Source organism: Coffea eugenioides, chromosome 11 (genome assembly GCF_003713205.1).
Source record: "Coffea eugenioides isolate CCC68of chromosome 11, Ceug_1.0, whole genome shotgun sequence".
In the NCBI taxonomy this organism is placed as follows: Eukaryota; Viridiplantae; Streptophyta; class Magnoliopsida; order Gentianales; family Rubiaceae; genus Coffea; species Coffea eugenioides.
Genome location: NC_040045.1, coordinates 20,935,154 through 21,007,242, shown reverse-complemented (window position 1 = coordinate 21,007,242; position 72,089 = coordinate 20,935,154). Strand labels below are relative to the sequence as shown.

Genomic DNA, 72,089 nt, shown 5'->3' with positions numbered 1-72,089 from the left:
CATTCCTTAGATCACCACTTACTTCCCTCCGTCCACCGTGCACCTCCCGGGCCCGCAAGACATTTATTAGGCGATACTCCTCGAGTATGCCAAGTAAGACCTTTCAATAGGTCGAGCTTCATTTTCTCATGGCTCGCCAAGGTTCCTGACCAAACCCATGCCGGCTCGAGTCCAAGGTCGGCCTATAAGTTTGGGCGTCCCCCATTTTCATTTGAGAGTCGAGGAGATTCACTCCAACGACGTATGCAGTCATAGCATACCATTTCATTTCATTCAATCATCTCATTTCATTCAATTAACTCATTCATAATTTATTTAGTACATTTGAATCGTGAGTCATGTATTTCAAATAAGAACAAGTGCGGTAAAGTACACACTCGCCTCTATTTTCAAAATCTCCAAACAATCATAACAATTAAATTTGTATCAAGTATTCATGCACTTGACACTCACTGTGAGTCAATAGCAAAAGTGTCACTTCGAGGTTCAAACTTCCACCGTGGGATCCTCTTGAAGGTCCTCGTGTGCGCCTGAGCAAATAATAGTGAATTATCATTCACACATCCCAATTATCAAGAAAGATTGTGCACTAGTACAATCTAGGGAAATTTCATGAAAATGAATCTCAATTACTCGTAAATCGAGATTCAAGTGGAGTTTCTTAAAGTACAAGAGCAATCAAGTTTTTTTTTTTTTTAAACTTGGAAATCAAGCATAAACGTTCAAGTACTATCGAAGGAATATGGAATACTTGAAAAACTCCATTTCCTTGAAATTCGGAAAATTTCAGTTTTGATATGATATTTTGAAAAATCATATCTTACATTCGACATGCTGAAAATTGGAAAACTTGGTACCGTTGGAAACCTCTTCCAAAGTACTAAAAGTTCCTAGAATACATTTTTCTAAGATTCCAGATGGAGAACATTCAAAAATGAGCTCAAAGTCGCTGTTTTGGTTCATAAGGCAGATTTAAGTTGGTTTTTGGGCCAACTTTGAAAATTCGGCAAAATTCACTTGATTGGAACTAGCCTTTGAAATTTGGAACTCTATTAGAGTTTCAATCCAAGTTTACAACAAAATAAGCAGAATGAGAAACGGAGTTTTGAGCACTAAGATATGGCAACTCAAAGTTACCAAAATTCCCTTGTGAAACAAGGGTTTTCCAAACTCGAGTCATGAACTTTGGTAATTTAGTCGAGCAGCGAAATGGACTCGGATTGATACTAAATTCAGCAATATAATACTCCTATATAAAGGGTATCCCTTTATCAAATTTCATGGAAAAATACCTTCGGGAAGGTAGTCAACCAAACAACCAAAATTTCAAAAAATCCTAAGGCAAAACTGCCTTGAGTTTTTGTTTTCCATTTCCAAACATTTGGCCAAAGAAAATCCTTCAAACATGGTTCATTTGTGTAGGCAAAGCCTAAGGAACATTCGTGGTACATTTGGTAAGTGTTTTAACTCCAAGAAATTCAATTGGCAAGTCCACACCAAGTCTAGCATCAATTCTGCCCAAAATTTAGGGTTTTCAAGAACAGGACAGGTTTCGTATTTTGATCACAAATCACTCAATTCAACTCGGAATTGAGCATGGTTGATGGCGTTGGAAAATAAATTCATAAAAATATAATTTCACAAAAGAAATGATTTTGAAATTCAGCACACAACTAGCTCAATTGCTAGCCTCAAGTTGCCGCTTCTGAACTTCGTTCCAGGAAAACAAAGAAACAGGACAGTCATCTTTAAACGGTTGGTACAGGATATTCGGGTGGAATTAGGGGGTACATTTTATACCGTTGAAAAGCTGGGAATGTCTAGTTTCAAAAGCTACTAACGGCACTTGATTTCGACGTCGGAGCACAGAGTTATGGACGAAACAAGAAAGCTGTCTGAGCATTACGGGGAAATTTTCCAGGTTTGCTAGCTTTGCGAGATTAAACCATTTTACCAACCAAACCCCAATATTTTTCGATGAAACTTTGTACACCATCTACACAACATATAAACATCATATACAAGCCATTAAAACGTCAAAATTCCACAAAAAGAGGCACGATCATAACAGGGGCAGAATTGGAAACTTTACATCCATGCATCCTTGAAGTTTATACTAGCTATGCACCATTAATCTACCAATTTGAGCACTAAACCAACATTAAATCCATCATCAAGCATCACATCAGCCATCAATCCAAGAGTGGGAGTTCATAGAGCCCACATTCAAAATTTTCCAACAATAACAAGCCACCCACATGAATTTACAAGCTCATAAGTGCACCACTACTCCCATAAGTTAAGAATTTTAAGGTGGATCATCCATTACCTCAAGTGATGACTTAGGCAGAATTTTTTTTTGGTCCCCTCTTGGCCAAGAAAAACCATGAAAAGCTCCCCCTTTTTGCAGCTTAAACTGATCTCCAAGTTTTGAGCTAAGTTTGTGTGAAATTTGGAAGGAATTGGAGGAGATTTGGTGAAGGATTGGAGAAGAAAAATGGAAGAACTCTTGGCTGTTTTCTTGCTCTTCATGGCTGGCCAATGAGGGAGAAAAGTGAGGGAGTGTTTGTCCAAAAGTAGCTTCCAAAGAAAGCTTTGAATGTGCGGTCCACAATTGCCCCAAAGTCAACTCTTCTTCGTGCGTGTACGCGCGCGTTTTGTGCTCGATTCCTCTCGAGTTTATATCACTAGTGCACGAAACCTCTAATGCACTTATATTCATATAAATATTATTCACTCTTAATAGTCCAAAAATAAAGGTCTAAAGTCCCTCAAATTAATCGCGCGCGTAAAAACGCGTACTTCCGATTTAAGCGTGATAAAGTGAAACTTCCAAGAAATTCTTATAAGGATAGTACTACTAACTATCACCTGAGTACTTAAACTTTAAAATACCTAATTTAGGTCCACTGCGTAAGTCTCTAATTTTTTCCAAGCTTATTGTATTCTCGAATCGATTATTGATTCTAATCGCGTATTCGCTATTTTCACTTAATGAGGTTCCAAAAATTAATTTTTGAAACAGGTCACTTTAAAAATATAATGAAACTATAATTCCATGTATTTAAGTCTAAAGAGGTTAGAAAATAATATTCGGAATAAATGGGCAATTAAATATTTAAATAATGCTCAAAATAGAATTTAAAATATTAAATTTTTGTGAGTTCTCACATTTTCCAAACGAGTTTATACCTTCGATCTTCCCAACTTGACCATGACCAGCTGAAATGCCACGGTCGTGCACGTCCTGTCTACACCGTGCACTATGGGCCTGACACTAGTTCAATACTAATTGTAACTTGTATAAGTGGATTAATCTAATGTTATACCCATAGATCCCTTTTCGCACTATATTCATGTATTGTAAGCTGATAAGTGCATATTTTGTGTGCTTCAAGTGTGCTTTATTACTTAGTTTTAGCGTATTTTATTCATTTTTATAACTAATTAACTAGATTTCTAGTGAAATTCACATTTTATGGTTCAAATATAAAAAATTTCATTTCTATGGATTAAAGTAGTAAAAACTTTATGTTTTTTGTAGGTCCAATGATTCAATCATCAAATGAGAAAATAGAGAAGATAATTGAATGATTATTGATGATTTGAAGTAATTTAAAGAGAATATGAAGGGCAAAGTTGGAACGCAATCAAGAACAAATGAAGAAATGTTTCACAGCTTACAACTATTGGTTTTTTGACCATATCTTAAGTTACAAGCGTCGGATTGAGGTGATTCTTAAGTCATTTGAAGCCAACTCATACCTATATATTTCTTATGAAGATATCGAAATCTAGTTTAAGAGTTTTTCGAGCCAAAATGTTGAAATTCAGTCAGCCATTTCTATTGTCAAAAGTTGAAATAGAGTTTTGACTAGTTAAGGGTATTTTGGTCATTTCTCGATCCACAGAGCTTCAAATTAGATGATTCTTGATGCATTGGAAAGCTAACTCAAAGAGATACAATTTGGATATTTGTAAAAAAGCTAGTTCAGCCTCCATCATCGGGAAAATATTAGTGGAATCTGGTGCAAAAATAGAGCAAGGATGAAGATTGACCAAAATTGAGCAAACCCGCAAAAAAGTCAAAACAGGGGGTCAATATGCGAGGTAGGTCGCGCTTTCTAGCCCGCAGTTTCTTCAATTGTGGTTGCAACTTACACTGTAACTTGTGCTCTATTTACACAAGTTTTTTGACCAATTTATCTGCAAGAATTTTGGCAGAAAATGAGCAAGAAAGCACAGGGAATTTAAGAAACAACTTTTGGTGATTCCAAGATGTATTTCACATCAACTTTAACAACTCACCTTGAGTTTGAATTTCTCTATAAATAAAAGCCTTTGGAGAGCTTATCTAACAACTTTAGACGACTAGAAACTACCACAAAAATGTACTCTTCACTAGTTTTCTTAGTTCATTAGTTTAGTAGATTAGTATAGTTTGTTCATACAAATCTGTGTATGTAGCTAGACATAGATGAAATTGAGGATGAAGATAAAGAGCTTGGAGCTCAAGTGACATGGTTGATTTCTCTTCTATCACTTTATTTCTTGTGCTGATTCTCATGTTTAGTGAATATACAAGTTTGGTTTTTGTTTGTGTTCCCTTTATGTTTTGCTAGTTTTTATACTTAAGGAATGGATGAACTTCTATGATTGTTAAGTGAAATTTTCATGGTTATTTAAACTTATTTCTTGAGCATGTTATTTAATGCTTTTGCTTATCTAATCATGATTAACTTGGATCTATTAGTTGTGATTATCTAAAGGTGTTATTTCATTAATAAGCATTGTGGTCTAACACTAGTTCATGGAAGTGTTAAACTTAGGGAGTTAACTCACTAATGTAGGGTTACACCTTTGTGATTTTAGTGGCTTGTTCCATATAAATTTATAAAATTTAATGAACTTATAGCTAGTTTTATATCACGGTAGTAGGTGTGACATAGTTTTAGATATGGTTGATACATCGGCGAAAACGTGTGTCACGTATATTTGAAAATTACGCTATAACTAACCAAGATAATGAACTTATATAACTAGTTATTTCATTTGTATGAGTAGTTAGGAATTCCATAATCCTAGGCACTTTTTTCTTGAATAATTTTACTACTTTTATTGTGTGTTGTAGTGTAGATTTATCTGCTTTATTTGCTATAGTTTAAATAATAGATAAGTTTGAAAACCACCAAAAGTTAATAATCTTCCCTGTGGATCGACCCTAATTATCACTATACTTGTTTGACCCATATACTTGTGAAAAATTATAATAATTGGGTTTAATTGATTTGATAATTAGAAATTTATAACTTGAAAACCTAAGCCACGTCAAGTTTTTAGCGCCGTTATCCGGGAAGATTTGATTCAATATTGGTGCTAAGAACAACTTTATTAGTTTAGACATTTTTACTTGTTTTTCTTGTAGTTTTCAGTATTTTGTTGTGTCGTTTGTTTTGTGTTTAATGTCTTGTTTTTATGTGTGTCTTTTAAACTATTCTTCTTGACTAATCTTATTTTTGAAATTGTTTGAAAGCATTTTTAGATTGTGAGAAGGATAGTAAACAAAAGAGGATAAAAGTTTGAGAGAAGAAAGATCGACAATAGATTGTTATCACAGGCAAACTCCATGAATAGAGGTAACTAATAGATGTCCCAAAGCATGTCTTTTGACGATGGTTCAAGGTGCTTAAAAGCTAAATTTGATTTTTTAATATTAAAAGTTCAATTGGACACCATCACAAATATGCTTGAGCAAAAGAAGAATGTTAATATTTTTAATTTTAATCATTTGATTTGTGACTTGTGTGGAGCTTCTATGCTACTTATGAATGTATGTAAGTACAAAATGTGAATTATTATGATGAATTGGGGCATTGTAATCCTTGTTTTGATTAAAATGATTCTAATTGGGATAATTCTTATACTTACGGTTGGGATAATCAATGTGTATATAGTGATTTTTCATGTTCTTATGATTACCAACCCGAATTTGTTCAATATGATTCTAAACCATCTTGGGAGCTAACCATAGAAAAATTTCTAATCAATTTAATTTAGCTACAGAAAGGATTGCTAATGCGAATTACGATCGTTTTGATAGGATTGAGGAAAGGTTAGATGAATTAACTTCTCATTTTGGTAGAGTACAAGATCAATTATATGTTTTGTGTGAAATTATTTCTTCTAATGATATGCAAAATGACCCTTGCATGAATGGTGGAAATGTTGTATGTGAAAATGAATTGCATTTTGATGAAAATAATGCATCTAATGTGTGTTTCAATGAGAAAGTCCATTTTATAAGATAATATCCTTGGAATTAATGATGAATCTCAAGAGACGAACATCAATGATTCATATTTAACCCTTGCTGAGGAGTGTTTTGAAGGTATAGGTTCTAAAGATACTGTCTTCCAAGAAGGTTATGTTAACATTCTTTTGGTAAATTTTCGAGTGACACACATTCAAGGTAATATCTATGAATCACTTGAGATAGGTAAATCACTTCCATCTCTCTTATCATTAAAATATGTGACTTTTGCTATTAAACCACCATTTGTTGATCCACCATGGTCTAAAATAGTGGATTACTTATTAACAAAACCTCATTGATAAATGAGGTTATATAGTCAAGCCAACTACTATAAATAGTAGCGCTAATTGGGAGGCAATCCAATATTTTGATAATTTATGTTAATTTAGTGTGATTTTATGTTTAAATTATATGTTTAATTTGTTTTGTTGTTTTTCTTTTATAGGTAGAGAAAATAGAAGCAAAGGTGGCCACATGAAGTGAAAAAGGCGAAATTTGATCAATGATCTCAAAACCTCAAATTGAGTAATTGTGATATTTAATGCATTAAAGAGGGTTAGAATGTATGTTTCGATCATTTTACATGTGTGTGAATTGGTCATTTTGACAAAGAAATGATCTAGAATGTATTTTAGAAAAATGGAATCAATGGTGTAATTTTTATAAAATTGCAGAATTTTTGCAGTAAAAGTGCAAAATTGTGAAATGCACCCATGAAAACACGGACAGACCCAACGTTTCTGGGTCGCATTTTAGTTATTCTTCATAAAGTTCCTACAAAATGTGGGCCAAAACGTGACAATACCCCGCATTTTTCATTTGCAACAGAAACAGAAAACGCTAGGCTCAAACCCACATTTTCTACTTGCGTTTTGGATTCTACAAATATCTCGAAAAAAACACAACTTGCCCCGCATTTTCTCCCCTCTTCTTTTAAAATTAGAAAGTGCATCATTTGTTTCTTCTTCTTCCTCCTCTCTTCACCCGTGTATTCCTGCACACATTTCACAAATTCTCTCTTTTACTCCATTTCCTTATAAGAAATCATGAACCCAACATCATTTGACCTTCACAGAGACATTTTAACCTATTAAAATTCAAAGAAAATATGTCAAAATTGGTTTTGAAGAAGATTAAAGGTTAGGGTTTCTCAGCTTTTGTCCAAGCAATTGTGGGCAAATTAGAGGGTGTTTCATAGGATTTTTTGCATCATTAGCATCACCAAACATCCTTCTACTTGATTGAGGTAAGTTTCTCCATCAAATCTTCATATTTTAGAAATTGATATTTTTCAAATTCCTGAGTTTTATGATATCTTCTATTTTCGAATTTTTGATGATATTTATTGATGTTTATGGCCTCCAATATGCTTATTAGGGTTGTTTAAACATGTTTACATGTTCAAATGTAACAATTTGATGGTATATTAGTTGTTAAAATTTTACAATTTACTATATTTGGATAAAATTAAAAAATTAGTTTGAAATATTTTTAAGCCCTTTTTGATTGGTATTTATGGCTAAAAATAGTTGGTTGATGATGTTTTAGCATATATATTGTGTATAGAGAGTAATTTTGATAAATTTTGGGATACTTTTGTTTAATCATGTTTATGACTAAATGTTGATTATTGTTGCTAATTTAATCTTGCTCTAAGCATGATTATTGCTACAATCATTAAATTGACCATATTTGTTGCCTATTGTAATAAATTGGTGATTATAGCAAATTTCTGACAATTTTTAATGTCATGTCTTTAATATCATAATTTCAGATTTTTTGAGTATTTAATTTATTCTTTATGACATGAGAATGTGTACTTGTGATTATTTGAACTAAATTTAATCTCTATACATGAGTGATGATTCTATAAAATGCCTATGGTTATTATAAGTGAAATGATTTTTTTTAGGTGTTTTAGCTGATACAATAGAAGGTCTGAATTCGTATCCCACAAAATTTCAGATCTAGACGAAAAATCAAGTTGGAGTTGCGAAAACTCTTGACCCTTCTAACTCACGAAATTGCGAATCATGGATTTAATCTCAATTCACAACTTAACAAGATAGTGAACCAAGGTTGTTGGTAGATGACACCACAACCAATTGTGGTTTATTGGTTGATAAATCGATGAACACTCAAGAACAATTCTCAAGTATTCAACTGAAGATCTTTTGGACAAGAAAGTTGCAAGATACAAGAGTTTTGGTTGGAAATTTTCGTTATTATTCACCTCTAAAATTTGTGACTAAAGGCTGTATTTATAACCTTTTAAAAGACACAAGAAACCTACTCAAAATTGGAAACAAATTATGACTTTCCTAAAAACCCTAAACCGGCCTTAGCCTTGGTCAACATAACCTGGTTTTATTTCTTAACTAAACAACTTAGTTAACTCTTAAACTAACTCTAATTTAACAACTAAAAATGCTGGAAACTTACTAATAAATATGCCATAAAGAATTTAAATGCAAACAATCTCAGATCTCAACAAATCTTTGACCCGATTGCACTTAACTCTCTTCACTTGTGTAAATGACTTGACTAAGTGTGTAAATCATTGTGTCTTCATGTCCAAGTCCTTGAATGGTTCTTGTATCACCAATGTGAGGACCCAAAAATTTTTACATTTTCTCAGCATTATTTTATTTCTTTGATTATATTTTATACTTTCCTTGGAAATATTAAATTCTCTATGCATTTTTATAAGTAAGTATAGTTTTAAAATCATTTTTTCGAGTATGAGTTAGTGTACGTTAATTTGAAGTGCGTTATGGATGTGGGACCCGCTAGTACAGCAAGTATGATAAATTTGTGACCACTAGTTGGAGTTTTATGTTAAGTGATATTATTTGACAAGGTGCTAGGAGACAATTACAGTATATTGAGATAGATTAACCATTGGAAGAATTAGGTGAGAATTAACTCTTGGAGTGCCACTTGTCACAAACCTATTGGACCTTACCTTTGACCAAGACTTCTCTTAATCTTTATCTTGGAAAATTTGGATAAACTTCTTTCATTTGTTTCTTCTCTTGGCCGAATCTTCTAGCTAGAAAAGGAGAAAAGAAAACTTCAATTCCAACTTCAATCCTTGCTTGGATCTTGAGTTCTAGCCACTAACTTCACAAATTACTCCATACAAAGTGCTAGTTAAGGAAGATTAGGAACTTGAATGGAAGGATTTTTGGAGGACAAAGTCTAAGCTACCATCTTTCTTAGGGAGATAAGGTATTTTGCCAAGAACATCCTCTTTACTTCAATTAATTGCTTATTAGTGGTTTTTAGTTGTTTTAGATGTTGTTTTGTGGAAGATTAGCACTTGAATGCATGAATTCCAGTTTAGGGTTTCATTTTTTACCCCATTCTGTCCGGTACTGTTTCTCCTAGTTAGAGGCCGAATTAGCCTTGGATTAAAACTTAAAAGTTGTAGAGAATGATGTTTTATAGTTTCCTGCAAAATTTCAGCCCAATTGGAGTAATGTATCCTGTGAAATGACCGAAATACCCCTGCTGCCCTGTTTCTGTCCGAAACTTATAATCAGCTTATGTAAGTGGTTAGTTTGACCAGGAATATTATCGAATTGGTTGTTGATGTCTTCTTAAGAATTATAGCCTTGTATATTATCTTTCAAATGGCTTTGGAATTACCTGAATTGGAGTTGTGTGTGCTGAGATATGAGTGAATGAATCAGGACTGCTAGTTGAATTTCATAGTGAGCTTCGAACTGGAAAATCTGGAGTTGTTTTGGTAAATTTGACCTAGTTAGGGTGAGAACTGGACTAAGTAGTCTTCATCAAAGTTATAACTCTTTGTCTTAGCTTAAAAACGGCATAAATTGCACCTCAATCCAACAAGCGTAGCCTCGGTTGTGTCCATTACGTAAAACCACGTCAAATCTGTCTTTTGTTAGATATCATTTCTGCACATGTTGTTAACTTGATTTTATACTCATATGACATTGAGCCTATTGAGTGGCTATTTATGTTGTGTGTAATATTGGGATTGATTGAGGAAAATAATGAAGCCATAAAGGGCTGGAAAATAGGTAAATACAAAGGGCGTGCTGCCCAAATTTTTGCTCGAGAGCTAAGTTTCTACTTGAACTTGTATATTTTCGTTTGGCAAATACTATGACCGTTTTTCCATCTTAAAACATGATCCTGCTTCAATTGGAAACTCCAAATGTTTACTTACTCTTACCCAAATAAAAAGGAGCGGTTTAGGGTTTTCTTGGGTATTTTGTCCTCCCTTTTACATGAATTTCATTAAGACATTTAGTCTATAATATCTACTTGAATATGAGATGATTTTGAACCACATAAACAATCCCGAAAACAATATTTCTTAGTCTATATAATTGGATCGCGACATGTCTTTGGTTCAAGTGTTTTCCGTTGGAAATTTTATTCCCCTTTTTGTTTGGTTTTGCGTTTAGTTTATGAAACCCTAGCTATTTCCGTCCACTGGTCCAAATGCCCTCGTTTCACTTTAAAATCATTTCTATACGTTTTATTCATCAATCGGTGGGATTCTTCGATTTCACCTAATTGTTTGTGCTAGATAGACTGTAATATTTTTTCTCATTTACTCTTAGGTTTTCTCGGTGACTGAGGTAATATCCGGAAGGATATTTGCACGTTGTTTTGCGTAAATAGGTGAGTGTTCCTTGTTTGCTATATTTTTCTTGACTTCATGACTTGTGTTCTTGTTTGATAATGTGTTAAGTGCTTTCAAGGATTTCCAAAATGAATTTTCTAGGCGAGCGTGTACTTTACCGCGCTCGACCTAAATGAAACGTGAAATTTTCAATGATTTAATGATTGCCACATTAGTTGCGCATGATGTAAGCCTTTTGGCTGAACTGGGCCCTGCCCTTCGTTACCGATCGACTCGAGCCAGAAGCGGACTCGGTCGGGCGATATGGTGACCCTGGATGAATTTGGTATACTCGAGTATTACCTTGTAGGTTGGTGGAGCCTGGCCAATTTCCAGGAGGGGGTGAACGAAACGAAAGAACGAACGAGGGTTTTATTTACCAAAAATGTATTTTATTTAAATGACCGGAGGAATAAGGGGAATGACAGGAGAACGAACGAACGAACGAATATATGGCTCCCTGTGAGCCCGTATCCTTTTAATGAATGTGTTTATCGCTTTATTTTGTATTTGTATCTTGAATTATTGGTCATATGTAATGAATGCATTGAACTTCTTGTTGCCTATGTGTTCGGAACCTCACTGAGCTTTTAACTCATTCCTTTAGTTTTATTTTCCTTAACAGGGGGATGCGAGTAAGGACGAGAGCCCAGTGTAGGTTAGCCTAGTCTAGTTTTTTTGTTTGGTAATGGTTCTCGCCCTAGTGCTTGGCACGGGCTGGATGTATGACGAATTGAGGACCTTTGTATATTCGATATTTGTACTTCCTTTTGAGATAGAAATGTATATAAGTTTCGCTTTAAGTTTTGGATTGTTATTTCGTTTGATCTTGTGGTTTTATTTCGGATTTGATTGAGGTTTGACTGAGTCCCGGCGAGAGTTGGGCAGGCGGTCCGCCGAACCCTCTGGTTCGCCTTAGGGGGAGGTGGGGCTGTCACAACCAATTTGAGCTTGTACATCTTAAACTAAAACTTGAAAAGACTCTTTAACTTTCTTAGCACGAGTTCTTGTCATTGGATCATGGAAACCAAATCAATCATTGTTTGAATTTGGAATTGTTGTCGATCTTGGAGGAGCTTAGTCAGCCGTGAGCTCATCATCATTCCCCCCTCTTGAAGGCGATTTGTCCCCAAATCAAACTCATCATCTGCAAGATAAGAACTCAAGTCAACAACGTTAAAAGTAGCATGCACACCGTACTCACTTGGAAGGTCAAGCTTGTATGCATTATCATTGATCTACTCTACAACTTGAAATGGTCCATCACCCATTGGTAAGACTTTGTTTCGCCTTTGCACAGCGAACCGTTCCTTCCTCATTTGTATCCACACCCAACCTCCAGGTTCAAAGACCATCTTATGATGCCCTTTGTTGGCACTTGACACATATTAAAGGGTGCGTTTCTCAATATTTGCCCTTATCTTGTCATAAAACTCTTGCACATACTCTGCTCATTTCTTGCCATCTAAGTTAACTCTCTCAAAAATAGGTAGTGGAGACAAATCCAATGGTGTGAGAGGATTAAAATCATAAACTATTTCAAATGCTGAGTATTGTGTAGTGCTATGAACTGCGTTGTTATATGCAAACTCAAAATGTGGAAGACAATCTTCCCAAATTTGAAGATTTCTTTTGATAATAGCACGTAATAAAGTAGATAGAGTCCTATTTGCGAGTGTGACGACCCCACTTCCCCCTAAGGCGAACCAGAGGGTTGGCGGGCCGTCTTCCCAGCTCTCGCCAGGACTCACGCACGCACACTAACTCGAATCCTTCCGAAGAATAACCTAAACTATTACAATATCGCTTCCCTCAAAAAAAAAAAAAGGTCAATCACTAAACCACATTAACTTCAGAGATAGCAGTGATTTAAAACAGCCAGTCAACGGTTCCTAAACATCCCATGCGTTACAACCAGGGAATAGGGTCGTACAATTCGGATATACAAATAAAATTCATACAAACCAAATATCGAAATCAGGTTTTACACTTTTCCAGCTTCAAGTGGCAATCTAAAACAAAAGTACATAATTCAAGTTGAAGCATAATACAACCCACACAATAGCCGTAATATCCATTACATCCAAAAGAAAAGAAACATAAGTAAGTTCAAGCTTTCAGTTTCCAGAACCTGTCAAGGAAAACAAATAAACGTGGGGTGAGCTAAAACTCAGTGGTGCCCCAAAACATGCACTCACATAAATCAAACAACAGATAACAATTTAAACAAATTTAATCAATTAAGAAAGCGTATAACAGCACAAGGTAGGATACAGGGGCTCTCGGGGGCCATTCTCCTCGCTTGATCAGATACCCTCGTAGTTGACCCTCCGTCAACTTTCACTACTTATAGTCCATGTAGATCCACTTATTTTAATCCTAACCCGTCACCGTTCATACCTCTGCTTCGGGCCCGAACTTCGCCTACCGACGCAGTATACTCGAGATATACCCGTATAAAATTAGTCGAGGGATTCACCCACCGACGTTATGGTAGTTGGATTCACGAGTCGAGGGATTCACCCAACGACGCAACTACATTTAGATTCACGGATTCATAAGTTATGGTAGTTGGATTCACGAGTCGAGGGATTCACCCAACGACGCAACTACATTTAGATTCACGGGTTTATTAGAAAATGTTTCACACACGTCACCACTCGAACGGCTAGTGCGATAAAGTACACACTGCTCACTTCGATGGATCAGAAACCATTTGTTTCATTTTTTACAATTATCACATAGCGAGTTGATAAAGCGCTTAACCACATAAGCATAAAACAAGCAAGACACTCACCAAAATTGAAGTTCAGAGTTCAAGCTGGGATTCAAAATTCCACGTCCTCGCTATACCCTAGAAAACCAGGTTTTAAAACTATAAGTGTTGTTATACGGTTCTTGATTTATAAATACAAAGTTATTTGGTACATAACTAGTTTATCTACTCCAAATAAATCAACAATTTCCTTAGAGTTAAACTGATGAAAGTGATGAAATACTTCGTAGGATTTCTTCCTTTCTAGAGGTGCAAACCAGAACCAGTTTGCTTTGAATAAGATTTCATGCCAAACAAGTTTTCTGCGCCTTTTATTTAAAATTATTAAAATCAAGTTTGACCTTTAAAGTACAATTATAACACTTTCAATTTCTATTCAAGTTCCAGGTTTATAACTATAAAGGTTTATCGAATATATAACTAGTTTATCGTTTCGAAGTAAATTCAAAGATCTACATAGGTTGAAACTTGGCAAAAGTAGTAAAAATGTTTCTTGTAGTTTTCCTTATAAAAGGTAATTAGTACTATTTTCTTGAGATAAATCGACAAACCACTTAATATCAAAATTAGAAAGATACTTTGAAAAATTTCTTTTAAGCTATGGTTCTTGTAAAAATTGTCACTAAAACTATTTTACCTAAAATAAAGTTTCCTGCCGCGCAAGTTTCTACATTTTTAATTAAAGTTATTAAAAACTCGTATTTTGGAGTTTTTCTTATAATCAACTAGCCAGGAACAATTCTTAGAGAGGAGAAAGGAACTAGGGTTTTAGAGCTAGAAAGTTATTTTCTATAAATAGTGTGGCTAGTTTAGCTAAAGGAAGAAAATAAGAATGTTGAGTTGACAAGGCTTAATGAAAAGTCCTTACACAAAATTTTTGGCGTTAATCGGCGATACTAAGTGTTCTCGCTCCCTACACGCACGAAGATATATTTAAATAGCTTGATTGACACTTTCTCAAATCTAAGGACTAAACGGATTCCTTTCTATTCCGAGACACAAGCTCGTATTAATTCAGATTTGTCAATATAGCAAACTCACATTTCAAATAGTAAATCACTAGGGCTTCGTCAATCATTAGCCCTAGGTTTCAACAGATTCAATTTTGATCAAGAATAAAACGAATAACCAAGGCTTCGTCAATCATTAGCACTTGGTTTTGGCAAGCTCATATCACATCTTAACTAAAACAAAAATGAAGGTAAGGCCTTCAAGAAATTCCAGCAATCAAAGTTCATCACTCTTTAATATTTATAAAACCATTCAAATGGCCAAGGGCTTCATCAATCATTAGCCTTTGACATCATCAATCACTACCAACCACAATTTAATCAAGAATTTAAACCACAAGTAGGTAACAAGTTCAATCCAAATCAAAATTTAGTTTCACGAAGAAAACAGGACATTTATACCAAACAGTCTACTTTGAGGATTCACAGACAGCAGTACCCATGGAGGAAAAATACGAAATTTCTACAGAACCAAGGCCTATGTTTCTTGTTTCCAATGCCACTGACGGCACCTTAAACGGATTTTTCTACACCAAGATATAAGCATTTTACTGAAACTGGTCAGGGACATCCGAAAATCTGAAATGTCATTTTACACTTGTGAAAACTCCTTTTTCTCTTTTAACACCAAAATGTTTTTATTCAAACCATCCATACATTTCTTATAGAACTCCAAGACAACAATTTCCAGACATTTCCATCCATCAATATTCAGGGAAAAATTTAAAAACCATGCTAAGAATCCAACTCACCCTTCGGCTACCACAAAAGGAATTCCAGGATGTATGTACCAACTTTTCTAGTTCCATCTTCCAACTTATCAATTATTTCATTGTTTAACAACTTACACAACTTAAAACTTACAACTCTTATGTATCTTTAACCCATTATACTCCACGGAAAAAAAAAAAAATTTCCAGAAACCGATAAAATTTTCAAAAGACAACCTGAAATATCTAGCTCAACCTTGCGGCTTCCGGAATTTTCCAGCAACTAAGATACTTTAGATCAAATTTTCTTTTTGTTTAAACAGGGTGTTAGGTACTCAAATCCAGCATGTAAACACTTAGCTAGTTATTAAAAATTTCCACTTCAAAACTAGATTCACTCGGCAACTAAAATCATCCAGAAAATCCAGAAATTATATCCACTAGTCTCGGATGACCATTCATGAAACAATTTTTCTGTTTTCATTTTATTTTCTTGGTTAGCCGAGCTATAAGACCTCATGCAAACTTCAATTAACATGTTGTTAACTAGCTAATCGCATATATCAACTCATATCATCACCATAAGACAGATTGAGAATTAAATATCAAATTCAAGATCTCGGAAATTTTCACCAAACTCCAGCTTACTGAAGTTCCATTTCACCGAAACAGAAATTCTTATGCTCCTCAACTCATCATTCGAATGCACAAAATTAACATGCAAGGCCATAGCCAGGTTAATCACCCAATGATTAGTCGGTTAACCTCCATTACATGCTCAGATTATCAAATCTAAACAGGTTACAACTGCATTTTAGACTTTCGGTTCATCAGAATTCCAATTCACAAAACCAGAATTTTTTCCAAGTTCCTAGTTTCATCGTCCAATCGTGCAACTCAATATGCATGCCCTTAAACATTTTATCTTCACTTGGATAGTTAGGATTATAACCACAGCTTGTCAAAATTAGGCAAATTAGGCAAATCATTTCTTAACCAGTCTCGGCAGAAATTTTCCATCGAAACAGAATTTCCTAAGTTCCTTAATTCTTCAATCAACTTCATAGAATTAACATGCAGGGTCCTAAACATCTTAATCATTAAGTTTCACTCGGCTAATTACACTTGAGTGCTCAGATTGTCACAGGAAAACAGAATTACAGTTGCATTTCCAAACCATTTTCTCGGCAGAATCATATTCATCAAAACAGAATTTTGTGCAACTTCTACTCGGATGAACTTGCATGTGATGGATTCTGATTCATATTTATTTTCCAGCGTAATCCAGGCTAATTAATTTCATGCATGACTTAGTCATCTTGTTTCCAGGGAATTAATACACAAATACAAACTCTGATCATCCCACAAACAACGAATTAAAGCTACAACATCCCAGCTCAAGCTCACGGCAGTACCATTTCTTCCACACCAATTCTGGTAACTTAACATCAAATTATCACATAGCTAGATACACCATCCGAGCTTAAAGACCTCACATGCAAGTCCAAAGCTTGCTTATACTACTTCTGGTTAACCATCAATCAGTCCAGAAATTTACCTCACTGGAAGCTCACTCACACGACAAGGTGCTGAAGTCTGTCTCTCTCTCTCGGCTCTTGTCCTCACGCACAGGTATGTTGGTTCTGGTTGGGTGTAGCGGTTGAAGCTGGTGGTGGTGGAGGCTAAATGGCAACCGGCTGAACTTGGAGAATGCAGAAGGGAGTTTGCTCACGGTTTCTCCTTCTCTCCTCCCTCTTCGATGCTCGCGGACAGAACCAGAAATGGAATTGCAGCTCTCAGCTTCCTCCCTCACTCTCGGCTATATGGTGCAGCTCATCCTTTCCCTCACTCTCGGTCGATGATAACAAGGTGAAGGTGGAGTGTTTGGGAGGTTCAAGTGTGCAGGTGGTGAAGATGAGCATTGGCCGAATGGAGAGGTGAGTGATCATGGTGTCCGAGGGAGTGTTTGGCGTTGCGTGGAATGGTTATGGCCGTGGGGTGATTATGGTGAAATTGTGAAGGGTAGTTTAGTCTTTTCACTTCTCCTCCTAATATCCACTTAAATCCTTAGTTCTAACTTAGCTTCAAAAATTATCCCCAAGTGTGATTTGAACGCCTAATTATACGCTAATCTTGCAAGGCTTTGATTATCGAAATTTTTACGTCTTAAGTGTTTTTAGAATACTTGTATTGTTTTTATCTAGAATTTATCGGTTGCATAATAATATTAAAGTTTCTATCCACACTTAACCTTATTCGAAATTAAAATTAGCTATTGAAAATTAAGGAATTATTTTTAAGGAGTAAACCTAATATAACTCAAGAATTATTAACTTAATATAGCAAACCGAATAATTCAATATTGGCACAATTATATTATTTATTACATAGAAATTATCTTTACACTTTTATTGCAAAACAATTAATTACAATACTAGAATTCAAAGAAATTAATTATTAGATCAATGAAATAGTTTACCATAGAAATATGAAGTTAATGTAACAAAACTAAGAAGTTTAGTAGTTTAGCACAATTCTTTTATTTTGCACCTAACGTTTATTTCTACGTACTCATTTAAAAACAATTGGACTTAGTGCTAAAATTTATTAAAGAATTAAAATGTAAATAAAATATGCACTGATATTTATATGTCTATTTTCAGGGTTCTCACAGCGAGGACTCAAAATTTGCATTGTCGCGCCCCACTTTTTGATGTGTGTGAAAGTAGTGTGTGGAATATGTATGTGAATGTGTGTGAAAATGAAAATAAAAGGCCGTGGGACTTGAAAATGCGACGATTTGGCCAAACAAAGTTCAAAAAGGGTTTTGAATGGAAAATGGAGTCGCCACTTGGTATAGAGTTAGGGTGTACCAAGTCACCCAAAAAGTGATTTTGGAAAGAAAAGTAAAGCAAACCCCTTTTTGAAGAATTTTTGGGTCTACGTAACCAAAACAAGGGATCGGAGGTCACATTTGATAAGGGAGAAGGCAAAGGCAAAGCCTAAGGCACTCCCTTACCCTAGCCAAAGCTAGTTGAGTGACTTAGCCCCTCTTTTCCTAATTTTTTCTACCCAAAGTATGTGTTGCATGTTGGATGTGACTAACGGATATGAAAAAAATGCAATCCTAAATCTAAAATGTCTCGTATGAGGTTTTTTGGTCCCAATCTCATGAGTTGTGATGGCCATCAAGGGAAACTCTCATAGAGGTCACGGGTAATGCAAATGAAGACTCAAGTATGAGTGTAAGTGTGCAAATGTAAGAAAAGTGCAAGTGTGCAAATGTAAGAAAAGTGCAAGTGTACAAATGTGAGAAAATAAAGGTGTTTGTGTGCAAATGGATGAAAACATGATAGTGGATACATATAAGTGCAATTGGGTGCAATTTGTGAGGTAGAAAACAAGTGACAAGAAGAAAAATGTGTGAACATGGCATTTGCATTGAGAAGGATATAAGTAGTGAGAAAATGTGGATAAGAGGGTGAGGGAGTGACATGATGAGAATGAAAGTGTATGAACCTATAGGAATGCATCAAGTCGAGTACGGGAATGACTCCTAACTTCATGACTTTAATTTTCCCTTTGATTAGAAGGAAGAACTAGCGTGCTAAGGCTATTTTGTAGCCACACTCGCTCGTTTCCCTTATTGAAAGGGGACTCTCAAGCAAATGTACCCTATAACTAGCATGAGGATGCAAAAACCTAAAATGAAGGGGAAAGGATTGGAGGAGCATGCCAAATGCTAGAAAACTAAGAAAAATGCATGAAATGTAGTGAAACATGCAAGTATGAACTAGCGAGGGAAATCCCTAAGGATCTAGCGTTGGACTAGCCCATATCTATGAATTTCTACTAGCGTTGGACTAGTGGAAAACGGGACAATGAGCCACAACTAGCGTTGGACTAGTGTGGTGACGTGCATTCATCCATTACATTCATCTATGACTATAGAAAGCAAGTAGACATGCCAATCATCTATAAACACGTAGCACATAACACTTAGCATGCTCGACTAAATGCAAGAGCCTAATAAAGCAAATTAACACGTAGCAACAAAAGTAAGCAATCAATCTAATGAACCTATTGCATTTTGCTAACTAAAACAAAAGGGGAAGGGGAAAAGTGAATAAAAATGCACTCCAAGCCCTATCTATTACAAGCCAAGAGGTGTACACATACCCCATAAATAAATAAAAGAATGACTTTAATAAAAGCAAAAGTAATTGAAATAAATGAAAGGAATTAAGGAAAAGCAAGGAAAACAAAGTAGACATGCAATTCTCACTTAGCACGTTGGATCACATAGGGGAGAGACAAAAAGATAAAAGAAGTTATACCTCCCTTGGAATGGTGTCCAAATGAAAGAAAAATGGCTTCAAAATAATAAAAAGGTCAGGGTACCACTTTAAACTAAAAAACATCAAAGAAAATATGCAAACACAAACTCACTTGGTCATAAGGCCCTTAGAATTATGAATTAAAAGCAATTTAAACAAAACGAGGTGGCTAATTGAAGCAAACAAGCAATGAAGTTGCAAAAATTAGAACTACCAGGGACCAAATTGATGAAATTATTCAATTGATTGGGTCCTAGTGAAACAAAGGGAAACTTGGGGGATCAAAGTGCAATTTTCAGAGAGTTATTTCATGCAATCCATGCAATCCACGAAGAGAAAAAGAAAACAAGCTTCTGCAACGTGAGCTTTCAGCAACCGAACAAAACAACTTGTTTTTCAAGTTCAGATTTCAAACCCAAACACAAAGTTGTAAACTAGGCAGCAAACTACATAATCACCATCATCCAAACAGGCAGAAAGCTTAGAAGAATCTCATGCGAAAATCTGGGAAAATATGCAAACATTTGGAGAAACAAAACTGCTGCAACTCTCTTATCATCTCTGCTGCAACTTTTGCAGCCGCAACTCACCCCAAGTTCACACCAAGATACTTATAGCTTAGGATCAAAACAGGCAACCTTGTCATTAATCATTTAGGTACAAGATTTAACTAGCAAATTGGATGAATAAACCCAGCTTGTGAGTTGTTGTGACAGAAAAATCAGCAGAGACAAAAAGATGAACGCAGCTGTTTCCATTGGTATGAAACTCCAGCAATCTTTGGTTATTCGCCTAGATGTGAAGTGTGAGGCAACTCAAGCGAAATCTACCAATTCAACAACCAACCTAATGCAAAAAAACTTCAAACCATCCCCGTTAAATGTCACCTACGCATTGTTATCCATCCTAAAAGATTGAGTGAAAAATGCAGCAAAAGAAAGTGTGAAACTTGCGGCAATTGATGAATAACACTCTACTCTCCCTCCTGACGCAACTAGCATCCCATCCAACCAACATTTGATTAAACAACAAAATAACTAAGCTTGCTTTTCAACATAACACCTTATGTTTAGGCATCAGAAATTCGGACAACAGAGAAAAGGCACAGTTCTGCAATTTTCCAGCTACGGTTCTCTATATTTTTGTTCATCAAATGTGTCTTTCATCCCAACACAGTCAACATCCCAACCCAAACATCACACCGTAATCTTAAGCAAGAAAGGACAAAGTTCAACATCCAAACATACAAACAACAATAGAAAGAGGATCGGCCATTAACGAAGCATCAGTGCAAACAAGCCTGAATCTTTTTCCATTTCCTGAAATTTTTATGCATCAAATTCGGATGACATGTGTTTCCTTAGCTGGGTTTTGTCAAGATTCAAGTTCACAGCATACAAAATCTAAACAACCCAACCCATGAAATCGGTATATGCTGGTGTAAAGAGCAGCGAATGAATCCACTATAAACCAAACATTCAACAAGCAGCCCACGGAAAAAATAAAAATACAGTAGCAATGATTTCCAATATTCTGATCCAAATCTCACACTATTTGACTAGAAAGGACTGAGAACATCACCTTACTCACGGACAAAGCGTGAGGTAACCCAGGAAAAGAACTCAAATGGAGTGGCTGGATTGCTGAAGTTGCGTCAGTGGCCTTGAGTTCGCGGCGGGGACAATGGCGAAACTTCCTTTTCCTCTTGTTGTTTTCCCTTCGGCCTGTTGAGAGCCTTATTTCAAGCCCTCTTGCTCCTTCGTTTTCCTTCTTTTTCCCTATTTCCTTCTTCTTTCCTCGTCTCCACTGCCACCCGGAACTCACTTTCTAATTCCTCCTCCCTCAGTTCCTTCCTTAGCTTCTCATCCGCCACTCTCTACTCTCTTCACTGGTTGTCCTCTCCTTGATCTTTTCTTTTCTCTCTGCAGTTTTTTTCAGCCCTAGCCGTCACCCCCAGTCCTCTCTCCAATCTCAGCCTTTTGTGTTTTTCTTTTTCCGTCCCAGAACCTCTCCCTCACTCTCTCCTTTTCTCTTCCCCCGCGGCTACTGTCAAATGCAACCCACCTTCACACCAAACCCTTCATCCCACGGCTCTCCTTTGCTGATTCTCCTTCTTTCCATTTTAGCCTTACACCTTGCATGGAAGCTTCCTCCATTTAGCCAGGTGTCTGGCCACCTGGAACCACCAGCCTTCTCTTCTAAAATTGCAGCCAAAGGGCTGCCCGAGGCCTTCCTTGCAAGCTGCGAAAATACGCAGCTTGCATGTCGCGGTTTTTTTTTTTTTAACAAAATAATAATAAACTAAGTAATAAAAAACAACAATTTAAGTAACATCACATCAAAATATACAAACTAAAAACAACAAAGTTGCCATTTTTCAATCTTTTTCCCCCATTTTTCATTTTCATCTTTTTTCTCTTTCTTCAAGAAAACATTGAATTAAAAAAAAACAACTAAATCATATTTTTTTGAATGCTTTTCCTTTTTCTTTTTCTTTTTCCTCTTTTCTTTTCTTTTCCGAGAAATTCTATGCTAAAAACTTACAAATAAAAATAATAAAATAAAAACTAAAAACTAAAAACTAAAAAGTGAATAAAACTTAACACGACAAATAAAAATTAAGACAAAATAGTAAATGCAAATTACACTAAAATTTTGGTGTCTACATGCATATTATTTTTTTTTGTTTTTTTCCTTTGGATTACATGCTTTTATTTGGTAAATGATAAAGAATTGTTGTACTTTATTGTTTGTTTTAATTTAGTGGATGTTGTTTTTCTTGAGAAATATACCAATTAGTTCAACTGGTGAGGTGAGGTGTGAAATAAAGAGGGATATGAGTGTAGAAGGATATTTTGTAATACTAAGATATTTGGGTGAAAGAGATATTTGGCAAAAGATATTTTGAGAATTAGATATATATCATTTGTAATTATGCCATTTGTCAATTTGTTAAACAAATCTTTGACCAAAACTCTTGTGACTCAAAAATAGCTTGACCAAGAACTCTTTAGACCAACCAAATATCTTGACCAAACACATCCTGACCAAGACTCCAAATTTACTAGTCCTTCTTCTTCTTGCAAGACTGAGTCAATTTCATTTTCTTTTCTTCTTGTTAGAGCAGAGAGAGAGAGAGAGAGAGAGAGAGTTGAGAGTAAGAAAATTTCCTTCATCCTCTTCTTCCTATCATCAGTTAAGAACCAAGGCTGATTCAGTCATAAAACTCCACGAAAGCTCCCTATTTCTTCAAACTTATACCGTGAATTAGAGAGCGCCTTCCTCTTTCCTTCTTCCAGCTGAGAGAGTAGGGAAAAGGGAGAGGAAATATGGAATCTTGTTTCCTTGTTCCAACCGAGGGAAGTTGGAGTGAGTTGGGAGGAAACCCAGTGTCTTATATGGGTGCTTCAACCAAAAGAATCAGCGAGGAAAGGAAGGGAGGAAAGTGACGAAAACCATGTGTAATGACTAATCTTTTGCTGGAAAAATTCTGTTATGGCCGAGGAAGAAACAAACTAGTTGCAGCCTATTATTTGACACTTTTGGGAGGAATTTCACTAAGAATGCATGAAATATGTTTATCTCTGGTCTTATAAGATGTTTATTTGTGAAACTAGTGAAATATTGGTGAATTTGGCTGAAAATTTGTCTAAGAAAGCTGCTGGAAACTGTGTTATAGTCAAGAAAAGAAAAGAGTTTTTTCTTTCCAGTTTTCCTCTTCAAATCTTGGCTGCAAATTTCGCATTGTGGTTCAATATTCTTCATAACACCATAGTCATCATATACATGTTGAGTTAGAGTGAAAATAAAGAATTTTGATGGGAAAAATTTTGTTTCATCAAGCTACTAATGTGCTGGAATTTTCCAGCTTGGACCAAGAGAGAGAGATGATGAGATTTTTCAGTTTTCCATAACTTTTGCCGTAAAACTGCATTTGTGCTATTAATCTCATCTTATAATACAATAATATTGACATGTATATGGGTTCTATAGAGAAACTTGAGTTTTAAGGCTGTGATTCTTGCTGGAATTTCTCCAGCTTTGGTCGAGAGGGATAAAGAAGAATTTTTCTAGTTTTCTTCATAAACCTTGGCTGTAAAAATTGCATATTGTTGTTGTCTGCACCTTGTAATCCATTAATTTTAACATGCAAGTAGTATTTGACTTAAAACCAAGTGAAATAAGTATTGGCATTGAGGGAACTTGGCTGAAAATTTTCATCTTGACTGCTAATTGGGGCTGTTAGAGTAGAGTAGAGAATTTGTAGCTTTAACTTCAAAACTTTGGGTTAGTTTCAGTCAAAACACACTTCATGTGCCATTTACCTTTTAATCGAAACATGTATGTGGTAATTGTTGAGCTCACAACTAGAAAACTGATTTTAGAAGAAAACTCTAAAACTTGGACAAAATTTGAAGGGAAAGATTGTTGAAAATTTTGGAGAGAGAGAGAACCAAGAGAGTAAGCTATGAAAGTGCAGCTCTTATTTGCAAATTTTGGTTGAGACATGTCTTATTTCTGCTTGTATGATACCTATTGTATGTTCACCATTGAATCTAATGGAAATTTGATAACTTGGTTGGGGAAAACTTGAAGAAACTATAGGAAATTTGGTTGCCTGGCTGAGTGAGGGAGAAGGAACTTGTCCAGTTTTTTTCGTGAACCTTTTGGCTGCAAACTTTTAGAATATTGGTCCATGTACTTTATAACATGTTATTCTTCACATGTATATTGAGTTTGAGTGATTAAAGTAGGAGTTTTATTGGAGAAAAGTTGTTTAACAAAATTGTCTTCCTGCTAGACTTTGTTTTTCAGTTTTGAACTTTGGAGAAAAAAATTGAACTTTGAGCTCTTCGTTGTAGATCTTGATGAATCTTGTTAGGAAATGCTTGATGAATGTCTCATCTTATGTTACAAATGAGTTGTTGTGTGTGATTTATGGTTGAAAACAAGTATGAGAGAGGCTGTTTTGGTGACAAAAAGTGAAGGAAAGACTTGTTGAAATTTTCTTGCCTGAACCGTAGAGAGGGAGTTGTGCTTTCTAGCTTGTAACTTTCATTTTGGTTGAAGTTTTTCAAAGAGATTCATGCCTTATATTCACTCTATGATGCATTGCATGATTTATCCTTGAACCATGAAAAAAAAAGTTGAATTTTTGGTTAGCAATCCACTTGCATGTAACCTATTTTGGAGGAAAAACTTCCAACCATGAACCATGGTTAAATTTCAACCTTACTTGTGACAAATGGATGTTATTTTATTAAAAAAATTTCCTGCTTAAATTGATAACATGTAGCTACCACTTTTTTTATCTTTAATTCCAACTTTAACTCTAAGATGTTAGCTGCGAACTCGTACCTTTTAGCTCATTTAACTTTTCATGTGTTAAACATGACATGCATAAATAAATTCATTGGTGTTTGGAGAAATTTGGAAGTCATTTTGATGACAAATTTGTGTCAAAAGAAACTAAGAGTAAGGGCAAGGTTTCCAACCTTATATTCATGCATTTGGTTGCAAAATCCTATACCTTTTAACCTATATGTTTGATAACTTTAAAATTGGACTTTCTGTGTCTTTCACTTGTTTTGATCAAGATGATAAGTGTAATTATAGCTTGGATATGTCTCAGGTGTCAGTGGTGTGCTAAGAAAACCTCGAAACCGAGATGTGACTGTCCATTTGATTTGGTGAGCGTTTTAATGGCATGGTCTAACTTGCATTTGATTTGATTGCTGTTTTGATAAGATTATCGATTGAGTGGAATGCTAGCTCTCTTGAATTGTTATTGGCTGGCTGAGTGTGTATTTTATCACACTTTCCCTAACTTGATACTATTTACAAGTGAAATGATATACATATGCTTGACTTGAACGTCAGTTAGGTATGTTATCCCACCGACTATATGACGTGCCTAGGATTCCAAACCCCATCGGGTAGTTGGTCGAATCGAACCATCAAGGTTTTGGTCAAAATGATCGATAAACCATGCGTCCTGTATCTTGTTAATGGTTCTAGTGTACTCGAGTATTACCCTACTTGTTACTTATTTGGCGTGCGGGTTCGGTAAAAGGGGGAATGATCGCTAAACGAAGACTGGCATGAAATGGTGATCTACTGAATTTTGTTATTGTATTCCAAGGTTGACGGAGTATCAACAGTTTTGAGACAAGCAGCCAATGTGAGAAAAACTGTATCCTTCAACTTGAAAGTGTTACTTGATCTTTGCTTGCTCTATTAATGATTTGCCTGGTTACCACTATTTTATTTATTTTGACATTTGCTACTTTATTTGCATGTCTCTTGAAACCTCACTAGGTAATAACTCACCCCTTTAGTTTGTTTTCCTTAGTAGGCATTGGCAACGTGGAAGTGGGGGAATAGATAGTTCGAGAGTTGACATATTGCTTTAAGTAACTTGCCATCCTAGTTGTACTTAGTGATTTGATTAAACGATTTAGATTTTTATCTGTTTGATTGTATATATATAAGTATGGATAATTTGGAATGTTGGATGGTTTGTAATGTTTAACCATAGAGTTTTGATGCTTATTTTGGGGTTAATACTATTGGAGTTTGTGAATCATTATTATTTTCTGAGATTCGTGAGTAAGTTCTGGAGAGAATTGGATAGGCGGTCTGCCAAACCCTGGGGTATGCCCTAGGGGGAAGGTAGGTCATCACACTATTGATTACCTCAATTTGTCCATCGATTTGTGGATAACTAGAAGTAGAAAATAGAAGTTTAGTTCCAAATTTAGTCCAGAGTGTCTTCCAAAAGTAATTTAAGAACTTAACATCCCTATCAGAAGTAATAGTACGTGGAAAACTATGCAAACGAACAATTTCTCTAAAGAACAAGTCGGCCACATGCTTTGCATCATCGGTCTTATGACATGGAATAAATTGAGCCATTTTAGAGAATCAATCTACTACCACATAAATTGAATCATGACCATACCTAATTCTAGGTAATCCAAGTACAAAGTCCATTGATAAATCTACCCAGAAGGTAAAGGAATGTAAAGGCCATAGGAGTTTACTTTAGAATTTGCATGATTACAAGTAACACATCGTTGTACCTTATGTTCCACATCACTCTTTATTCTTTGCTAGTAAAAATGTTTTGAACTATAGACAAGATCTTTGCTACTCCAAAATGCCCCATGAGATCTCCTCTATGAGTCTCTCGAATCAATAAGTCTCGTAAAGAACAATTTGGTATACACAACTTATCTTTGAAAAACAAAAATCCCTGTGACTCATAATAATGCTCACAGTTTTGCCGTGGCAAAGTAGTAAAAATTTCTCCAAAATCTAGGTCAGTTGCATATAATTCTTTAATAAGATCGAAACCCAACAATTTAGCATCAAGTGAAGTAATTAGAGTATACCTCCTTGACAATGTATCAGCAACGATGTTCGTTTTACTAGTCTTATATTTAATCATGAATGGAATGCTATCAATGAAAGCTATCCATCTTGCATGTTGTTGTTCAACTTATTTTGGGATTTCAAGTGCTTGAGCGATTCATGATTGGTGTGTAAAACGAACTCTTTTGGACGCAAGTAATGCTGTCATGTTTGAAGAACTCGAACCAAGGCTAGCAATTCTTTATCATAGGTTGAATAGTTTAATGAAACTCCATTCAACTTCTAACCAAAGTACGCATCAGGTCGACCCTTTTGAAGTAACATGGCCCTAGCACTTAAACCAAAGGCATCACACTCAATTTCAAAAGTTTTATCAAAATTGGGTAAACTAAGTACAGATGCATGTGTGAACTTGTGTTTAAATAATTGGAAGGATTTACTTTGTTTTTCTCCCTAGAAAAATTTCTCATTTTCTTGATAATTGATGTCAAAGGAGCTGCAATGGTGCTAAAGTTCTTGACAAATCGCCTATAAAAACTTGTTAGGTTGTGGAAACTTCTTACTTCACTCACATTGATAGGCGTCGGCCATTCCTCAATCGCTTTGACTTTGTTTTGATCAATATGTATTTCTTGCGCACTCACAACATATCCTAGGAAGACAATTTGATTAGTGCAAAAAGTGCACTTCTTAAGGTTAGAATAGAGGCTTTCTTTCGAAGTACTTCCAAAACAGCGTGCAAGTTTTAACATGCTCATCTAGATTCTTGTTATACACCAAAATATCATCAAAATAGACAATGATAAATTTGCCTAAGAAGGGACGTAAGACATGGTTCATTAATCTCATGAATGTACTAGGTACATTGATTAAGGCAAAAGACCTGACCAACCATTCCTGCAATCCATGTTGTCTTAAATGCAGTTTTCCATTCATCCCCTTCTTTCATGCAGTTTTCCACTCATCACCTTTTTTCATTCTAATTTGATGATATCCACTTTTTAAATTAATCTTAGTGAATATGACAACACCATGCAATTCATCAAGCATATCGTTAAGACGAGGAATAGGATGGCGATACTTTACCGTTATAGCGTTTATGGTTCTATAGTCAATGCACATCCTCGAAGTCCCATTTTTCTTTGGTACAAGTAAAACTAGTATTGCACACAGGTTTAGACTCTCTCAGACCCAACCTTTGCTCAAAGTTCTTCAACTTGACATTGCAACTCTTTAGTTTTCTCGGGGTTGGTCCTATAAGGCGGCATGTCTGGAAGCGATGCACCAGGGACAAGGTCAATTTGGTGCTCAATGCCTCGCAAGGATGGCAAACCACTTGAAATTTCATCGGAAAAGACATCTTGGTATCCCTACAGAAGGTTAGTAATACTACTAGGCAAAGACACATCAAGCTCGTTAGTAGTTACTAGAACCTGTTTACACCAAAGTAGGAAATACTTTGGTGATTAGTAAACAAAACTTGTCTCGCGTGCTTAATTTTAGTGATCATGTTTTGTTTTCTCACTTTCTTATCCTCTATAGCCGAATCTATCTTTCCTTTTTCCTTACTAGTGCTCTCGGCCTCCCTTTTTATCTTGTCACTTGAATTTTTCCTCTTTTCACACTCAAGTTCATATTTTTTTTGAAGCCTAATTTGTTCTTCATAAACTAGTTGTGGAGTAAGAGGTGCAAGTGTTATTTTCCGATTGCCAAAGACAAAGGAATATTTGTTAGTAAAACCATCATGCATGACTCGTCTATCAAATTGTCATGGACAACCTAATATCACATGAGCAGCTTGCATAGGCACAATATCACATAAAATTTCATCTTCATAATGACCTATGCAAAAAGAAATGAGTACTTGTTTAAAAACACATACCTCTCCACTATTGTTGAATCATTGCAACTTGTATGGATGTGGGTGATTGCTTGTTGGTAAGTTTAGTTTGTCGACCATCAACGAGATTGCTACATTGGTACAACTCTCCAGGTCAATCACCAAACTATATGTCTTGTCTTTAATTTGGCAGAGAGTGCAGAAAATATTCTCGCGTTGGAGCTCTTCTCGACTAACTTGAGTAGCTAGTGCATGTCACGGCACCAATCCAACCATTCCAGGTAATTGTTGCTCCTCAAGATTGTAACTGGATTTTCAAGAAGAAAAAGAAGGTTGATAAAACTATTGATAAGTTCAAGGTCAGTTGTTACAAAAGGGTTCATACAAAAGCACGGTGTGAACTATTTTAACACATATTCTCCAGTAATTAAGAGTTCTTACAATTCGAGTACTGCTTGCTCTATATTCAATCCAAAATTTAGTCGTACACCAAATGGATGTTAAAATAGCATTTCTAAATGGTGATTTGGATGAAAAATGTACATGCAACAAGTTGAAGGGTTTGTAGTACCTGAATAAGAGCACAAGATGTGTAAACTTGTTAAATCCTTATATGAATTAAAACAAGCACCTAAGCAAAGGCATCAGAAATTTGACTAAGCTATACTTGCTAGTGAATTTAAGGCTAATGAATCTAATAAGTGCATTTATAGCAAGTTTAATGAAGGTAAAGGTGTCATAGTTTGTTTATATGTGGATGACATGTTAATATTTGGGACTGACTTAGGGCAAGTCAAAGTCACCAAAACTTTACTTTCTAACAAGTTTGATATGAAAGACATGGCTACAAGAAAATTGGTCATCAGTGACAACTTTTCTCTGTGACGAAAAAAAGTTGTCACAAAAGTTGATCCTTTATTGACGACTTTCTAACTCGTCACAAACCTCTAATGGAGGCCAACTCGTTTGCGACGACTTAGAAAAGTCGTCACTAATAAATTCCCGCCAAGATTTAGCAAGAGTGCGGGAGTGTTTAGAACACACAATAGTGACGACATTAAGAACATCATCACTATTGCTTGGCCTATTTATGGACGACTTTTTGTTGTCGTCACTGATCACTAAAAAAAAGGTTATTAGTGACAACATTTTGTAGTGATGACAATAAGTCGTCATAAAAGGGGATTCTTTAGTCGCGACACCTAAAGTTGTCACAATTGCATCAAAACAACTAAATGTTTAGTGACGAGCCGTTATTTTCGTCACAAACTACACTGCAAGAAATATGGTCATTAGTGACAACATTGTTTAGTGACGACAAAAGTCGTCATAAAACGTGGTTGTTTAGTGACGACAAGGAAAGTTGTCATAATTGCTCAAAACAACTAAGTCTTCAGTGACGACCTTGAAAAATGTTGTCACTAAAATGATCTATATAGTGACAACTTCTAATATCGTCATTGTCACTCTACCGATTCGGATTTAGTGACAAGAATTAATCGTCACTGTTTAAAGTACTTATTTCTAAGTTACTTTCATTAATTCTACTGTGCCACCCTAACTTTTGCGATTTAGCCCCAAATGTTGTAAAAAATTCCATTAATTCCATTATGATACCTTAACTTTTACAATTTAGCCCCATATATAGTACACCGATTTCTTTAATTCTGTTATTACTCTCTAACTTTTGTAATTTAGCCCCATATGTAATTCACCAATTTCATTAATTCTACTATGGCACTCTAACTTTTGCAATTTAACCCCCATATGTAATACACCAATTTTATTATTTCTATTATGGCACCCTAGCTTTTACAATTTAGCCCCTATTTTTTTATTAGGAAATTGCGAATGGTATCTTGATAAACTATGCATAAATATTTTATAATTTTCTCAAACTTAAGTAATAATTTGTTATAAACTCTAAAGATATATCTTTCATTACAATAGTTATAAGGCAGGCAGGTCTTTTTATCAATGGAATAAGAAATTTATGCCAGATTTATCCTTTGTACTACATGCCAAGTAGTATTAGCAAAGGAATAACAAAGTACTACAAAGTAATTAACAAAATAGCCTTCAGGGAGTGTAGTTTATGGGCAAATGAGCATTATCTATTCAAAGTACCAACTTTTTATGGGCATTTTACTCTCAAACATATAATTTATGATAAATTTATAAATGTTTGTAAGTAAAATTCAAAAAGTGTTACACTGATTTCTTACAAAACGAAAACTGGCAGGTTATCTTTTCAACATAAATTAAATTTTTTTAAAAAAAGAAATGGCCCATAAAGTACCAACTCTTTGTGGGTTTCCTTTACATGAACAAATATTTTGCTCTTTATGGGCATTTCACTCTGAATCATTTAATTTATGTTAAATACATAAATGTTTGTAAGTAAATTTCAAAAAGTGTTGTACTAATATTTTTATGAAAGGGAAACTGGTAGGTTTTGTATTTAACATAAATTAAATATGTGAAAGCAAAAAAAAAAAAGAAATTACCCATAAATCTATATCTTGCAAATGTATTACAAGAAATTTGGTCATTAGTGCAACCAATTGTTATTCTGTTTTTGCTCTCTAATGATTTTTTTAACTATTAGGAACTCAAATTTTGTCATGTAAATTAATATTAGTGCAATAATTTGAAGTGAAATTAACCATTTGAAACAAATCATCTCTCCTTATTATAAAATAAAAAAAATTCTGGAGTTTTGGGCAAAAATAATGAAAAGAAAGATAAGTAAGTTGTAATTTAGTTCACAATTTTGAGAAAGTGATATCAATATTAATATGGGATCAACTGTTTGATGTCATAAAAAAATTACCTATTATGAATATTTTTACAAAAATATTTAAAAGTTGCAAGTAATAATATATTAGTAAAATATTAATTCAAAACTAAAAAACTTGTGTTGAAATTTTGGTACGAGCAGGGGGGAAATGTAAGAAATTGAAATTTCATTCAAAGTCAATAGTTGGAGGAGAAGCGCGGAATTGACTTGAAGTCTTGAACGTGAAACCAACAACTCGCGGTCATGTTTAGTCATTCACCGAACAAAACACTACTACCAGCCATGAGCCAACAGCCAACAAGCAACACTTAGAACCAAAAAACACACAGCTCCTCATCTCTGCCGAGAACCAAAAAACACACTGCTCATCTCTGCCGGAAACATCTCCTCGCCGAGAACCAAGAAACATCTCCTCGCCATCTGCTAATCGATCTTGGCTCGGAAATGATGAAATAGAAGACCACATTTAGCAGCAACTCTCTACAAAAAAAGGTATGCTGATTCTCTTTTGCCTCCCTAATTTTCCCCCAAATGGTTTGCCCTAATTAATTTTTTTGCCAAAAATTTCAGTCCAGTTTTTTGGGTTTCATTTGATTTATGGATGGCGGCATCTCCTCCTTTTGGAATATGCTTGCTTGTGGGTTTTGGACATGGATGTGCAGTCACACACCCATAGAAAACTCAATCACTTATCACCATTTAAATAGACATCTGTGACGACCCCACCTCCCCCTAAGGCGAACCAAGGGTTTGGCGGGCCGTCCTGCCCAGCTCTCGCCAGGACTCACGCAAGCATTCTAACCCAAAACCTTCCGACGATTAACCTAAGCTATTACAAAAATGATTCTTCCGAAACAAATCGATTTCTATCACCACATTAACTTCAGAGATAGCAGTGATTTAAAACAGCCAATCAACGGCTCCTAAACATCCCATGCGTTACAACCAGGGAATAGGGTCGTGCAATTCGGATATACAAATAACATTCATACAAACCAGATATCGAAATTAGGTTTTACACTTTTCCAGCTTCAAGTGGCAATCTAAAACAAAAGTACATAATTCAAGTTGAAGCATAACACAACCCACACAATAGCCGTAATATCCATTACATCCAAAAGAAAAGAAACATAAGTAAGTTCAAGGCTTTCAGTTTCCAGAACCTGTCAAGGAAAACAAATAAACGTGGGGTGAGCTAAAACTCAGTGGTGCCCCAAAACATGCACTCACATAAATCAAACAACAGATAACAATTTAAACAAATTTAATCGATTAAGAAAGCGTATAATAGCACAAGGTAGGATACAGGGGCTCTCGGGAGCCATTCTCCTCGCTTCATCAGATACCCTCGCAGTTGACCCTCCGTCAACTTTCACTACTTATAGTCCATGTAGATCCACTTATTTTAATCCTAACCCGTCAGCGTTCATACCTCTGCTTCGGGCCTGAACTTCGTCTACCGACGCAGTATACTCGAGATATACCCGTAATAAAATTAGTCGAGGGATTCACCCACCGACGTTATGGTAGTTGATTCACGAGTCGAGGGATTCACCCAACGACGCAACTACATTTAGATTCACGGGTTTATTAGAAAATGTTTCACACACGTCACCACTCGAACGGCTAGTGCGATAAGGTACACACTGCTCACTTCGATGGATCAGAAACCATTTGTTTCATTTTTGACAATTATCACATAGCGAGTTGATAAAACGCTTAACCACATAAGCATAAAACAAGCAGGGACACTCACCAAGGGTGGAGTTCAGATATCAAGTTGAGAATCGAATTCCGCGTCCTCATAAAATCCTAAAAACCAAAATTTGAAACTATAAGTTTCTATTCAGTTTTTAATCTTATACAAGCTGAGGTATACTTATTATACTACTAGTTTACTACCTTTAGAAAAATTAGGAATCTACTTAGGTTGAAACTTGACAAATTTAGAAGAAATGTTTCTTATAGTTTTCCGTAAGATACTCTTCCTTATAAAGGGTAACTAGTATCCTTTTCTTGAAATAAGTCGACAAATCTCTCAACAACAATGTTAGAAAGTTACTTTGAACATTTCTCTAAAGTTACGGCTTTTGCAAAAATTATCCTTAAGAACTATTTTTCCTAAAATAGGGTTTCTTGCCGAGCAAGTCTCCCAAGCTTTTCACTAATCTTAGTAAAGCTCGTATTTTGGAACTTTTCCTATAGTTAACTATCCAAGTGCAAAGCTTAAAGAAAGAAAAAGAATTAAAATAAGACTTAGAGTTTCCAAAAGCTATAGAACTTATTTACTATAGCTATCAAGGCTAGTTTGAGCTAAAGGAAATTATCGAGTTGGAAAGTTTTAGGCAAAACACTAGATATGGAGTTTTATAATATAATACTAGCTGGAAAATATTTTTGATTAATTTTGATCACAGCTACTCGAGTTCGCAAGGTCGATACAACTTCCACAGCTCCGATTCCGTTTCGAAGTCATAATATGGATCAAAATATGGCAAAAATTCACATAGCAAATTACTAGGGCTTCGTCAATCATTAGCCCTAGATTTCAACAAGTGCATTTCTGAATAAAATAAAATGATCAACCAAGGCTTCATCAATCATTAGCACTTGGTTTCAGCAAACCCATCATAAGCAAATAAAAATAAAAATAGAAGTAAAGCCCCAAGACATTCCAGCAATTAACTTCCATTATCCAGTAATACTTATAAAATCATTCCAATGGCCAAGGCTTCATCAATCATTAGCCTTTGACATCATCAATCACTACCAACCACAATTTAATCAAGAATTTAAACCACAAGTAGATTACAAGTTCAATCCAAATCAAAATTTAGTTTCACGAAGAAAACAGGACATTTATACCAAACAGTCTACTTTGAGGATTCACAGATAGCAGTATACATGGCGGAAAAATATGAAATTTCTACAGAATAAAGGCCCATGAATCTAGTTTCAGATGCCACTGACGGCACTTCAATCGGATTTTCCTACACCAAGATATATGCATTTTGCCTAGACTGGTCAGTAAAATCCGAAAATCTGGATGCTCTTACTCACTTGTGGAAAAGCTCCTTTTTCTCTTTTTAAAACCATAAGGCTTTTATTCTAACCATCCATACAACTCTTGTAGAATTTTAGCACCACATTTTCCAGGCAATTTCAACCATTATGAACTCAGAGAATAATTTCACTTTCAAGCTGGGGAATTCTTACTCAAACTTTGGCAACTACAAGGAAAATTTCCAGCATTCGTATACCCACGTTTTTGGTTAAATCATTCGTGATATCAAATGTTTCATTGCTAAACAACACGTATATCTTAAGATACACCTTTTTCCTGTGTTTCGAAACCATTTTATGCTAAGGAAAATATTCAAACATCAACTAGTGAAATCCGGAAACAATTCAATATTTTCTGCTCAAACGTTTGGTTAGCTAAATTTTCCAGCAACCATTTATCTTGTATTAAAAATTTTCCTTGGCTTATTCAGTTATTTAATTACTCGAATTCGGCATATAGATACTCAATTTACTGGTTAACATTTCCAGTTCAAAAATTAGGTTTGAATCACAACCCAAAACATCGAATTTCCAAGAAAATCTCCAGCTAGCCTCGGTTTGAGCTGCACAAAAATCTGGTTGCATCTTATTTTTATTTTTAGTTCTAACTCAATTAATTAACTACGTGCAAAGCTAAAATTTCTTGTTATTTACTAGTTAATCAAGGTTAGAGGCTCAAAACAGCAAAGTTATACTACATGAGCTACATTACCCAAGATAACTCTCGGCAGAAACTTTTCCAGCAAAGCAGAATTTTCCTAAGCTCCTTAATTCATCATCCAATCACATAACTCCACATGCAAGGCCTTAATTGTATAAATCAACCAAGTTTCAGTTAACTAAACATAATCTCGGTTGCTTATCATCACAACAAAGCAGATTACATCATGCAATTCTTAAATCAGTTTTCGGCCAACCATTTTCTTATCAAAAACAGAATTTTCTTAAGCCTTAACATCAACATCCGAATCTAGCTTCCACATGCAACACCTTAATCTACTTAATCATTCACTTTTTATTTAACTAATCATGACCTCAAATTATCAAAATTGGACGGATTAGAAGCTGCATTACTTAATTAATCTCTCGGGCAGGTCATATTTTTTTCCCAAGACAGATTTCTCATTCATGCTTCAAATTCATCATCCGGATACATAGATTGACATGCATGGTCTTAAACATCCTGTCTTGAGTTAAGTAATCGCATATAAAAGCTCAGATTACTTCAATAAATCAAAATTAAAATTGCATTACCAAATCAACTCTCGGCAGATCACACAATCAAATTTTCCAGCAGCTTTGATCCTAATTTCCGGATTTTCCTTGGACTATACGTGGAGTTAGATGCTCAAGTTCAACATGCAGAAGCTTAACCACTGATTAACATTTTCAGTTTAGGAATCGAGTTCAATTTATCAACGTCATTCACCCCAGATTTCCAGAAATTGTTCGATCATCCTCGGTGGCTAGAATGTGGCAGAAATTCACATTCATTAAAATTTCCTAGCTTATCTTAGCTCATTCGTCAAATGCAAAGCCTAATCCATCTCTAATCAGTTTAATTGAAGCTCAGAAATTACCTCAGTTTAAGGCTTAGCTCACACGACAGGTAGCTGCAAAAATTTTTCCCTCGGCTGGCTATGGAATTCAGGTATGGCTGGGCTGAGCTTGGTTTGTGTAAGCTGTGGAGTTGGTGGGTGTGGTTGAGCCCAGCTGGTGGGAGATGATGAAGGAGATGGCAGCTCGGCAGTGGTGGAGGAAATAAAGAAGCTCACACGGTTACCTCTTACTCTCACCCTCTCACGGACAGCTCAAGGCCGCAACTCACACAACACTTTCTCTGGTTTCCTCTCTCAGCTTGCGGACAGCTCTCCTTGGTCGATGATTACAAGGTTAAGAATGGATATGGGGTGGAGTGGTTCACGGTAGTGGAGTGATTAAGGGAATGTATATATTGGGTATTGTGAGTGGGGTTGGGTCGGTAATAGCAGTGGAATGTGCTGGAATGCGAAGTAGGAATTGGGGCCGGCAGCAATTGGAAATGTTTGGAGTTGTAAGCTGGCCAATGCAGCTCGGATGAGTGCTGAGTTAGGGAAAGATGTGCATTGGCCGAATGGAGAGGTTGATTATAATATTGTCCGGCAATTTGGTTTTGGAATTGCATGGTGGTTTTGAGATAGTATAGAGGGTGTTTTAGTATTTTCACGTTTCATCCAAATTTCCACTTAAGCCCTTAGTTCTAACTTAATTCCAAAAATTATCCCCAATTGTGATTTGAACGCCTAATTATACACTAGTATACTTAAACCATTTTTATCGAAATTTATCGATTACAATTTAATATTAAGGTTCCTAGTAATTCCTAACATTATTTAGCGATTAAATTAATTATCAGAATTTCCAATTATTTATTCCCAAGCATTAGAGTTGGTTAACTCGAAATTTATCGATTTAGTATAATGAAGTCAAGTGAAATAATAATTTAATACAAGTGTCTCAGTTTGCACATAAAAAGTTATTTTTACGCACTTATTGTGAAAACAAAGGAGAATAAGACTATAATTATAATAATTTTCACGCCTTATATATGTTTAGCATGCTTGAATCATATTTATCTCAAGTTTATTGGTTTTCGACTTAACGTGAGAATTCCTATTAACATTTAACATTATTACCTAATTATTTTAAACTATTAAAATCAAGTTTGACCTTAATATAAAAAAATTTGACATTCTCAATATTCGTTTATCCATTTATATCAACATTTATTAACTTAATCATTATTAACGCTTAAGGTTAGCTATCGGAATTCAAAGAGGTCTAATTGTTAAATCAATGAAATAATTTACCTTTGAAATATGAATTTAATGAAACAAAACTAGAAATTTAATAGCTTAGCACAATTCTTTTATTTTGCATATAAAATCTATTGGTTTTGGTCTTAACGTGAAAATTCTTACTAGTATTTAACGTTATTCACTAATTAGGATTAATTATTGGAATTCAAGAAATTTTATATAATTAATCCACTCAGGTAGCATTAATTTCAACATAAAGAAAACTAAGTATTTTAGCATTTTGTTTTAAGGCGATAAATTATTCTAACTCCGGATGTATTAATTTAGTCTAGCAAAATCAAGGGAATTCATAACTTAGGAAAATTATATTGTTTGTCACATGGAAGGTGTTTTTACGAACTTATTTGGAAACAAGGGACAGTAATGCTAGTAGTTACTAAGGAATAAAAGGAATGCAAATGAAATGTGCACTGGTTTATATATATACATTTTTCAGGGTTCTCATTCATAAGCTGATTCCAACATTTTTACTTCAAATAACATTTGTTAGCCTTCTAGTATTTTATTCTTGCAAAAGTTCAATTATCAAAATTTTAATGTTCTAAATGTAATTGTAAAGGATTTCCGCTAACACTTAATATTATTAACGCTTAGACTTGGTTATCGGATCTCAAAGAATTAACCTCAAGGCATTAAAATAATTTACCCCAAAAAGTGTTAATTTATAATGGCAGGAATCAAATAATTTTTAATATTTTGCACACTTAAACTGTTTGTAACATAAAACTATTTTTACGTACTTAATTAGAATCACATAAAGAGAAATATGAAGTTTATTAATAGTTTAAAAATGCAGGTGCAATGCATATATTTTATATTATGTATTTATATATATATCTGTAGGCATATTTTCGAGGTTCTCACAGTGAACACTAAGGAAGTTCTTTTTGAAATGTTCAAGAGGCATGAAAATGAGCTGTTTTTGGATTGGATGAAGAACTTTTGAAAATATTTCCAAACCCAGTGCTTGCTGTGCTGTTCCTGTATCCCATCACGCCACAGACTGAAGAAGCAAGAATAAAAGAAGACAGCTTGATCAAGGATCCTAGTGCTAGAGTATACTTTATGAAACAAACTGTTGGAAATGCCTGTGGAGCAATTGAGCTTCTTCATGCCGTTGGGAATATTACTTCAGAGATAAATCATGCCGAGGGCTCATACCCGGACAAGTTCTTTAAACTACGGCAAACATGAACCCAGAGGAACGTGCAACATTCCTTGAAAATGATAGAGAAATGGAAGTTGTTCATCCCGTGGCAGCTACTGGTGGTGACAAAGAGGCTAGAGATAACGTGGACACCCACTTTATTTGTTTCACATGTGTGAATGGACAACTTTATGAGCTTGATGGAAGGAGGTTCGGACCACTTTGACATGGTTCTTCCTCTTCAAGCAGCTTGTTGCATGATGCAGCTAAAGTTATTCGGAAGATGATCGAGAAAAACCCAGATTCACTGAACTTCAACGTGATGGCCATTTCAAAAAGGGTTTGAGGAGAATAGACGATGCAACATGAACATCCATTGCTGCCATTGAGAAGCTGACCCACCTGGCTCGCCTATAAGCTTCTTGGCCTAAACCTTGAGCACTGTTAATTCGCGCTCGTCATTACATGTAATGACAGAATCAGTTTTACTAGAAGTCAGCTAGTTTTATTAAGCCCTGGAAGAAGTCAGCTGTAACTCCAAAATTACCAAGTTCTAGTTTTGACTGATAATTAAATGATGACTCGTTACTGCTCCTACATACAATGAGGGCAAATTCGGTACAAAATTATGTATCCGCACTTTTTCTCAAAATTTAAGAAAGCTTTTACTGACAGGGACTAAAATTGTTATCAAATATGTCATTCAAGGGGAGGAGAGTGTAATTTTTCATATTAGAGAGTATTTAAGTATAATTATCAAAAACCTTGAGGGAGGTTTCTGAAATTATCCCTTAATCCTAATATCAAAACATGGAACCTTAACCATAGTGAGTGAAAATTGGGCGTTTCAAGGCAGTCCAATTAATAAACCGAACTCTTTTGCAAGGCATTGAGATACATTGCCAATGTGGGGGTCCTAAAAACAAAAAATCCTTGCAGTTCCATTGAGATACATTAACAATGTGATAGAAAATCCGTTTATCCGTTTTATCCGAGGACAATATTAGAACACAAAATCCAGAAGCCCTACCTTTAGACTACTAAAATAAGAGCATGGATCAGAGATATCCCCAAGTCCAACTGTAAAAGCAAGCAAGCCTGTAGTACTAAACTAAACTGAGGATATTAAAGAGCATTTATCATTCTTTTCATCTCCGCTGACCTCCTTGGATCTGGTTCTTCAATTGCTCTCTCAGTCAGTACATGCTTTATTCGGCACATCGATTTCCTTACCTGCAATATGGTAGAACGAATCAGTTAACATCCTTACTGTTGTGAATAAACGGTATACTGAAGCTTATTGCTGTGGACATCAAACTGAATTTGTAAAACACAATCCTTCCATCTGTGGCTGCAATGCCTCTTACTTTCCTAATACAAAATCAGAGTATAAATTCCTGTTGGTCAATGAAACAGATAGACAAACGACAATCATCCAGAAAGGCACTCATTCTTTTACGTACTTTGACCAAGGACATAGATGCCTGTTGATTAGTCCTGTTTCACCCACAAAACAGCAAATATTCAGAAGCGATAGTATGACATCTTCCTGGAGGAAATCAAACCTCAAATCCAAGATTTTTCTAGTCATCACAAGACCTTTACTATTGCTTCTTGCTTCTTAACTAATGGTCATGTAATTACTGCTTTACAAGGTCTAACATCATCACTTCAAAAGCTACTCAAACTGCATCACTGGAAACTCAATCCTACAGTGAGAAGCCCACTTTCAGCAATAGACATGAGAAAACAAAATGGAAAGTGAGAAAGATAAATCACAGAGGGGTGCTTATTTACTTTCATATGGTCTGTGGGAGAGTTGGAAGAGGGTTGGGAAGAGAAAACATTACATGATAGTGTTCACCTCTCCACAACTGATGAGGCACAAGTTCGCTATAAAAGTTCTGGTGCATTAGCAATAAGTATAACCTCCTAGAATATTGACCCATTGAGGATATCAAAACTTCCAAACAGAGGAATTAAGTCCAGATTCTGTCTAAACCAAGGCCGCAATCAAGTCAGTATAGCATGCATTAATAGTTGAAGTCCTTAATTTCCTAATGAATTAAAAATCTTACTCCCTTGATTCTAATCTTAATGTCATGATTTTGTTTTCGGTATTCCAGTGTCATGATATTATTATGATTATAAATTTTTATGGACTAAAAGATACAAGTTCTCCTAAATATGGTGTAAATAGGTTCATCTGTTTTCTTTTGTAATTATTTCTAACTGCGGAGACTAATTAACTTCAGAGATGATCAATATCTGGAAAGAAATGGCATTCTTTCACATTGTTATAAAAGGCGGAAAAAACCAACACGAGCAAGTAAACATTTTCAGGGATAATGAAGAAAAATGAAGAATGAAAGGAAGGGCACTTAGACTATAGGACCTTCACAAGCAGAGTTCGTGCCTCAGCTTAACGAACTAATTGGAAAGCAGCAATCAAACTTTCATTCAGCCAAGACTTTTGAATGCATGTTCCTTTTTTTTAACTTTTTTTTTAAATTCCCCATATGGCATGTTAATATCAACAAACTGCTTGGTGGAGCACTGCCAGTGGCCAATAACATTGATATATGGAACAAAGGTGCATTTTTAGGAGGCCAAAACAGTAGACAAATTAATATTTCAGAATTATCATCTGTCGAACAAACAAGCCTAGAGCTAATAACATCTGAGGATACAAGCCTATTGTACTTTTGCTATTAAATCGCCATATGGTCAACCAAATGCAACAACATGTAAGCGAAAGAACAAAATATGCTATTAGTCTTCTCATAAGCAATTACAGTTCCAAAATTAGCTCACAAACTTTACTGAATGTCATGGCACATTTCACACGATCATATTGGAAAAAGAAAAATAAGCTTTCTACACTCACTAGAAGGCCTCTGCAACAAGGTTGATTCAGGATGAAGAAGCCATTGAATTTACAGAAAGCTAAGAAGACAGAAATGACAAACGCCAGGAATATGAAACCCAATATGATAAAGTAGTAGTTTGGACTTTTGGACAATGTAAATATATATATATATATCTTTTCAAAAAAAGATGAAATAGGTGAAAGCCAAGCCACTTGCAGGTATGCAGGATTATTTCAAATAGCCGAACCAATTTCTTGTGTTATACAGGCTGGTAGAAAGATCATCAATGTGACCTAAGGATTAAAGGTCATATACAGGACATAAAACACAACTTTGCACAGCATTGGAGAACGAAAATATGACATAAGACTGAATCATTTCTGGTTGTCATCACCAAATACCCCCATACTTAACTATAAATTCCAGTAATTAACAAAGTTAAAAAGCCAAAATATCAGTTAAATCAGATGGTATTCAATGGCTCAAAGTCACTCACCACAAATGTGGTAAATGAGTTGAGATAGCAGTAATCTTGCAAGTCTTGTACTTGTTGAAAAAAAGTTCTGACTTATGTACAAATTATGGCTCTGTCAACCTTTGAAAATCATGAAGCAGCTGAACTAGAAGATTGGAGCAACAAAATAGGCACAAGAGTAAAGATACAAAGCTCTCTAGTTTATAGAGCATTTGAAAGCTTTTGGAAAAAGCATTTCTACACTTGTCTGTTCTGACAAGGAAAAACTAAGAAGAAATAAGAACCCTCAGTGCTGCTAGGGTAACAGAATGGATGCATGATGACTAAAGGCTCAAAGCATATGTCACACCCAGGCTTCAAGAAGAAGAGGATAAGAAGGAACCAGCTTTGGCGATGGCATAGCCATTAGCCAGTGCAATTCAGAACTAAACAACTATCTTGTTCTCTAGAAGTAAGAATTTTATACACTGTAACTATTATTTCCAAGTTGAAATTCCCCAATCATGTCAAAATTTCCACTCTGACAAATTTAGGTCTCAGGGCTCTCTTAATCCATGAATGTCCATCATTATGTTAATTATTACTTTTTTCCTCTCTACTTCTGTAATATTCATGCCATAAAAATACAACAGCCAAAAGATTAAGCTGGACAGTTTTGAATACAAGCATCATACTCACCTAAAGCTACTCCAGCATACCCAATTAATTTTACCTGACCAGAAATTCATAAAAGAGTAGATCCGCTTACCATTCATTTGAACTAAGAAATTGGAACTAGGAAAGACCATAAATGTAAAACAAAAAGTTCATTGCTAAAACATGAAGCATATTAAGGAAAAAGGTCAGAAAACCCCAACCTACTTGTAATGGAGCAAGGAAACTATTTAATTAACTCATTGGTAATTCCATACATAGAAAACACAACCATTTATAGAATTCAATTTTTTCCAACCTTTCAAGATAAGCTTTTAGTTGAAAAAATAAGAAGAAAAATAAATTTCCAATCATAAAGAATTACAATATGCCATTTGTTGATTGAAAAACACAATGTCAGTATTAAAAATTTTGCTGATAAGATCATTTTCAGACAACATATTCGGAAAGATTGAATTATGATATTAATTCCTTTGAGGTTGACAAGAATAAAGATATTATACAGAAGAACTATGAAAAACATGTATCTAGGACATGCTGTTTCTTCTAGCAATACTGTCAGGTGAAAAGTATGAGAACTTTTTTCTAAAGAAACATGTATCTGACAGTTGTGTTTCTTCTAGGACTTTTGTCAGCAATGAATATGAGGATATGTTTCCTCCAACTAGGTTCCCCAGGATTACTGTGAGCTGCAAAATAGGAGAGCTTTTTTCAAACGAAAAATATATCTGACAGATTGTGTTTTCTAGGACTAATATCAGCAGCAAAACTTGAGTATATTTCTCCTCTAAGTTGAATCCCTCTCTAATAGGTCTCTCTCTCTTCCCCCCAGGTCCCCCAGGGCTACCATCAGCCACAAAATGTGAGGATTATATTTTTTTCTTTTTCTCCAGAGAAACATATATCAGGCAGACAGTGTTTCTCCTATCAGGTCCTCTCTCTTCCCCCCCCCCCCCCCCCCCCCGGGCGAGTCCCCTCACTGTACAACTACATTTTCAAATACAAAAATGATTTTTTTCTTGGGAGAAACATGTATCTGGCAGATAGTGTTTCTCCTATCACGTCCTCTCTCTTCACCCCCTGCTTCTCCCATGCCTTCAAGTGGAAAAAACTGTCTATTAAGTAGAATCGTAATCCTAGGAATGTTTCATAAAGCGGAAAAAGGTGATAGGCTCTGTAGAATTGCTTTCACCTTGTATCAGACAAAGTTTCATGATTAACCAAAGCGATGATGTTCATCACTGCATAAGTATCGAGAAGTTTTCTAGCATAATAAAACTGGGGAAAAAAACTGAAATTGGTTGCTTATTACAATAAAATGCAGAAGATTATAGCAAAGAAACTTTTTCAAGTACATTGGATTTTATTCTTTAACATAAATGGCACAAATGGCTATATAACAGCACCAGAAAAAGCATTTGAAAAATGAAAGAAAAACAGCAAACTGGAGAATACATAATCTACCTTGGAGATACGTTCTGGATTTGCAAAACGTAGGTTCTGAGCATGAAGCATCTGGCGTTGGGTCATCAACATGTTTTTCTCCTTTAATAGAACAAACCATAACTTCTGAAGATCATCCCATGATTTAAGGCGCAATTCAGAAGCTTTCCAGCCCCTACCTAAATGATAAAATCAGCAGTTATTTTGAATACACAACTGACAAGAAAGGAGTGGTAACAGTATGTTCCATGAACATAAGTTTAACAAAATGCCATACGCTGCAAATACACCATAGAGCAGAATACAACCTTTTCATTTATTAACCAAGAAAAAACAAGGTCCATAAGCTATATGCAGTAACTGAGATGGAGCAACCAGCAAGAAAAGAAAGTACAACTGATTGACAATACCTAAAAATTTATTAATTTGAGGATAATCATCTAACAACGGCCTAGGTAACACTAAAAGAGCTCAAGATCCAACAAGCATGGGTGTACAATTATCTCATGCCATCTCTCTCTGGAAAATAAAGGGTGCTTTCTAGAACTCAAGTTTCCACATATCCTGCTATATCATAGACCTTAACTGGTTGGAAAAAGTATGAAGCAACATAGAGTTGCAATAAGAAGAAATATTTGCTGCTGTCTTTTTTATATGTATAGGTTTACTTTGCTGAAATAAGCTATCTTAATTTAATAAAATAAACAAGAACTCAAAAATAGCTCTTTATCTAAATTATTTTAGCATCTTTATAAGAATGATTCAGAAAATAGAACATACCATTATCAAGGAAAAAGTAAAAAGAAAAAAAAAATCCTAGTCATAACTGCTAAGTCATGCTCAAGGCTGTTTCTAAATGTTGTTTGACATCCAAAGCATCAGAAGCACCATTTTAAGAGGTTGTCACTGCAATCCTCAAAGGAATTGTCAAAGCTTAAGACAGATCAGCTGAATTATTACACCTCCAGAACACAATGCAAAAAAAGAGATCCTTTTCACTTCTGACATTAATACTTAAGCTTAGATACTACAAGGAGCTGCTATACAAACCACAAAGTATTTGTAGAATTTAAGACTGTACCAGTACTTTATTTCCACGGTCAATTTCGGGCTCCAACTTATTAACTTCAGTTTCTTCAATTACATGAAAACCAAAGAACTCAGGATATGATACAGAGAAGAGGTGTTTATACCATATACAACAGGCTTGTCATCATCTGGACTTCTGTCAGCCTCGAAGAAATCCTCAAGAGGGTTATGTTTAGTCCTAGCAGTGGAAGCAGCAGCTGCAGCTGCAGAAGATGCGGATGAAGTGTCAGCCTTGACTGCAGCAAAAAGCGTCCTACCAATTGCTCTAATTGCAGACATTGTCTAGATTGCTCTCTGCAAACATAAGCAAATGAAATAAAAGAACCATTGAAATTAACAAAAAAATTAAAGCCCAAAACTAAAAAAAGAATTAAAAAACATTTTCCCCATTCAAAATCAATTGAAAAAACATAAACATAAAAGAAGAAATAAGTGGGATTGCAGCAGTGCTAAAACTTATTCATAGAAAAAAACTAAGGGATCGAAGCAGTGTTAAAATTTTTCTAAATCCAAAATCTCACTATTTTAGTAAGAATCTAAATCTGTTCAGAGCAGAAATGGGTCTTTAAATATGGAAAAAGCCCATATCAATTGCTGGATTAAGAACCCAAAATTCGTAGAAGAGCCTATCGGTAATTCATCGAACAGGTAGTGCGCAAGAAAATTAACGCATATGAGCAACAATTATGCGGATTACTGAATTTCGGCTCTTAAAATGGGCAATCCTTCAACACCCCAAGACTAATTACCACAAAAAAAAAATAAAGAAAAAAGAATGACGAATTACCGTTAGTTCTTGCTCAGTAAGACTAGAGAAAGATTTTCCCGGACGAGCCAGCTGAAATGATTTTCTTTTTCTTGTTCTTGGAAACTTGGCGCCTAACGTTGGAAATTTGGGCTGATCCAGGTTTTACAATCACATATTGAGCCCCTTTATGTTGCAGTTCAGCCCAGAAAAAAAAAGGCCCGAAAATTACAATACCAAATTGAATATCCAGAGGGGTTCATCTTCTTTATTTCCTTTTATCATCCTTTTTTTATTACTTTTTTTCTCCCCTTTATTTTGTACATGGGATAGCCGTTTTCAGGATTGGAGTCCTTAAGGTTTTTAAAATTGGAATCCTACCTAGGGTTCCTTTTGGAAGTCATAGGATCAAACCATAGATGGATCATAGAATCGTAAGTTCCTACTAAAAAATATGAACAAAAATTAACATTTTATTTATTTATAAGCTTATTGTTCATGAATAGTTGAAAACATGTGCAAATAGATGCAGAAAATGTGATGTTAGTTAGAAAAAATAAATTTCTTCAGCTAAAATGTATGTATTCTAGCATTATATGCTAATTGATAAACGTTCAAGTTTCGGAATTTATTTTATTTTTAGACTTCAAATATGAAAAATAAATATCATTGATATGAATTCATGACATATAAGGCTACAAATTTTAAATTCGTAAGAATTCTCTTAGTTTATATAATATGCACTTGATTCTACAAAATTCTATTCATCTGACTATAGTTTTACAAACTCTAAGAATCTTACTTAGATTGGGATCAAATTTATAAAATTGGATTGTTGAATCATAGGACTATAATAATGCGATTTGAAATTTAGCAACTGTATGGTTTTGATCTAATTTCATCAATAGTTTTAAAGTAGGGAATCATGCCTTCTCCCTAAATAGAGAAAATAAATGTGAATATGATAATAAGCATTGATAGAGTTTTAACTTTTGAAATTGACCTTTAAATTTAGTCTTGATATTGGCAACTACTCATGTCCATTGGAAATAACATTGCTATTCCCTTGCGAACTTAAATTGCACAACCAACATGTAAAACAAAATTTAAAGAAAGAAATAGATAAAATATTTTGATTAGATGAGACACTAATTAGATCGCTCTTCTAAGGTGATTGGTGGCATGTCACTTTTGGGATATAATAACCCAACCTTCATTGTTGCTTTTTCTAAATCTACACTGTCTAGAGAAGTTAAACCTTTTCAAAACACCTAACTAATGTCAAATATAGTCGTGAGAAGAAGAGAAGTAGAAGATAATTAAAAGATAATCAAAGTGTGCAAGACTTGGTTGATAGAAAATTCTATTTATAGTTTGGGAAATTAGGGGTTACAAATGCCAACATGAAGTAGAATAAATACCACATTTTTTCATCTAAAATTTGAAAAAGAATAGGTTCATTATATAATGGCAAGAAACCAATAAATGAGTCCATAAAACTAACTATCATACAATTATTGACACAAATCACATTTTAAAGGTATAAATTACACTTTTAATTGTTGAATTGTAGTTGAAAATTCATTTCAAAATGTTTAATTTATAGTTTTTGAATTCAAAAAATAGACATGTGAAATTTTTATTATAATATCCTTTTTTTAACTTTTTTTATTTATTCATGAAATAAGGCAAAACATTCCGCTTACATATGCCTAATTTTCCGAATCGAAGGCAACCCTAATCTATCCAGGCGGGTTGCCCCACGAGCCAGTCTCGGGAACGTACTAAAGCACTCATATACCTTGACTTGCTGCTCAGGATGAGATACCCCCACATTGGACAACGCATCAGCAACTTTGTTAGCCTCTCTATAACAGTGCGAAAATCAAGTCAGATCCTCAATGAACTGCCAAATCTGCCTGACCTCTCGTCGAATCTTGTGACGACCCCACCTCCCCCTAAGGCGAACCAGAGGGTTCGGCGGGCCGCCTGCCCAACTCTCGCCGGGACTCAGTCGTTCACTACAATCCTCAAATGAATTACAATATAAATCTCAAAAATACATCACAGTCTCCAATAATTACATGTCACAAATGCAGCGGAAACTAATTCCCCAAGCGGAAATAATTCCCCAAACTATACATAAAATGATTCCAAATCCAAATTGTACAAAATATAGGCCATCCCTTCACGTGAATAAGCAAAACAAGCCCTTCCTTCGCCTTGAGCCCTGTGGAGGGGAATAAAATATTTTTGGGGTGAGCTAAAAGCTCAGCGAGTAACCAGTAAAATCAGTAATCAAATCGGTTTCACAATAGTTCATTTCAATAATGTCATAGATTAATGATGTCATAAATCAATGATGGAGTATCAATAATTCAAGAAACATTTACAATGGAAAGCGATAGTAACATTCATGAAAAGGATACGGGCCCACATGGAGCCAAATATTCGCGCGCTCGCTCGTTCTCCTGCCATTTCCCCTTATTCCTCCAATTATTTGAAAATTTCCTTTTGAGAAATAAAATCCTCGTGCCTTTGTTCGTTTATTCATCCCCTTCCGGACGTTGGCCGGACTCCACCCATCCGGACGTAGCCGGACTACAAGGTAATACTCGAGTATACCAAATTCACCCAGGGTCACCATATCGCCCGACCGAGTCCGCTTCTGGCTCGAGTCGATCGGTAACGAAGGGCAGTGGCCAGTTCAGCCGAAAGGCTTACATTCATGCGCAACTAGCATTTAATCATTAATCATGGAAAATTCCACATTTATTTAGGTCGAGTGCGATAAAGTACACACTCGCCTAGAAAACTTGTTTTAACAATCATTGAAAGCACTTAATACTTTATCAATCAATAATAACAAGCCAATAAGTCAAGGAATATAGCAAACAAGGAACACTCACATGCAAGCACGCATGATATGCAAGAAAACAGTTCAAAAGTAAATAACGCAAGAAAACAGTTCAAAAGTAACTTTGGAAACAGTTCAAAAGTAAATAATGCAGGAAACGGTTCATAAATAACTTTAGAAATAGTTTGAGGTCACTCACCTCCATGGCTCAGAAATCATCCATCATATAACATTGCCTTGCTCAAATCCAAGCCTTAGATCACAAACCCAACGCAAACAAGTTCCTTCAAAGTTCGGACAGCACTTCCCCTGAATTTGCTAACTTTTCCAGCCATCATGGCTTCATTATTTCCTCATTCCAACCCAAAGGTACACACACAACAACAAGTTCATCCAATAGCCATTCAGCAAGCTCCAAGTAGTACTAGTACAAGTCAAGCTATGGAAAAGTCCGGAAATGAAAGTTAAGCTCAAAATCAGAAAAACAGTTTTGGATGTCATTTTACGGTAATGGTACCAAAGGCGCTACGATTGTCGGATGAAGGTGCAAGACCCACCGTTTCGAAGCTAAGAGATAGGGCTACAATATTGAAGAAGGTCACTCAACCCAGATTCAAGTGTAACCAGGTCAAAAATGCAAGATACTATACCAGAATCACAAAAACAGGTTCACAAATCGCATTCTGGTGCAAACATCATAAATCAGCCTACCTAAGACCAAATCCAGAAATTCCAAAACCAGCTGAAAGCTAAGAAACAAGGTTAAATTTCATCAGAAGGCCTCAACAACCAATTCGGAAACATTCTCAACCAAAATAACCCATAACAGACGCACTTCTCAATTTCGGGTAAAACCAGAACAGCAATAGTAATTTCAACTTTTCTCATTCTACACTACTCTGATTGACCTAAAATTTTGCAGACACCTCTAAAATATCATTCCCTATAACTTTTATGTTTTAACCCAAGGCCAATTCGGCCTCTATCTAGGAGCTATAAATTCGGGCAGAATGCACAATCATAAACCCTAACTTTCCAAAATTTCTTCCAAAACAGAAATTGCTTGCCATTTATCACTTTTTCCACCTCATAAGGTCCTTAAATATCATTTCCAACCATCATACATGACCACATAATCATATCCATATGAAAACAGAAAAATCCCCAATAATTATAAAACTTCACCAATTCAACCAAAATCAAGATATAATCCATAAACTTGCATCTCATACTACCCCTAATCATGATTTAAACATCATTAGAGGAAGGAGAGTGGTTCTTCTCAACTCACCTTAGAAACAAGAGAGAGAGCAACTAGTCACCTTAGCTTTCCAAACAACTCCACAACCAAGTTCAACTCCACCAAAATAAGAGGTTTTATGGAGTAATTGGAAGATTAATCGGTTTAATTGAAAGATTGGGCAAGATTGGAGACTAGAAAATTGAGAGCTTTTCTTTCCTTCTTTGAGCAAGAGAATTCGGCGAAGAAGCTTGCAAAATGAAGAGATTTTTGGCCAATTTTAATTAAATGGTAAAGTTATGAATAGTAGTCAAACTCAAGACTAAATCTTATGGTGACACTTGTCACCTTTAGGTTTAAAACTTATCTTTTTGTCTCTCCAATACAAATATCTTAACAACTTGTAAAATAATATCACTTAATACAAAATTCCAACAAGTTGTCAAAAATATAATGCAATTACCGCACTAGCGGGTTCCACGTCCAAAATACGCTCTTAATTTCTCAAAAACTAACCGATACTATAAAAATCATTTTAAAACTATCTTTGCTCATAAACTTTATCTGGGGAATTTTTCTAATAAAGAAAATGTAGAAAAGGCGGGCGATTTAATAAAATAATCCCTAGAAAATTAGAAAAATTCCGGATTCTCACACTTATACTTTTCGGGGCGTCACAATCTCCCCTCCTTAAAAGAATGTCGTTCTCGACATTCCCCTCTTGTACCAATCAAGTCAAGACATGCCGCAAAAATCACTCAAGCATTCCAAGTAAACACTAAGAGTCAAATCAAACCCACAGTCCGACATCCTAAACTTCAAGCCTAGGATACACTACAGAGATCTGAAGCCTAAACTCTGATACAAACTGTGACAGCCCCACCTCCCCCTAAGGCGAACCAGAGGGTTCGGTGGGCCGCCTGCCCAGCTCTCGCCGGGACTCAGTCGCTCACTACAGTCCTCAAACAAATATAAGATAAATCTCAATATAACTCAAATGAATTACAAGATAAATCTCAAATATTACATCAAATTCTCCACTAATTACATATCCAAAAGCGAAGCGTCCCTGCTTCCACTGCGCCACTCTGATCCATGATCCAACTATTATACAAGAGGAAGTCCAAATTCAAAGTACACATGAGATAATTCATCCGATCACAGGAATAAGTACTACAAGCCTTCCTTCGCCACGAGCCCTGTGGAGGGGAATAAAATATTTTTGGGGTGAGCTAGAAGCTCAGTGAGTAACCAGTAAAATCAGTAATCAAATCGGTTTAACAATAGTTCATTTCAATGATGTCATAAATCAATGATAACATAATTCAAATGATAAGTCCAGAAACAATTACAACATTTACAAAACGTTAAATATGGAGTATCAATAATTCAAGAAACATTTACAATGGAAAGCGATAGTAATATTCATGAAAAGGATACGGGCCCACATGGAGCCAAATATTCGCGCGCTCGCTCGTTCTCCTGCCATTTCCCCTTATTCCTCCAATTATTTGAAAATTTCCTTTTGAGAAATAAAATCCTCGTGCCTTTGTTCGTTTATTCATCCCCTTCCGGACGTTGGCCGGACTCCACCCATCCGGACGAAGCCGGACTATAAGGTAATACTCGAGTATACCAAATTCACCCAGGGTCACCATATCGCCCGACCGAGTCCGCTTCTGGCTCGAGTCGATCGGTAACGAAGGGCAGTGGCCAGTTCAGCCGAAAGGCTTACATTCATGCGCAACTAGCATTTAATCATTAATCATGGAAAATTCCACATTTATTTAGGTCGAGTGCGATAAAGTACACACTCGCCTAGAAAACTTGTTTTAACAATCATTGAAAGCACTTAATACTTTATCAATCAATAATAACAAGCCAATAAGTCAAGGAATATAGCAAACAAGGAACACTCACATGCAAGCACGCATGATATGCAAGAAAACAGTTCAAAAGTAAATAACACAAGAAAACAGTTCAAAAGTAACTTTGGAAACAGTTCAAAAGTAAATAATGCAGGAAACGGTTCATAAATAACTTTAGAAATAGTTTGAGGTCACTCACCTCCATGGCTCAGAAATCATCCATCATATAACATTGCCTTGCTCAAATCCAAGCCTTAGATCACAAACCCAACGCAAACAAGTTCCTTCAAAGTTCGGACAGCACTTCCCCTGAATTTGCTAACTTTTCCAGCCATCATGGCTTCATTATTTCCTCATTCCAACCCAAAGGTACACACAGAACAACAAGTTCATCCAATAGCCATTCAGCAAGCTCCAAGTAGTACTAGTACAAGTCAAGCTATGGAAAAGTCCGGAAATGAAAGTTAAGCTCAAAATCAGAAAAATAGTTTTGGATGTCATTTTACGGTAATGGTACCAAAGGCGCTACGATTGTCGGATGAAGGTGCAAGATCCACCGTTTCGAAGCTAAGAGATAGGGCTACAATATTGAAGAAGGTCACTCAACCCAGTTTCGAGTGTAACCAGGTCAAAAATGCAAGATACTATACCAGAATCACAAAAACAGGTTCACAAATCGCATTCTGGTGCAAACATCATAAATCAGCCTACCTAAGACCAAATCCAGAAATTCCAAAACCAGATGAAAGATAAGAAACAAGGTTACATTTCATCAGAAGGCCTCAACAACCAATTCGGAAACATTCTCAACCAAAATAACCCATTACAGACGCACTTCTCAATTTCGGGTAAAACCAGAACAGCAATAGTAATTTCAACTTTTCTCATTCTACACTACTCCGATTGACCTGAAATTTTGCAGGCACCTCTAGAATATCATTCCCTATAACTTTCATGTTTTAACCCAAGGCCAATTCAGCCTCTATCTAGGAGCTATAAATTCGGGCAGAATACACAATCATAAACCCTAACTTTCCAAAATTTCTTCCAAAACAGAAATTGCTTGCAATTTACCACTTTTTCCACCTCATAAAGTCCTTAAATATCATTTCCAATCATCATACATGACCACATAATCATATCCATATGAAAACAGAAAAATCCCCAATAATTATAAAACTTCACCAATTCAACCAAAATCAAGATATAATCCATAAACTTGCATCTCATACTACCACTAATCATGATTTAAACATCATTAGAGGAACGAGAGTGGTTCTTCTCAACTCACCTTAGAAACAAAAGAGAGAGCAACTAGTCACCTTAGCTTTCCAAACAACTCCACAACCAAGTTCAACTCCACCAAACTAAGAGGTTTTATGGAGTAATTGGAAGATTAATCGGTTTAATTGAAAGATTGGGCAAGATTGGAGACTAGAAAATTGAGAGCTTTTCTTTCCTTCTTTGAGCAAGAGAATTCGCCCAAGAAGCTTGCAAAATGAAGAGATTTTTGGCCAATTTTAATTAAATGGTAAAGTTATGAATAGTAGTCAAACTCAAGACTAAATCTTATGGTGACACTTGTCACCTTTAGATTTAAAACTTATCTTTTTGTCTCTCCAATACAAATATCTTAACAACTTGTAAAATAATATCACTTAATACAAAATTCCAACAAGTTGTCAAAAATATAATGCATTTACCGCACTAGCGGGTCCCACGTCCAAAATACGCTCTTAATTTCTCAAAAACTAACTGATACTAGAAAAATCATTTTAAAACTATCTTTGCTCATAAACTTTATCTGGGAAATTTTTCTAATAAAGAAAATGTAGAAAAGGCGGGCGATTAAATAAAATAAACCCTAGAAAATTAGAAAATTTCCGGGTTCTCACACTTATACTTTTCGGGGCGTCACAATCTCCCCTCCTTAAAAGAAGGGTTAATTCCACTTTGTCCCCTCAAACTATACACGAAATCCCACTTGAATCCCTGAACTTTAAAATGGGACATTTAAGTCCCTAAACTACAAAATCTAACCCACTTAAATAAAATCCGTGACGGAATCGAAAAAATTGACGGTAGCTTAAGGACGTGGGGGGCACGCTCCATCAGCGTCTACGTGTAATTGTAATAAACCAAAAAAGTAGGGACATAAAGGTAATTTTACTCCCTTTCTCCCTTCTCCCTCATCTTTCCTTTTGTTTTTTCTTTTTTTTCTTTTTCCTATTCTTCTTCTTCCCTCATCCGCCACCACTGACGGCTCCAATCCTATTGCTACTATTATCAAGATATCTCCAAAAGACAAAACTTTAACAACCTTCAAAAGCTTCTATTCTTATATGTCTATGCTTACGGCATGATACTGATGCTATTAGGCTTTTGGTTCCAGTTCTACTTGTACAAAAGCCATGGCTGCAGCTTTAGAATGTTGGACTAGGTGAGCTAGTCTGCTAGTGCAGATAAGGACATGGTGGAGCAAGTTTTGATGAGAACCCAGGACAGATCCGAATCTCCTCCAGAAAACTCCAATCCTGCAACCTCCAGTGGAGGTGTTTTTAGAGACTCTTCCACAATTCTTCTTGCTTAACAATTCTGCTATAGGTTCACCAGAAACCTTTTCTTCATCCCCTTGAAAAGCTGCTGCCAAGAGATCATCATCTTCGTTACCCATCACCAACCCAATATTGCTTGTACCTTATTAGACTAGCCCTCCTCATCACAAATCCAGATTATGGCAGCTTAAGAAGTGGCTCATACCAGTATTTGATGGCTGCCTTTCCATCCGAAAAGTTTCTGACTCTAAATCCCTTAATTATCTTGACATTAACTAGCTCACCGCCACCAGCACCAATAAGTCCACCTTGCTTCTTGGAGTCTTTGACCACAACATTTTCGTGGGATTCTGGTAAGAAATGAAGTAGGGTTCTTGTAAATAGCAGGATGACGCTAGCAAATGCTAAGTCTATCTTCCACTTCACCACCAGTCCCTTAGAAGTACTACTGCAGATCTCGCAGAAATCACAGCCGCCCCAAGAACAATTCGAATTCAACAAAAAGGAATTTCATGGAAGTGAATTTGACAAGAAATTTAGTGGTCAGATTAGACACGTTTTTTGTGAGACTTCGACGATTTTTGGAATACGGTTGCAGATTTGGAATATGAAGTGGGATTTGACTGAAACAGTTTTGAATTGGTAAATAAAAGATGAAAAATGCTTGGAGGCCATTGAACAAAAGCATAGGACTGGAGATGTCAGTGGCGGCAGATAAGGGAAGAAGAAGAATAGGAAAAAGAAAAAATGAAAAAAAAAGTGTGAAAATACCTTTATATCCCTACTTTTTTGGTTTATAACAATTACACATACACACTAATGGAGCGTGCCCCCCACGTCCTTAAGCTACCGTCAATTTTTTGGATTCCGTCACGGATTTTATTTAAGTGGGTTAGATTTTGTAGTTTAGGGACTTAAATGTCCCATTTTAAAGTTCAGGGATTTAAGTGGGATTTCGTGTATAGTTTGAGGGGACAAAGTGGAATTAACCCTTAAAAGAATGTCGTCCTCGACATTCCCTCTTGTACCAATCAAGTCAAGACATGCCGCAAAAATCACTCAAGCATTCCAAGTAAACACTAAGAGTCAAATCAAACCCACAGTCCGGCATCCTAAACTTCAAGCATAGGATACACTACAGAGATCTGAAGCCTAAGCTCTGATACCAACTGTGACAGCGCCTCCTCCCCCTAAGGCGAACCAGAGGGTTCGGCGGGCCGCCTGCCCAGCTCTCGCCGGGACTCAGTCGCTCACTACAGTCCTCAAATAAATATAGGATAAATCTCAATATAACTCAAATGAATTACAAGATAAATCTCAAATATTACATCAAATTCTCCACTAATTACATATCCAAAAGCGAAGCGTCCCTGCTTCCACTGCGCCACTCTGATCCATGATCCAACTATTATACAAGAGGAAGTCCAAATTCAAAGTACACATGAGATAATTCATCCGATCACAGGAATAAGTACTACAAGCCTTCCTTCGCCACGAGCCCTGTGGAGGGGAATAAAATATTTTGGGGGTGAGCTAGAAGCTCAGTGAGTAACCAGTAAAATCAGTAATCAAATCGATTTAACAATAGTTCATTTCAATGATGTCATAAATCAATGATGTCATAATTCAAATGATAAGTCCAGAAACAATTACAACATTTACAAAGCGTTAAATATGGAGTATCAATAATTCAAGAAACATTTACAATGGAAAGCGATAGTAACATTCATGAAAAGGATACGGGCCCACATGGAGCCAAATATTCGCGCGCTCGCTCGTTCTCCTGCCATTTCCCCTTATTCCTCCAATTATTTGAAAATTTCCTTTTGAGAAATAAAACCCTCGTGCCTTTGTTCGTTTATTCATCCCCTTCCGGACGTTAGCCGGACTCCACCCATCCGGACGTTGGCCGGACTACAAGGTAATACTCGAGTACACCAAATTCACCCAGGGTCACCATATCGCCCGACCGAGTCCGCTTCTGGCTCGATTCGATCGGTAACGAAGGGCAGTGGCCAGTTCAGCCGAAAGGCTTACATTCATGCGCAACTAGCATTTAATCATTAATCATGGAAAATTCCACATTTATTTAGGTCGAGTGCGATAAAGTACACACTTGCCTAGAAAACTTGTTTTAACAATCATTGAAAGCACTTAATACATTATCAATCAATAATAACAAGCCAATAAGTCAAGGAATATAGCAAACAAGGAACACTCACATGCAAGCACGCATGATATGCAAGAAAACAGTTCAAAAGTAAATAATGCAAGAAAACAGTTCAAAAGTAACTTTGGAAACAGTTCAAAAGTAAATAATGCAGGAAACGGTTCATAAATAACTTTAGAAATAGTTTGAGGTCACTCACCTCCATGGCTCAGAAATCATCCATCATATAACATTGCCTTGCTCAAATCCAAGCCTTAGATCACAAACCCAACGCAAACAAGTTCCTTCAAAGTTCGGACAGCACTTCCCCTGAATTTGCTAACTTTTCCAGCCATCATGGCTTCATTATTTCCTCATTCCAACCCAAAGGTACACACAGAACAACAAGTTCATCCAATAGCCATTCAGCAAGCTCCAAGTAGTACTAGTACAAGTCAAGCTATGGAAAAGTCCGGAAATGAAAGTTAAGCTCAAAATCAGAAAAATAGTTTTGGATGTCATTTTACGGTAATGGTACCAAAGGCGCTACGATTGTCGGATGAAGGTGCAAGATCCACCGTTTCGAAGCTAAGAGATAGGGCTACAATATTGAAGAAGGTCACTCAACCCAGTTTCGAGTGTAACCAGGTCAAAAATGCAAGATACTATACCAGAATCACAAAAACAGGTTCACAAATCGCATTCTGGTGCAAACATCATAAATCAGCCTACCTAAGACCAAATCCAGAAATTCCAAAACCAGATGAAAGATAAGAAACAAGGTTACATTTCATCAGAAGGCCTCAACAACCAATTCGGAAACATTCTCAACCAAAATAACCCATTACAGACGCACTTCTCAATTTCGGGTAAAACCAGAACAGCAATAGTAATTTCAACTTTTCTCATTCTACACTACTCCGATTGACCTGAAATTTTGCAGGCACCTCTAGAATATCATTCCCTATAACTTTCATGTTTTAACCCAAGGCCAATTCAGCCTCTATCTAGGAGCTATAAATTCGGGCAGAATACACAATCATAAACCCTAACTTTCCAAAATTTCTTCCAAAACAGAAATTGCTTGCAATTTACCACTTTTTCCACCTCATAAAGTCCTTAAATATCATTTCCAATCATCATACATGACCACATAATCATATCCATATGAAAACAGAAAAATCCCCAATAATTATAAAACTTCACCAATTCAACCAAAATCAAGATATAATCCATAAACTTGCATCTCATACTACCACTAATCATGATTTAAACATCATTAGAGGAACGAGAGTGGTTCTTCTCAACTCACCTTAGAAACAAGAGAGAGAGCAACTAGTCACCTTAGCTTTCCAAACAACTCCACAACCAAGTTCAACTCCACCAAACTAAGAGGTTTTATGGAGTAATTGGAAGATTAATCGGTTTAATTGAAAGATTGGGCAAGATTGGAGACTAGAAAATTGAGAGCTTTTCTTTCCTTCTTTGAGCAAGAGAATTCGGCCATGAAGCTTGCAAAATGAAGAGATTTTTGGCCAATTTTAATTAAATGGTAAAGTTATGAATAGTAGTCAAACTCAAGACTAAATCTTATGGTGACACTTGTCACCTTTAGGTTTAAAACTTATCTTTTTGTCTCTCCAATACAAATATCTTAACAACTTGTAAAATAATATCACTTAATACAAAATTCCAACAAGTTGCCAAAAATATAATGCATTTACCGCACTAGCGGGTCCCACGTCCAAAATACGCTCTTAATTTCTCAAAAACTAACCGATACTAGAAAAATCATTTTAAAACTATCTTTGCTCATAAACTTTATCTGAGGAATTTTTCTAATAAAGAAAATGTAGAAAAGGCGGGCGATTAAATAAAATAAACCCTAGAAAATTAGAAAATTTTCGGGTTCTCACACTTATACTTTTCGGGGCGTCACAATCTCCCCTCCTTAAAAGAATGTCGTCCTCGACATTCCCTCTTGTACCAATCAAGTCAAGACATGCCGCAAAAATCACTCAAGCATTCCAAGTAAACACTAAGAGTCAAATCAAACCCACAGTCCGGCATCCTAAACTTCAAGCCTAGGATACACTACAGAGATCTGAAGCCTAAACTCTGATACCAACTGTGACAGCCCCACCCCCCCTAAGGCGAACCAGAGGGTTCGGCGGGCCGCCTGCCCAGCTCTCGCCGGGACTCAGTCGCTCACTACAGTCCTCAAACAAATATAAGATAAATCTCAATATAACTCAAATGAATTACAAGATAAATCTCAAATATTACATCAAATTCTCCACTAATTACATATCCAAAAGCGAAGCGTCCCTGCTTCCACTGCGCCACTCTGATCCATGATCCAACTATTATACAAGAGGAAGTCCAAATTCAAAGTACACATGAGATAATTCATCCGATCACAGGAATAAGTACTACAAGCCTTCCTTCGCCACGAGCCCTGTGGATGGGAATAAAATATTTTTGGGGTGAGCTAGAAGCTCAGTGAGTAACCAGTAAAATCAGTAATCAAATCGGTTTAACAATAGTTCATTTCAATGATGTCATAATTCAAATGATAAGTCCAGAAACAATTACAACATTTAGAAAACGTTAAATATGGAGTATCAATAATTCAAGAAACATTTACAATGGAAAGCGATAGTAACATTCATGAAAAGGATACGGGTCCACATGGAGCCAAATATTCGCGCGCTCGCTCGTTCTCCTGCCATTTCCCCTTATTCCTCCAATTATTTGAAAATTTCCTTTTGATAAATAAAACCCTCGTGCCTTTGTTCGTTTATTCATCCCCTTCCGGACGTTGGCCGGACTCCACCCATCCGGACGTAGCCGGACTACAAGGTAATACTCGAGTATACCAAATTCACCCAGGGTCACCATATCGCCCGACCGAGTCCGCTTCTGGCTCGAGTCGATCGGTAACGAAGAGCAGTGGCTAGTTCAGCCGAAAGGCTTACATTTATGCGCAACTAGCATTTAATCATTAATCATGGAAAATTCCACATTTATTTAGGTCGAGTGCGATAAAGTACACACTTGCCTAGAAAACTTGTTTTAACAATCATTGAAAGCACTTAATACATTATCAATCAATAATAACAAGCCAATAAGTCAAGGAATATAGCAAACAAGGAACACTCACATGCAAGCACGCATGATATGCAAGAAAACAGTTCAAAAGTAAATAATGCAAGAAAACAGTTCAAAAGTAACTTTGGAAACAGTTCAAAAGTAAATAATGCAGGAAACGGTTCATAAATAACTTTAGAAATAGTTTGAGGTCACTCACCTCCATGGCTCAGAAATCATCCATCATATAACATTGCCTTGCTCAAATCCAAGCCTTAGATCACAAACCCAACGCAAACAAGTTCCTTCAAAGTTCGGACAGCACTTCCCCTGAATTTGCTAACTTTTCCAGCCATCATGGCTTCATTATTTCCTCATTCCAACCCAAAGGTACACACACAACAACAAGTTCATCCAATAGCCATTCAGCAAGCTCCAAGTAGTACTAGTACAAGTCAAGCTATGGAAAAGTCCGGAAATGAAAGTTAAGCTCAAAATCAGAAAAACAGTTTTGGATGTCATTTTACGGTAATGGTACCAAAGGCGCTACGATTGTCGGATGAAGGTGCAAGACCCACCGTTTCGAAGCTAAGAGATAGGGCTACAATATTGAAGAAGGTCACTCAACCCAGATTCGAGTGTAACGAGGTCAAAAATGCAAGATACTATACCAGAATCACAAAAACAGGTTCACAAATCGCATTCTGGTGCAAACATCATAAATCAGCCTACCTAAGACCAAATCCAGAAATTCCAAAACCAGCTGAAAGCTAAGAAACAAGGTTAAATTTCATCAGAAGGCCTCAACAACCAATTCGGAAACATTCTCAACCAAAATAACCCATTACAGACGCACTTCTCAATTTCGGGTAAAACCAGAACAGCAATAGTAATTTCAACTTTTCTCATTCTACACTACTCCGATTGACCTGAAATTTTGCAGGCACCTCTAAAATATCATTCCCTATAACTTTCATGTTTTAACCCAAGGCCAATTCGGCCTCTATCTAGGAGCTATAAATTCGGGCAGAACACACAATCATAAACCCTAACTTTCCAAAATTTCTTCCAAAACAGAAATTGCTTGCAATTTACCACTTTTTCCACCTCATAAAGTCCTTAAATATCATTTCCAATCATCATACATGACCACATAATCATATCCATATGAAAACAGAAAAATCCCCAATAATTATAAAACTTCACCAATTCAACCAAAATCAAGATATAATCCATAAACTTGCATCTCATACTACCACTAATCATGATTTAAACATCATTAGAGGAAGGAGAGTGGTTCTTCTCAACTCACCTTAGAAACAAGAGAGAGAGCAACTAGTCACCTTAGCTTTCCAAACAACTCCACAACCAAGTTCAACTCCACCAAACTAAGAGGTTTTATGGAGTAATTGGAAGATTAATCGGTTTAATTGAAAGATTGGGCAAGATTGGAGACTAGAAAATTGAGAGCTTTTCTTTCCTTCTTTGAGCAAGAGAATTCGGCCAGAAGCTTGCAAAATGAAGAGATTTTTGGCCAATTTTAATTAAATGGTAAAGTTATGAATAGTAGTCAAACTCAAGACTAAATCTTATGGTGACACTTGTCACCTTTAGGTTTAAAACTTATCTTTTTGTCTCTCCAATACAAATATCTTAACAACTTGTAAAATAATATCACTTAATACAAAATTCCAACAAGTTGCCAAAAATATAATGCATTTACCGCACTAGCGGGTCCCACGTCCAAAATACGCTCTTAATTTCTCAAAAACTAACCGATACTAGAAAAATCATTTTAAAACTATCTTTGCTCATAAACTTTATCTGAGGAATTTTTCTAATAAAGAAAATGTAGAAAAGGCGGGCGATTAAATAAAATAAACCCTAGAAAATTAGAAAATTTTCGGGTTCTCACACTTATACTTTTCGGGGCGTCACAATCTCCCCTCCTTAAAAGAATGTCGTCCTCGACATTCCCTCTTGTACCAATCAAGTCAAGACATGCCGCAAAAATCACTCAAGCATTCCAAGTAAACACTAAGAGTCAAATCAAACCCACAGTCCGGCATCCTAAACTTCAAGCATAGGATACACTACAGAGATCTGAAGCCTAAGCTCTGATACCAACTGTGACAGCGCCTCCTCCCCCTAAGGCGAACCAGAGGGTTCGGCGGGCCGCCTGCCCAGCTCTCGCCGGGACTCAGTCGCTCACTACAGTCCTCAAATAAATATAGGATAAATCTCAATATAACTCAAATGAATTACAAGATAAATCTCAAATATTACATCAAATTCTCCACTAATTACATATCCAAAAGCGAAGCGTCCCTGCTTCCACTGCGCCACTCTGATCCATGATCCAACTATTATACAAGAGGAAGTCCAAATTCAAAGTACACATGAGATAATTCATCCGATCACAGGAATAAGTACTACAAGCCTTCCTTCGCCACGAGCCCTGTGGAGGGGAATAAAATATTTTGGGGGTGAGCTAGAAGCTCAGTGAGTAACCAGTAAAATCAGTAATCAAATCGATTTAACAATAGTTCATTTCAATGATGTCATAAATCAATGATGTCATAATTCAAATGATAAGTCCAGAAACAATTACAACATTTACAAAGCGTTAAATATGGAGTATCAATAATTCAAGAAACATTTACAATGGAAAGCGATAGTAACATTCATGAAAAGGATACGGGCCCACATGGAGCCAAATATTCGCGCGCTCGCTCGTTCTCCTGCCATTTCCCCTTATTCCTCCAATTATTTGAAAATTTCCTTTTGAGAAATAAAACCCTCGTGCCTTTGTTCGTTTATTCATCCCCTTCCGGACGTTAGCCGGACTCCACCCATCCGGACGTTGGCCGGACTACAAGGTAATACTCGAGTACACCAAATTCACCCAGGGTCACCATATCGCCCGACCGAGTCCGCTTCTGGCTCGATTCGATCGGTAACGAAGGGCAGTGGCCAGTTCAGCCGAAAGGCTTACATTCATGCGCAACTAGCATTTAATCATTAATCATGAAAAATTCCACATTTATTTAGGTCGAGTGCGATAAAGTACACACTCGCCTAGAAAACTTGTTTTAACAATCATTGAAAGCACTTAATACATTATCAATCAATAATAACAAGTCAATAAGTCAAGGAATATAGCAAACAAGGAACACTCACATGCAAGCACACATGATATGCAAGAAAACAGTTCAAAAGTAAATAATGCAAGAAAACAGTTCAAAAGTAACTTTGGAAACAGTTCAAAAGTAAATAATGCAGGAAACGGTTCATAAATAACTTTAGAAATAGTTTGAGGTCACTCACCTCCATGGCTCAGAAATCATCCATCATATAACACTGCCTTGCTCAAATCCAAGCCTTAGATCACAAACCCAACGCAAACAAGTTCCTTCAAAGTTCGGACAGCACTTCCCCTGAATTTGCTAACTTTTCCAGCCATCATGGCTTCATTATTTCCTCATTCCAACCCAAAGGTACACACAGAACAACAAGTTCATCCAATAGCCATTCAGCAAGCTCCAAGTAGTACTAGTACAAGTCAAGCTATGGAAAAGTCCGGAAATGAAAGTTAAGCTCAAAATCAGAAAAATAGTTTTGGATGTCATTTTACGGTAATGGTACCAAAGGCGCTACGATTGTCGGATGAAGGTGCAAGATCCACCGTTTCGAAGCTAAGAGATAGGGCTACAATATTGAAGAAGGTCACTCAACCCAGTTTCGAGTGTAACCAGGTCAAAAATGCAAGATACTATACCAGAATCACAAAAACAGGTTCACAAATCGCATTCTGGTGCAAACATCATAAATCAGCCTACCTAAGACCAAATCCAGAAATTCCAAAACCAGATGAAAGATAAGAAACAAGGTTACATTTCATCAGAAGGCCTCAACAACCAATTCGGAAACATTCTCAACCAAAATAACCCATTACAGACGCACTTCTCAATTTCGGGTAAAACCAGAACAGCAATAGTAATTTCAACTTTTCTCATTCTACACTACTCCGATTGACCTGAAATTTTGCAGGCACCTCTAGAATATCATTCCCTATAACTTTCATGTTTTAACCCAAGGCCAATTCAGCCTCTATCTAGGAGCTATAAATTCGGGCAGAATACACAATCATAAACCCTAACTTTCCAAAATTTCTTCCAAAACAGAAATTGCTTGCAATTTACCACTTTTTCCACCTCATAAAGTCCTTAAATATCATTTCCAATCATCATACATGACCACATAATCATATCCATATGAAAACAGAAAAATCCCCAATAATTATAAAACTTCACCAATTCAACCAAAATCAAGATATAATCCATAAACTTGCATCTCATACTACCACTAATCATGATTTAAACATCATTAGAGGAACGAGAGTGGTTCTTCTCAACTCACCTTAGAAACAAAAGAGAGAGCAACTAGTCACCTTAGCTTTCCAAACAACTCCACAACCAAGTTCAACTCCACCAAACTAAGAGGTTTTATGGAGTAATTGGAAGATTAATCGGTTTAATTGAAAGATTGGGCAAGATTGGAGACTAGAAAATTGAGAGCTTTTCTTTCCTTCTTTGAGCAAGAGAATTCGGCCATGAAGCTTGCAAAATGAAGAGATTTTTGGCCAATTTTAATTAAATGGTAAAGTTATGAATAGTAGTCAAACTCAAGACTAAATCTTATGGTGACACTTGTCACCTTTAGGTTTAAAACTTATCTTTTTGTCTCTCCAATACAAATATCTTAACAACTTGTAAAATAATATCACTTAATACAAAATTCCAACAAGTTGTCAAAAATATAATGCATTTACCGCACTAGCGGGTCCCACGTCCAAAATACGCTTTTAATTTCTCAAAAACTAGTGATACTAGAAAAATCATTTTAAAACTATCTTTGCTCATAAACTTTTTCTGGGGAATTTTTCTAATAAAGAAAATGTAGAAAAGGCGGGCGATTAAATAAAATAAACCCTAGAAAATTAGAAAATTTTCGGGTTCTCACACTTATACTTTTCGGGGCGTCACAAACACTGAAGGAGTTTTCACTATTAAATGTTTTCAAATGACAGAGGAATAACGGAAATGGTCGGTGACTGAATGATTGAATAAATGGCACCAAGTGAGCACGTATGTGATGCCCCCACTTCTCCCTAGGGCAAACCCTAGGGTATCCGAGGAACGCCGGCCCAACTCTCGCCGGGGCTCACTACAATCCATAATTCAAAAACTAGAAATACTTCAAATATTTTTCAATATACATTTAAAGTATTCCAAAACATTTCATACTTACCATTAGTTAACATTCAAGTTTAAATACAACCCAAACGAATATGTACTATAGTCATTGCTATAATACAAGTTGAAGTCTCCAAAAGAAAACAACTTAGAACTATTCGCAGGCACTCTCAGTCTTGAATCGAAAACAAAAATGTGGAATGAGCTAAACAGCCCAGTGAGGTTGTTCCAACCTACACTAGCAGTTCTAATAAATCAAGTAAATTGAGCATAACGCACATACGGTTCAAAGTTGCACATTGACACATTAGAATAAATAGTTATCATTGTATAGAAATAAACACACATTGAAAGGATACGGTGTTCACTTGGAATGATTTCAGTCCACTTCACCTTATAACTCCAGTGATCCCCTCGATTTGTCTGGCCATCACCTTATCCCTCCAGTGGTAATACTCGAGTATACGGAAACGGTGGCCCAGGGTTCCAACCTATCCGACCGAACCTAGTCCTGGCTCAAGCAGGTTAGTAACCAAGGGCAGGATCCAGTTCAGTTTAGAGCTTACAACATGCGCAAGTAATCAAGTAAATCGGTAAACGGTAGTAGTTCACGGTTAACGGCAGAAATTTACGGTTAAACGGTAGAAATTTTAATAGGTTGAGTGAGATAAAGTATACACTCACCTTAAAAAGGTGGACAGTTACATAGGAGCAATTATAGGGTGCACTTAACACTTAAGCACACAATAACTATGAAGTAAACATGTAGCAAAACTGTTCAAGTCACGTACACCTATAGGGAACACTCACCAGTTCAAAATAGGGCATAAGTGCTCAAACAAGTATTTAGGCATCCGCTTCGAGTTCCTCTTGAAGCTCCCCTTGAGCGCCTGAGCAAATAATAATTGGCTATAACACACTATTGTTTATAAACCCCTCGTTAATAAGGGAGATTGTACACTTGTACAATCTAAGAAAATATCATGAAAGAGAGTCTTAATTACTCGTAAATCGAGACTCAAAAGTGGGGTTTAATAATCACATGGAAAAACTGATTTCCTTCATGAAATCAAGTTTAAAACGGTCAATCAATATCAAAAGATAGGGAAGAGTTTCCAAAAACTCATTTCCCATTGAATCGGAAAATTTCAATTTTGCACGCCTAACTTAGAAAAATCAGAACTTGCACTCAATAGGTCCAAAATTGGAAAACTTTATACCATTGGAATCTTGGTTCAAAATACTTAAAGTTCCTAGAAGATATCTTTCCAAGATTCTAAAAGGAATACATTCTAATTTCAGCTCAAAGTGGCTGCTATAAGCACACAAGACAGTTTTAGTCTTGTTTTTTGGCAAACTTTGGAAATTCGAACAAATTCACAGAAAGTGAACTAGCCTCTGAAATTTGTAACACAATAAGAGTTCTAAAAAAAGTTTCAAAAACAACAAACATAACTAAATTTGAAGTTTTGAGCGTCAAGATATAGCAGCTCAAAGTTGGTCAAAAATAAGGATTGTTCGGTCCATTTTCCAGATTTGAAGAACAACTTTGACACATCATTTGTATATCAAAATGGTCTTAGAATGACATAAAAATTGGTACAATTCAACTTTCATATGAGGAATACCCCTCTATCAAATTTCATTTGAAAATTCACACGGGAAGGTAGTTAACAAAACTACCAAAATTTAAGGGATTTCCAAGACAAATCTGTCTTCTTGCTTTCTTTTTCTTTTCAAACATTTTGCACCACGAAATCAGTCTCATTTTGGTTCATTTGTGAAACCACGGTCCAAGAAACATTTCATAAGTAGTTCATAGTTGGTTGACATCAAAATTTCAAAATAAAACACCTCACTAATAACCAAACCAGTCGGCCAGTCAAAAAGAAGGGTTTTCTAGTTTTGTCGCAGTTCAAAAATTGAACCATATCTCACTCCATACAACTTGTAATTGAGATTGATTGGTGGCGTTGGAAACTAGAATCATAAGGCTACATTTCATCAGAACAAATCATTTTCAAAATCAATTCCTAAGCGAGAGAAAATAGAGCCACAAAATGCAGTTTCTACCTTTCTCTCGGATAAGCTAATAGAACAGGGCAGTAACTTTGCCGACTCACTTCAAACTAGACAGTGAATTTTTTACCGTTAGAAAACTACGGATGTCTAGTTTTGAATACCACTGAAGGCACTCAATTTTGACTTCCGAACAGAGAGATATGTTCGTTCAAAGAACACTGCCAGTGGACCACTGCTACACGAATTTTCCAGATTTGTTCTTGCCAAAACTCAATTTTTTCCCTATCAATTCAAATGATTTTTGGTAGAAACTTTCTACACACCATACACAAAAAATATACATTAGTTTCAAAGTCATTTGAGCAACAAAAATTTGAAGTAAAGGTTCGGCAAAAACAAGACAGTTTCGGTCAGCTTTCCTACACAATTTCCTTAAATCTTTCTTTCGATTCTCTATCCATAATCATCTTAAACAACACTTCAACAACTCAAATCAAGCATTATATTATCATATCAACCCATACAACCAAGGTGTGATTCCATAGAGCCCACTTCAACCATTCCAATTCAAATAACAACATCAATAATGAAGCTGCAAGCTTCATAGCCAAGATTAAACCCACTAAAGCCGAGATTAAAAGATTGGATGATTACCTCCTAATCCTTGAGAGAAACCAGAAATTTTTGCACCTCTAAAGCCCCAAGAAAATTGTGAGATGATGCCTATCTCCTAGCTTAAGTGAATCTCCAAATGATTTTGTGGTTAGTTGCAAAGTTGGAGATGATTTGGAGCAAGAATAATGCAAGATGATGGAGAGCTTTTCTTCTTCTTTCTTTCTTGTTTTTGGCCGGCACTAAGGAGAGCTAGGAGATGGTTTCTTGGTCCCCAATTTTTGTAAAAGAAGTGTGTTAAGGAAGCTAGGTTAAAGGTGTGCAAAAGTCAACTCTCACTAGTGTCACGCGCGAGGGTTTCGTTTCTGTTTTCTCTTGGGTTTGTTTCACTTATGCACTAAACTTCTAATGTACTTCCTTTAACATTGTAATTATTCACTCTTAATAGTCTAGTATTAAATCCTTAAATCTCTAATTAGTCGCGTGGTGTGACTTTCGAGAAATCTTTGACGCGCGCGCGGTAAAAGTTTACTTTAAACTCATTCACATCTAATCCCTCAATTAACTTTTCTTAGTCTACTATTAATCATACTTAATTCTCCAAGACTAATGTACTCTCGGATCGAATTTATCTCGAAAAACGTGTATCCACTATATCTCGCTAAACGAGCCATAGAAAAAATTAAATTTGCTAACGAAACGTTTTAAAATTATAAAAGGGATATTTTTGCATACAAATGGACTTAAAACGGATGAAATAAATTATTTTGGGTAAACGGGTGAATAAATAATTAAATAAGCCAGTAAAATAAAATAAAATAAGAAAAATTTTGGGTCCTCACAACGTATTCTTCCAATGATTGAATGATTGTTTCTTGAATGACTGTTTATTACTGTGACAAGTGTTAAATATGATATTTCCGTGTTTTACCTACTTGATTGCTCGTTTTGGAACCTCACTGGTTTTTAGTTCATTCCTTTAGTTTTTGCTTTCCTTACAGCAATAGAGATCCGAAGCAATTAAGTATGAACTAGAGTGTATAACCCTCTTGTACTTATACTTTTGGTTGATAGGATATATTTTGAACATTTGATATTATATCATACGTTTGGCTTTTGGGTTGTAAATAAGTTTATATTTTGGTTGAATTGTAGAATTTAAATGTTATTTTGGAGGCTTGAATGATTAATCTTGAGAGTTGATTGAGGGAGTGAGTGAGTCCTGACGAGAGTTGGGCTGGCGGTCCGCCAAACCCTTGGGTACACCCTAGGGAGAAGGTGGGGTCGTCACAGAAGCTGTGTAAGGTATGATGCTAAATTCTAATCCAAGAAAGAAAACAAAGGAGACAACAAGATCCCAAAGCCTATCTCCAGTGATTGTCCTCGGCCACGACAAGAAATATCAAATTGCTTTCAATGGATTTGAGCTAATTATAACATCAGTCTAGAATTGAACTAATTAAACACTATATATTCTTACAAAAAAAATCCACAATTTCGCTTACAATTTACATAAATAAGAGTAGAGTGGCCAATAGTCGAAGGAGGTAGAGTCAAATGGCGAGTCAGTAGAGAGAAAAAGGTTCAGTGATGGAAGAAGTGGTGAAGAAAGAAGTGGAGTAGAGATGGCATGTGATAGGAGACAGAGAAAACTCTCTATTTTTTTGTTAATCCAATTGATTATATAAGAGAATCAATTTACTCATTTAATCCGTATAGGGTCCACGTGCTAACCCGAATAGGTGATGCAAATATGGAATTGGAATTGTAATTCTTAGTTCTAACTAAAGAATTGAAAACATGGAAATTTATCCCATTAGAATTGAAATTCAATTATAATTTTTTGAGATTGGTATTTTCCAAACAACAAAATTGGAATTGAGGCCTCCATTTCTAATTCCATGGCCACAATTTTATGGTACTAAAAACATCCTAACATTTTTCCAAAATTCTAGGGCCAACTTAGAACCATTAATTCTACTAGATTCATTAGCATTATAAATAGCATTCATAGCCTTAGCCCTCAATATGAGATTCATCTTATTGTTATCATCAACCTCTCTCCTCATTTTGGGTCTCATTTCACCATATCAGTTGATTAAAGATAAACTTCAATAAGTTCTTTCCAACTACTATAATTTAACACATTAAGCATGGGTGGTCTAAAAATAGATGGACCTACTAAAGCCAAAACATTTGATGTCTAATTCCACTTTCAAAGTTCACTCAACTCTAGTGTTTCTTTAGGAAAGGCCCCTTCTAAGGGTGAAGCAGCAGCTAGTTTTAATATCAAGATCACCTTCTCCAAAAGTTTTCTCTTTTCCAAGAGAAATTGGAAAAAAATTGACAATTTATTTGAAAATTAGAATGGTAAGAAAAATACTCTTGAATTGTAAATTATACAAATGATAGCTTAGAAAAATCCATCAATGATAATATACAAAGTGAATCTTAATAGCTCAATGAAAAAGAATTTTGGACTTAATTGAGAGAATTTAAAATTTTTTTTGTTTACAAGATGGATGATTAATAGTTCAAAAGATCTTACAAAACTATGAGGCTTTAGAGCATGATGAGATTCTACCATGCATCAAATTTTAACAAAACCTAAATTCCCCAATTTCTACAAGTATATAAATCATTTATTGAATATAGGGATATTAGGTGTCGATCCCATAGGAAAAATTGTCAATTACCGATAGTTTTTAAACTCATTTATTAGTTAGACTATTACAAGTGTAAGAAATTAAATCTACAATACAAACATGAAATAAAATAATAAAAATAACAATATAAAGCTCTTAAGGCTATGAAATTCTTCACTACTCTTGCAAGAGAAATTACCAGTTAATTGAATGTTATTATTTTGGTTAGTTATGGCATAATTTCCTAATATATGTGAAACCTACTCTAGTAGTGCATCAATTATACTTGTAGTTGAACCATACCTACTTTCGTGGTGATGCAATTAACTACAAACTCATTTCTTGTATGAAATTACATGGAACAAGTCACTAAAGCCACAAAGGTGCTCCTTCACTTTCATGAGTGAATTCCCAAGATTTAACACTTACTTGAATTGGTGTCAAATTCCAATTTGTGAGGACCCGAATTTTTTATTTTACTTACTTTTATTTTATTTTACTGGTTTATTTAATTATTTATTTATTCGTTTACTCCGATTAATTTATTTCATCCATTTTAATTTCATTTACATGGAGCAGTGTCTCATTTTATATTTTAAACCGTTTCACTAGTAAATTTAATTTTTCTGCGGCTCGTTTAGTAAGAAATAACGAATACACGTTTTTTGAGGCAAAATTCAGTTCGAGAATGCAATGATCTTGGAGAATTAAGGATGATCAATAGTAGACTAAGAAAAGTTAATTGAGGGATTAGAGGTGAGTGAGTTAAATTAAGCTCAATTCGGAATACTAATGGCCTCCTATTCATTTGTTGACTTTTGGATACCAAAGCACCTTTATGTCATTGCTTCCTTTCACTCCATCACTTCACCAACTACCACACAAACTCTTCCCTTCTTCTTCCCTCTTAGCCGACTCTTCCTCCTCCCTTTCTCAACCAAAAATTTCAGCTAGCTTTCTCCTACTTTTGCTCCAAGAACACACTCCAAACTTGCTCCTTTCCTTGGTTCATCACTCAAGTTTGAAGGGAGACTTGAAGGAGGAAGGAACTTTGGTGGTTTAGAGATTAAACATTAGTGGTTTGGTCTTCATCTCTTGCAAGCAAGGTAATCCTCCAAAGCTCTCATCTTTTCCTCTCAACTTATAGTAGTTAGTTAGTTCTATCTAGTTAATCATTGGGTTGTTGATGGGTTCATTGAATCTTGACACTAGGTAGAGGACTTGAGGTGGCTTCATAGGTAGAGGCCTTGAGGAATTATTGTGTGTTTACTTGTTTGTTTGGTGCTTGTTTTGATAAATTATGGCTTAGTTTTGGTTGGGAAGTTGAAAAGAAAACTTGAAGTAAGGAAGAGGCTTGCTATTCAAAATTTTGCTGGTTGAATCCCTCATGTTAATTTCGAATTTTGTTGTTATTTTGGTGCTATAATGTTTGTTATATGTTGGTGTTTATGTGTGTTAAATATCTACCAAAAAACATTGCATTTGATTGAGTTAAAGTGGGGGAAAGTGAAGATGCAAATCTGTAAAATTTTCTGATCAAAAGACCAGACCAGTGTGCACGTTTTGGCCCATAAACTTTCGTCTGGGAGTTGAAATCAAGTTCTGTGAGCAGTAGTGAACCAGCAAAGATGA

At 35.8% G+C, this 72,089-nt stretch overlaps 1 protein-coding gene and 1 pseudogene across 2 annotated transcripts; one reads left to right on the top strand and one right to left on the bottom strand.

The window, feature by feature from the left end:
- The first annotated feature begins 32,421 nt into the window (after positions 1 to 32,421).
- Positions 32,422 to 39,269, top strand: LOC113752049 (annotated as a pseudogene).
- A 536-nt stretch (positions 39,270 to 39,805) lies between these two features.
- On the bottom strand, positions 39,806 to 46,369 carry LOC113754518 (39S ribosomal protein L47, mitochondrial-like). Of its 2 annotated transcripts, none has more exons than XM_027298964.1 (4): positions 46,207 to 46,369; positions 45,524 to 45,713; positions 44,352 to 44,509; positions 39,806 to 40,121 (listed from the first exon to the last, which is right to left on the bottom strand). In XM_027298964.1, the coding sequence occupies exons 2-4, from the start codon at positions 45,696 to 45,698 to the stop codon at positions 40,014 to 40,016; spliced, it is 441 nt and encodes a 146-aa protein (XP_027154765.1). In that variant the 5' UTR covers positions 45,699 to 45,713; positions 46,207 to 46,369; the 3' UTR covers positions 39,806 to 40,013. The 2 variants fall into 2 exon arrangements, with proteins under 2 accessions (XP_027154765.1, XP_027154766.1); XM_027298965.1 differs by lacking the exon at positions 46,207 to 46,369 and adding an exon at positions 45,941 to 46,133.
- Positions 46,370 to 72,089: the final 25,720 nt, after the last annotated feature.

Excerpts from the sequence above, each read along its gene's own strand:
- LOC113754518 (XM_027298964.1), bottom strand. The coding sequence starts at position 45,698 with ATGTCTGCAATTAGAGCAATTGGTAGGACGCTTTTTGCTGCAGTCAAG. Across the intron at positions 44,510-45,523 it reads TGACAAGCCTGTTGTATATG|GTAGGGGCTGGAAAGCTTCT; the intron begins GTATAAACACCT and ends TTTATCATTTAG. Across the intron at positions 40,122-44,351 it reads ATCCAGAACGTATCTCCAAG|GTAAGGAAATCGATGTGCCG; the intron begins GTAGATTATGTA and ends ACCATATTGCAG.